The sequence below is a fragment of the Ruditapes philippinarum genome, unplaced genomic scaffold (genome assembly GCF_026571515.1).
Source record: "Ruditapes philippinarum isolate M1 unplaced genomic scaffold, ASM2657151v2 ctg1916_1_1_1_1, whole genome shotgun sequence".
NCBI classification, from domain to species: Eukaryota; Metazoa; Mollusca; class Bivalvia; order Venerida; family Veneridae; genus Ruditapes; species Ruditapes philippinarum.
The window spans coordinates 317,643-389,731 of NW_026858937.1; the positions used below are offsets into that span (position 1 = coordinate 317,643).

Genomic DNA, 72,089 nt, shown 5'->3' on the forward strand with positions numbered 1-72,089 from the left:
TTTATCTTCAACATTTATTTTTCGCGTTTCACTAATTACAATAGCTTCATCAGAATGCAACGAACGTAACGTCACATAAAAAACGTAACACCAATAGGGACAAACTAAAACCTATCATAACAATTGTTAAAATGTATCAAACCATGCCAATAATACTGATTATTAATACAAAAGTTCTCTCTTATTAAAATATATAAAAACCGGTAATAAGAAGCAACGTTTGCGTCATGAATGATAACGTTAAACATAAACATTACAGTATTAAAACATAGTCTGTTGAGAGAAAAACAGTTGTAAGATAAAGATATAATCATTGTTATTATATAATTTTAAGTTATTGAGATTTTGTTGATCAAATAACAATTTAGTATTAAGTCAAGTTGGCTAAAGTATTTTTCAACCTGTAAATCCAAAACATTTTTCGGTCCATGTTAACATCAATAGACATAAATGAAAACTCATTTATAGAATGATCATTTAAATCAAGATGTGTTGCTACTTTTTGTTCAGAAATCTTTGCCTTACACATAATTGCTGAATTTCTAAAACTTGTATCAATTGATTCTTCTGTCTATTGGATCATTAGGAACATGATAATCAAGTATTTATTATCTCACCAGAATACAAAAAGTGATGAATTATACATAACAACAAATTGAATTACTTAAGAAATAACATCGTCCTGAGAGGTGTATATCGGCTATTTAACAGTTTGGAGTTTTGATTCGTAGGAATTGACCACGAAGGCCGTGGTTAATTTTGTCGCATCAAAACGACAAAACCGGTGTTATATAGCCGATATACACCTCTCAGGACGATGTTATTTCGATTCTAACACGATAAAATAAGGAAAATCACTAATGTTATTTTTCAAGCGGAAATAACTTCCGGTGCCGATTTTCGTATAACACTGTTCGATTTTCGCATCCTACTGTTGCGAAGATATTTAAATTATTAAACAAAAGAAATAATAAGAAAAAAAACGTTATTTTATCAAGTTTTCAACATTAAAAACTTACGTCGATTGTGTTTACATCAGTGCCCCATTTATCATTCCTGTATGTATGAAATAACGTCAGCTTCTTTATGAATGAGTTGTTTACTTAGGATGACGTCATTACGCTGCTTACGGATTGGCGCCGTTTTGTCAAAATATTTATTAACTAATATGGATCTAATATATGGCGTTAGTGTATGTGAGATATTATTTCGCATAATAGCTCATATACAAGTAGTCCCTTACCGGTGTTTATTGACAGTTTAACACCAGCTTTTTTCCTTCTTTGTCTATAGTGACAAAATCAAGCGAGTGTTAGAATTTGATATTTACAATTAGATATGTTGATACTGGATATCAAAAACTTCTTCTTGTGAAAAAGGGAACACCTTTTGAAATACATTATTTATTATATCAGGCGTGTATGCCCGCATTTTTTCAACAGCAGTACCAAAAGCGCGATAATTTTAATTATCCCACGGTAATTTATGAATAATATAAATAAAACTTAAAATTTGTGTTTATACGTATGTGCTACTTTTGATACAGTATGTAACTGATATGGATTTTTTTAGCAAACGCAGCAAGGTGGAGAAAAATATGGATTTAATATGGAGGTTACTCTGAAAATGATTATGAGGGTAGATGGAGTACAATATTAATTAAGTTTGATTTTTGTGCCCCCAATTTAGTGGCGGGCATTTAGATTTACCCTTGTCCGTCCGTCCGTTCTCTTTTGTGTCGCACGTAACTCAAAAAGTATTTCACCAGGAGTCATGAACCTTTACAGGAATGTTGATCAGCATGTGTAGTTGTGCACCTGGGTATTTTCGTCTGGATATTTTTAGAGTTTTTGCTATTCATTTATTAAAATTTTGCAATTTTCAACTTGTGTCGCATGTACCTCAAAAAGTATTTAACCTAGAGTCGAATGTTGATCAGCATGTGTAGTTGTGCTCCTGGGTATTTTCGTCTTGATTTATTTTGTATTTTTAGAGTTATTGCCCTTGACTTAGAATTTTTTTGCAATTTTCAACTTGTGTCGCATGTAACTCAAAAAGGATTTGACATAGAGTCATTTAACCTTACGGGAAGGTTGCTCAGCATATTTAGTTTTGCACTTGGGGTTTCGCTTGTGGATTTATCCAGTATTTGTAGATTTATTTCCCTTGACTTTGCAAAAATCGTTTCATTATGTTGTTATTTGTTCCTTGAGTGCTTGAGTTAGAATCAACTAACTTTACAGGAATAATGATCATCATCACTTAATTACAGGAATAATGATTCACATCACTGTGAAATTATGCACCTGGGACTTTGCATATGGATTTTTTTCAGTTTTGTTAGAGTTATTGCCCTTGACTTACAGTAGTATAAATTTGCAATTTTCAACTTGTTCATGCATAGCTCAAAAAGTATTTCACTTGTAGGCCTGAAAGTTTACAAGAATGTTGGTCAGCATGTGTACTTATGCACATTGGGTTTGCTTGTGGATTTATTCAGTATTTGTAAAGTTCTTGCCCTTTACTTAGTAAAAGATTTTTAGTTTTCAAAAAAATAATTTGACCTAGAGTCATAAGATTGACAGAACAGTGGCGCGGTGGGGGCACCCGTGTCCTATTTAGACATTTCTAGTTTCCTTTTGACTCAGTGTAAAGCAGGCTTAATTGATCACATTTTATCAAATTATGACTTATATCGGTGAAAGCACTGAAAACTCATTTGTTAAATTTTATAAGGCAAGAAATACAATGTTTTATTTACTTCCGACAATCAAACTTGATATTATTAGTTAATAAATGCATTTTTCTTGTTTGCAACAATAAAGAGAATTTTATATTAAATTTCTTCAGAAATATGTTTGCTTCCATCAAATTAAATATCATAACTTACTTTAATACTGTATTTGAAGGTTAAGATTCACATTGTTTTTTTAAAAAAAGCCCAAGGGTCATTGGTTTTGAAGGGAATTTTCAAAATATCCACAATTTTAAGACCTAAACCGCAATTAAGACTATTTTTGTCCGGCCCAAGGGTTTAATTTTTAAATTGAGCGTTTTTATTGAAATAGTGTAATCTGTTTAGTTAATTTTGTTGTGGGGCACGACTGAAGTATCTGGGCCCCACAACACATATTTAACGGGTCCCAAAGGGACATAGTTTTCCCCGTGCGAAAAACCAATAGAAAACTGGTCGCCATGCCCATAGTTTTCTCGGCGCAACAAAAATTAACTGGTGCCCCATGCCCTAGTATTTTTCTTTCGCAACACTTTATAATTTGGTGGGCCATGCCCATAGTATCCGTGCGCAACACAAAGTAACGGGTTTTGCGAAAATGACATAGTAATTGGGTGCGCATCTCGTGCGCAACACATAGTAACTGGTGCGCATGACAAAGTATCTCGTGCGCAAACACATAGTAACTGGTGCGCATGACATAGTATCTCGTGCGCAACACAAAGTAACTGGTGCGCATGACATAGTATCTCGTGCGCAACACATAGTAACTGGTGCGCATGACATAGTATCTCGTGCGCAACACATAGTAACAGGTGCGCATGACATAGTATCTCGTGCGCAACACATAGTAACTGGTGCGCATGACATAGTATCTCGTGCGCAACACATAGTAACTGGTGCGCATGACATATTATCTCGTGCGCAACACATAGTAACTGGAGCGCATGACATAGTATCTCGTGCGCAACACATAGTAACTGGTGCACATGACATAGTATCTCGTGCGCAACACATAGTAACTGGTGCGCATGACATAGTATTTCGTGCGCAACACATAGTAACTGGTGCGCATGACATAGTATCTCGTGCGCAACACATACTAACTGGTGCGCATGACATAGTATCTCGTGCGCACGAGAAATAAAAAACACAAATGTCACCTCTGTGCCACAGTACAAACATGATATCTGGTCTCTTAGCTGTCTGAAATATATGAAGAATCAAACCTTCTGGTCAAACCACGCAAAGAACCAATTTAGTACAAAACTTGTGTCCGTCTCTTTTCTTACAAGTTCAGAATGTCTGAAATTTCAATTAAAATGTGATATTATCACAACTATATAGCAGTATAATCACTAAAGAATAAAGTATTGTTATTTCATTAAAAAATTCCCATAGATCTATATTAAAAACAAAAGTGTGTATCTATATGTGAAAAAGTTTTCAAAGCATTGACTTTCAATTTTGATTTGTTTAAACATCAGGAAAAAGGAGATTGATTTCTCGCGCTAGATGTACAACATATTATTTTTCTTGCACTAAGAATAATCATACACACCCCCAAAAACAGCTATTTCAATCATCGAAGTTGTTTTGATAATTTATAAGTATTTCGTTTTTTCTCAAATGTACATGTATGTATTAATAATATGTCTTTCAGTTTAGACAGAGCCAAGGAATGCTTTTAAAGCACACGTGACCTGTCATATAATCTATCAGTTCTCTTAATCTATTCAAATTCTACTTCAGTATAGTTTGCATTACATGATTAAAAAGAAGTTATCTGTCTATATGAACGTTACGAAGAAATGCAGCAGGTAATAACCACTAGAAACACTATTTGATACTTGAATATATCTTAACATCGATAACTTTCCCCTTAAAATAATAAATTAAACTAAAACACTGCATGTATTTTTCAATTGACAACAACTATGTTCGTTTCTTGGGATACGACAAACTCTATCGGTAAGAATTGTATTTAAAAAAATAAGAAGTTATCTCTCTTTATAAATGGTTTACATTAGGAAACATGCATTAATGTATGTTAAACAGTTAGAAACTAACTGTTTTTTAATTGCATCTTTATGCCAATTATTTCTACTTCAATCATATTAGTAAATAGTACTGTTTATCTCTCAATCTTTTCCAAGGACGCAGTAAAAAATCGCCATCTTAAATAAATGAGTTTTAAAGCTACATGTCTCAAGATGAGTCTAAATATTTCAATAAAATCAAACTTGAGAAAAATGTACTAAGATGTACGGAAAAAGTAAAAAGTTTCTAGATTCAGGTAGTAATTTACATAATTATGTGCGATTTAATGACTGATTTTTTCAGCATTTACAACTATATTCTACTGTGTTACTAACGCAGTGAAGGCTATTTATGCACATTTTACCACTTTTTGGTAATTCACGTGGTTTGTAAGTGTCATGGATAATGTTTAAATTGATTCCTTTTTGTTACGTCACAATATTATACATTCAAATACATTTTCAAAATTTTCATGAAAGTTAGCATGAATCTGGAGGTGTGCTGCTTTAACATAAAAGTAAAATTAATATAAGAGCACTGATAGGCTGACTTCATCTCAATGCATTTTAATTTGGGGATGATTGATTTCAATCCGATAAATGTTGAAACCCGAGTAATTTTTATGCGGTGCAAGGGTGCGTGACAGAGCACCTATCATTATCTCTCATATTTTTATTAAATAGACTCAAACAACAATCGAGTATGCAATGTTCACTTTTTAATTTCTTTAGGTTCTTTCGAGGGATCTACCCCTTATTCACTTCTTTTACCATTATGTTTTATATGTATGAAATTACTTTTATAATCAACATTTTGTATAGAAAGTTCAAATGAACAAGTAAATCATTAACATCATTAGCAATTTTGTATATTGTGTATGCCCGAGTAATTGGCCTGAAGGTCACTCACTTCAGCAACATATACTATACAGAATGGTATATACATTGTATTCGTATCTATATGTAGTGTATTCAAGCATACTAATATGTGTTGTGAGATGTTGTTTGTATATTCATTGCTTTGTCGAACACTCTAATATATTATGTAACTTATCCTACCTTGTAAAAAGTATCTTCAGAGAATGTGGAGTATAAACCGTGAATAATTTGATAAGCGTTCGACTGCCTACTGTTTGACTGACTGCAGGAATACTTTCTAACATTATTGAAATGAGCTATTAAAATTCCTATCTTGAATTATGATCGTGTAACTAGGCAGGCAATAGCGTGTATCTAACATATAGTGCTGATAAGAATTATCTTGTTATAACAAACAACATTCCTGTTAACAGGTTTTCTAACGTAGTGAGCTAGTAATGTGTAACGTGATTGTGTAACAAATATTATTTCAAAGGCATATGAGTTTAAAATATTACAGTTTTTTAGAAGATTTAAAAGTATTAATGAGAAATGGAATAATTAATAGAAAGTGTGATTTAAAGATCATGCCATAACAAGGTAGATATAATGCTGTTATGTAATAATGTTCTTCACATGTTTATGACTTATATTATATTGTACAAAAAAGACAGGTTTAATTTTCAAGTAACACGAACAATTACAATGCTGAAAATTTTTTTTATGTTTTTTTTTCACGCAAAATAAAATATTTATATTATAACGTTTTATAGTGGTTTTGAAGTTTTGTGAAATATGGTCGATAAAAATGGATCATGCATCTAATACAAATTATTATCAAAACATTAATTGCTCTTCACTTGAACTCTGTTCTCATATTATAAAACAATTATGTCAAAACATTTATTCCTACCATTTTTCTCATGTCTGGCACATCTAGGAAACACGTGTTCTGTCAGAGATCAACAATTATTAATATATTACATTAAAATATTTATTACAATTGCATTTTATTGCGCTTTGCTATAAATATAGCAACGGCCTTAGATTAAAGTATTTAAATAGAAACATCTGAACGACATAACATGCAAAATATATCACAAAGTACGCAAAATAAGAAAACGGTTTTCTTTGATTTCCTTATATTAGTTACAAATCATTTATCATTTTAGTGATTAACCTGTCCGTGCCTTGTCCTGTTTTTGTTGGGTCCGCCTGGGCTCCTTGCCACTGGTTCTTGTTGCTGGGTCGTGTGTGGGTTGCGTTCATTGAACGCCGCCTTTCCTTGTTAATCTTGTTTATCATATTTCCATTCAAACTCGTAAAGTCTAAGAAAACTATCGGAATAGTATTCATTAATAGTGTTTACAAGTTGTGCAAATATTTTAGAAAAACAAATTTCGAGTAAGATGATATTAACATGTAATGTGATTCAGTTCTTATTGTTAAATTCAGGATAAATTGGTTAAATAACACTTAGTTCTTAAAAATGATTCTGCTAAATGATAAAATTATCATATTTAACAAAAACTTGTAGGTTTTCAGATCTGATTTATATCGTATCATAACATTTATGCCAAATCAATATTGACAGTTTGTATAACTTCAATATGCCGTTTACTTAAATGATTTTGATGTTGATTCAGGTATGTATATTAACGTACATGACTGAATCAACCTTGAAAAACCAATTTGATTTCTTATCTTTATACATGTAAATATTTTATAATAATGAAAAAATATTCTCGAATTCCACTTTGTATACTATCCTGCATGTACCTTGAAGAACCGAAGAATGTACAAAATTCCACATTACTTCAAACATGTCAAATGCATGTGTTATGATTCAAATGTCATAAACTTCAAATTGTTGAAAATTTCACCACAATGATGACTTTATACTTATTTTTATTGCGCAGCGTTAACTTGGCAGTTGATAACGCACTACTTGTGGCAATATATAAGTTGCTGTTTTTTTGTTGTTGTTGTTTTTTTTTTTTTTTTTTTCCATAAACAATTTGCGTTATTATAAATCGTTTCACAAGTAATGACGAAATATAGCCTTTCTAACATAAATATAAACCTAGCAAACTCGGGTCTTATATTTATCATATCCAGACTACATAACCGTCGGCAACTTGAATTACTGGTTGTTTTTACATTTTTAATTAACATTAATTGGAAAGTAACTTCAATTACAGGTTTTCAATATAAAGAACACTGCATGATGGACCTGTAGGATTCAATGATTTCTTGCTACTTATGCCGGTAACAAGATTAACAAGATAATTCTGATCATAGTGTTAGCAGTATGTACATTCTATGTAGGTGAGTATACCATTGTTTGCATTGTTAACCTTAGCTTATTGCCAAATATAATTAACTTAAATAATGTCAAGCATTTTGTTTACCAAACAGTTTCAACGTTAGACGTTGTTTTATGAAATATTTCTATATAATAATGTTAATTTTTCAATAATTAAATTAAATTAGTACCTTTCAATTTCTAACAGATGTATGAAATCGGTGCTTTGAGATCAGTAAAAAGAAAATGTCACCATGAAACATGAAATAAACCTTTCTATCCTAAATATTGTATACTGAAACAACAATCATTAAACTTATACACTTTCAAATTACGTTTTTTGTATAATTATATTTTTGTCATAAAGTTTTGGATTATGCGGCTTGCTAAAATTATACATCTATTTGTATGTTTGTATTTATATGTTAAGCATACATTTGTTGTAATAGATTATAGATATCACGTGTAATAAATTCTTCATTATCTGCAAATTAGTTTAGATTTTAAAAAGAAAATGAACTTCATTTCAATTTATTTTTTTTCCTTTTAGTGAATGGTCAGCAATTGCACTGTTGGCATTGCGTGGCAGACGACTGTTCTAAAGACCCCAGTGATAATTATAAAGCTTCCGAAAAATTATGTAGTGCTGGACAATCATGTCAGGTAAGATGTTCATTGATTTGTAATTATAATGGACTCACCCTTCATTCCTAATTAGGCCTGTTTGAGGGCGGATTTCAAAGCTAAAAATTATCCAGTCAAAAATTCCGCTTTGACAGAGTGAATGTATACTAATTTAAACACGGCTGTCAATATGACTGAAGTTAATATCGACTTATGTTATATTTTGCATGTAGTGTTAATTAGAAGCTGATTTAAATCAGACTGACATGGCTGTATAACAGTGTCATAGGTATTACAGTATCCGTGGTGTAAATAAATCGTACTGTTTTTCCTAAGAATAAATTCGCTGAATAAAAAAGTTTTAAAAATCTAATTGTGTTTCGCTTAATCAGCTTATTCAGTTTATGAATTATGAGAAATACATATCTATATGTATATACATTTTATTTGTAAACTTTTAGCAAGGCATGTTTGAACAACATTTACATTTAGCTGTTGCGTACTTTTACGAAAGACCGGTAGGGCCATTTCAACTTCATAAATTCCCGATTTCATCTTCATGAATTTACAATTAAAACTTCGTGAATTCCCATTTTCAAAATAGGGAATTCACGATTCACGATTCAACTTCATGAATTCACGACTTCAACTATTTCAACTTCATGAATTCACGATTTCAAGTTAAGGAATTCACGATTTCAACTTCATGAATTCACGATTTCAACTTCACGAGTTCAACTTCGTGAATTCATGAGTTCAACTTTACGAATTCACGATGTCAACTTCATCAATTCACGATTTCAACTTCATCAATTCACGATTTCAACTTCGCGATTTCAACTTCATTTTGTGAATTCGTGAAGTTGAAATCGTGAATTCATGAGGTTGAAATCGTGAATTCTTGAAGTTGAAATCGAGAATTCATGAAGCTGAAATCGGGAATTTATGAAGTTGAAATGCCCCCATCGGTCTTTCGTATATTTTTGTAAGAAATAGTGATTCACTACGTTGAATATTTCAGAAAGTTTATTTTGAAATGGAGGAAGAGAATGATGATGGAGAATTCATTGCCTTACATACATCTACTGTTCGGGGATGCTCTCATAACTGCATGGAAAGAAATGACTTTGTAAATTGCACGAAACAATTAAAAACATCACGTGGTTGTGTTCGTAAAAATTGTTGTGATGACGATGATTTGTGCAACAGTGCTAATGAAAATTCACATAGTTTAATTTATTATATGATATTGTTACTGTGTCTGTTTAGAATACGTTCATTTATTTTGTTGACGAGAATTTTGTAGCCTCTGGAACCAGTTTCCAAATATCTCGATTGATTTCTTTGTTGCTAGTGTTGTTTTCTTCAACTGTTTATTACTTTTAAAGTGAACCTTAAGGTCACCTGTCGACAAATGCTGGATTTCGCATATGTCCTTTTAAGCCCCCAGAATAATTCCGAGAACTTATCTTACAAGAAATTTACTTAGTTTTGGCTGTATGGAGAGCATATGATGCGTTCCTCTTTACGTATGTCCTATCCTCTAATTGTAAGTCCTCTATATAATGTATGTATGGCCTCTATAAATAAAAGTAAAAATAACTTAAATATATAAGGTCAATTAGCACGAAAAAAACGCAGCGGTCGCTGTGGTGTAGGTGTTAGCATAATGGACCAGCTGGATGATGAATCCAGAAACTTTTCCTTTGAGTCCCGGCTGCTGCATGGCGATTTATCGTCTGTTTTTCCTCTATATGTATGTCCTCTATATGTGTCCTCGATATGAGGGCTCTCTATATGAATGTCCTCTATATGTATCCTCTATATGTATGTCGTCATTTATATGACGTCCTCTATATTTATGACCTCTATATGTGTCCTCTATATTTATGACCTCTATATGTGTCCTCTATATGTATGTCCTCTATATGTGTCCTCTATATGTATGACCTCTATATGTGACCTCTATATGTATGACCTTTATATGTGTCCTCTATATGTATGACCTTTATATGTGTCCTCTATATGTATGACCTTTATATGTGTCCTCTATATGTATGACCTTTATATGTGTCCTCTATATGTATGACCTCTATATGTGTCCTCTTTATATGTACATTATGTCCCCTATATGACGTCTTCTATATTTATGTGCTCTATATGTGTCTACTATATGTGTTTCCTGTATACGTGTCCTCTATATGTATGTCCTCTGTATGACGTCCTCTATATTTATGACCTCTATATGTGTCCTCTATATGTATGACCTCTATATGTGTCCTCTATATGTATGACCTCTATATGTGTCCTCTATATGTATGACCTCTATATGTGACCTCTATATGTATGACCTCTATATGTGTCCTCTATATGTATGACCTCTATATGTGTCCTCTATATGTATGTCCTCTGTATGACGTCCTCTATATTTATGACCTCTATATGTGTCCTCTATATGTGTCCTCTTTATATGTACATTATGTCCCCTATATGACGTCTTCTATATTTATGTGCTCTATATGTGTCTACTTTATGTGTTTCCTGTATACGTGTCCTCTATATGTATGTCCTCTGTATGACGTCCTCTATATTTATGACCTCTATATGTGTCCTCTATATGTATGACCTCTATATGTGACCTCTATATGTATGACCTCTATATATGTCCTCTATATGTATGACCTCTATATATGTCCTCTATATGTATGACCTCTATATGTGTCCTCTATATGTATGACCTCTATATGTGTCCTCTATATGTATGACTTCTATATGTGTCCTCTATATGTATGACCTCTATATATGACCTCTATATGTATGACCTTTATATGTGTCCTCTATATGTATGACCTCTATATGTGACCTCTATATGTATGACCTTTATATGTGTCCTCTATATGTATGACCTCTATATGTGTCCTCTATATGTATGACCTCTATATGTGACCTCTATATGTATGACCTTTATATGTGTCCTCTATATGTATGACCTCTATATGTTTCCACTTTATATGTACATTATGTCCCCTATATGACGTCTTCTATATGTATAGCCTCTATATCTAATTACTCTATATGAAGATCCTCTATATGTGGATATGGCTCACATTTATTAAACGTATAGTAGAATAAAAAGTTCATTTTGTAGGTTCGAGTGTATAATGAAGTCTACATCGAAAACTTTAAGGATTATATTTGCTAGATTAGTTGACTTAGCATTCAGTTTGGTAAATGTTTTAAATACATTTTCTTCCTTAATTAAACTGTTAATCATTTCAAATATTGTTATTCTAAATTTTGTTATTACTTAGGCTTCAGTTATGACCGTACTTTTATTTTTACATTATGTATATTTGCAAGTGCATTTGTATTGCTACCCTCGTTTTGCTTTATAATTATTCAATGTTGAACTCACAGGGTTTGACCTGCTAATAAATGTTCTATAGAAGGCTGACATTGTAATTATGATATTTAGTAACACTAATTGATAAATAAGAAATAAATAATTTATCCAAACTAACTTTATACATGTATATTGAATATCTCAATGATTTTTATGAATTTTTAAACAGTTCATCTGATAACGTTAACACAGTGATCATGTCGATCATTGTATGTTACCTTTGTTATTATAAATAACATTAATTTATATTAAGTCATGTTGTAATCCAAACGTATATAAATCTAATAGGCTTTGGTATTATTTTAAGGCATTTTAATAATAAAACTTACGCATTGTCCGTTCAAAACCACAGCTCTTCTAATTAAACTGACATGGCTAGCATGTGTTAAATATTAATCCCGAAAAGAGTTAAATATTGTGCTGGCCTTAAACCTTTCAAACACAGGGTTGTATATACATCGCAAGTATTCCGTGTGCTGGTTTTATAAATAATTTGGACCGCCTTGTTGGCGTTCGTCTTCCTATACCAGTCTATAACCATCTAAATAATAAATGACTTTTGAATAAAAAGGAATATATATAAATAGTCATAAAAAAAGTGATTTACATAACCTTTCTCCATGATTTACATGAAATAGTCCTATAATGACAAGTACGAGTTTATTTCAGAAGTTTAATAAAATACATTGGTTGATAGATTGTGCATTCCCCTTCTAATATATTTTCAGCATGTTTAAAAATTTATTAACGCCACCAATGCATTATAATCATTTATCTTATAAAACATTTGAAAGTAATATTAATCTTTTTAAAGAAACTGCAACTGTAATATAGCACTAACAATTCCCTAAAATGCCATTGACTGAATTATGATGATCATACCGGAAACATAACGGCAGATATTGTCAATAAAATACTTTTATCGGCATGAATTATTGTGCTTAATGTTATATTACAATACTTCTCATCTAAAGTGTTTGCCATTTTGATTTTATAGAGATTTAATAATGTAATATATGAGCTAAATTGCATCTTAATATGACTACAATCAATAGGAAATTGTGATGAAATACTGAGATTATTTGATTGAGCATTATCGATATGTTAATGTCCAGGAAACAGTAGGCTATACATGCATTGAGCTAAATAGTATCAATTTTAGAAACACACATAGAGAATGATTAACACAAAAGTTTTACTAGTACAAAATGTAGTATAATCGGACCCTGGTAAGATCATTGTTGTCAAAATAATTTTCAACATCATAAATGATAGTTCAACCAATGTTTAGTGACAAATACTATGGAATACAACAAAAGGATCATATAACAGTTAACAGTAAATAAAAAGTTTTTTTATACGCGAAAAGAACTCTAGGGTGCAAAGAACTCAATTTTATGAGAGTCACAGTTAAGAATGAATCGAGAGAAAAATGGCGGCCATTTTATTATATTTTATTTAGAAAATAGACCACGTGACCAGATTTTATACTGTTAAAAATACTGTTACCTATGTAACAGTACAAAATTCTTAGTCACGTGGTACACTTGCATTAACAGTAAGAAAAACTCCAAGAGGCCTATGTGAAATTAACATTACGAAAAAAGTGAGGGGTAATAAAGCATAATGTTATAGTGTGATCTAACAAAGAGATCATATAACAGTGTGATCGTGAAAGAGAGCGATTATGTAATAGTGAGATCATGTACCAGAGCAGTAATGCGACAGTGTGATCGTGTAAGAAAGCGATTATTTGTAACAAAAGTGATCATGTAACAAAGTTATCATATAACAGTGTGATCGTGTAACAAAGCGGTTATGTAATATGATAACTACATGAACAGTTGACAACGAATATTCTTACAATTATATTCCCTTTTTTAACTTTACAGTATAAAGATGTGCATTGTGCTCATCTATTTGTATAATTGATCGAAAATTATTTTAATTTTATACAAAATTGTCTTTACACTGGTTCAAAAACGGTCGTTGACTGACTAAAAATGGAGATACCGGAAATATTAGAGAACATGCGATTAATTTAATAGTTTCACTTTGGTGTATTATTATGTTTAATTTATTAACGGGTATTCTTACTACTAAGTAGCTTTCCTGCAACAAGGTTCGAAAGCAGACGGAACTTTAGTTATTGCTAAGATATCTTTCGTTGAAAGATATTGGGTCTAAGATGACGCAATTTCTTTATAAATGAACAAAACCATATATAGCAGATACGTATGAATGTAGAACCAATAGTAGCATTTCTAAGCTATTAAAACGGTAGAACCAAAGATCATCATGCACATATCTTTACATAGCAGATATAGCACCGCCTGGAACTGCGCAACACTTCTAATACAAATAGTTATGTTTCCCAGAAGAAAGCATAACTGTTTTATAAATAGTCAATTGTGAATAAAATAACAGAACACAGAATGATTGGAATAAGGCCGTGACTTTATTGTGCTTTTTGGTGAAAACAAATATCATCGTCAAAAAATATGAAATGAATGAGAAAAATATGAAAGACAGCTCCAAGCTAAATGCATGGAAAGCTACATAGCAACGCAAAGTGCTGTAAACTATGATAATAAGCTCTGAAAATGCTAAACTCTGCTTGGACTTGCCGCAAAGAGGTCAACGATTAAGAATATAAAGCGGCGTGGCATTTTACAAGAGTAAAACAATAACAAAGCTAAAGAGAAATCGGGGCAAATTGCTCCCATTAAATATCTTATCAATGAGATATTTCTTGACGACAACATTTTTATCAAATACCGAAATGCACATTTTGTGTGTTGAGGGCCACTTAATATTTCAAGAAATGAAATTCGCCACTAATGATTTTCATAGTGAATGCACGTATTTGCGAAAGGAAAATGTAAAGATTTGATACAGTTGATGCCTTGGGTTTTCCTAAGTAGTTATTTATTAATTATTTTCATAACTCCTGCGCTGAAATGGTAAAATTCTTATTGGATACCAGTCTGATCTCGACTACCCTGAAATATGCATCAGTGAAAATGAAGGAAAAGCGAGAGAAGTACATGTACACATTTTTAATAAAATAAAGTAAGAGCGATAATAATTATAATAGTGTGATCATTTAAAAAAGTGATCATGTAACAGTGTTATTATGTAACAGGGAGATTATGTTGCTATACAGTAAAAACCCTCTTATTAAGACCACAGACGGGACTGGACCGAAGTGGTTTTTATTTGCTGGATGGCCTTGATTGTGGATAATTGTTCTTATATAGTTAACTTCGGTCTTTTTGTATGTCGAAAAAAACAAATACTACTATAAAATGTTCATGAAAGTTAGCATGAATCTGGAGGTGTGCTGCTTTAACATAAAAGTAAAATTGATATAAGAGCACTGATAGGCTGGCTTCATCTCAGTGCAGTTATATATATTATTTGTCCTTGGGGATGATTGATTTCAATCCGTTAAATGTTGAAAACCAAGTAATGCTTATAAGTGGTGCTAAGGAGCATAACAGTGCTCCTATCATTATCTCTCATATTTTTATTAAACAGACTCAAACAACAATCGAGTCTGCATTGTTCACTTTTTAATTTCTTTAAGTTCTTTCGAGGGAGCTACCCCTTATTCACTTCTTTTACCATTATGTTTTATATAAATGACATTACTTTTATAATCAACATTTTGTATAGAAAGTTCAAATGAACAAGTAAATCATTAACATCATAAGCAATTTGGTATATTGTGTATGCCCGAGTAATTGGCATGAAGGTCATTCACTTCAGCAACATATACTATACCGAATCGTATATACATTGTATTCTTATCTATATGTAGTGTATTCAAGCATACTAATATGTGTTGTGAGATGTTGTTTGTATATTCATTGCTTTGTCGAACACTCTAATATATTATGTAACTTATCCTACCTTGTAAAAAGTATCTTCAGAGAATGTGGAGTATAAACCGTGAATAATTTGATAAGCGTTCGACTGCCTACTGTTTGACTGACTGCAGGAATACTTTCTAACATTATTGAAATGAGCTATTAAAATTCCTATCTTGAATTATGATCGTGTAACTAGGCAGGCAATAGCGTGTATCCAACATATAGTGCTGATAAGAATTATCTTGTTATAACAAACAACATTCCTGTTAACAGGTTTTCTAACGTAGTGAGCTAGTAATGTGTAAAGTGATTGTGTAACAAATATTATTTCAAAGGCATATGAGTTTAAAATATTACAGTTTTTTAGAAGATTTAAAAATTATTATTGACAAATGGAATAATTATAGAAAGTGTGATTTTAAAGATCATGCCATAACAAGGTAGGTATATAATGCTGTTATGTAATAATGTTCTTCACATGTTTATGACTTATATTATATTGTACAAAAAAGACATGTTTAATTTTCAAGTAACACGAACAATTACAATGCTGAAATTTTTTTTATGTTTTTTTTCACGCAAAATAAAATATTTATATTATAACGTTTTATAGTGGTTTTGAAGTTTTGTGAAATAAGGTCGATGTAAATGGATTATGCAGCTAACACAAATTATTATCAAAACATTTATTGTTCTTCACTTGAACTCTGTTCTTATGTTATAATACAATTATGTCAAAATATTTGTTCTTACCATTTTTCTCATATCTGGCACAGCTAGGAGTCAGAGATCCACAATGATAAATATTACATTAAAATATCTATAACAATTGCATTTTATTGCGTTGTGGTATAAATATAGCAACGGCCTTAGATTCAAGTATTTAAATACAAACATCTGAACGACATAACATATGCAAATAATATCACAAAGTACGCAAAATAAGAAAAAAAGTCTTTCCATTCCAACTCGTAAAGTCTAAGAAAACTGTCGGAATAGTATTCATTTATAGTGTTTACAAGTTATGCAAATATTTTAGGAAAAACAAATTTCGAATAAGATGATATTAACATGTAATGTGATTCAGTTTTTATTGTTAAATTCGGGATAAATTGGTTAAATAACACTTAGTTCTTAAAAATGATTCTGCTAAATGATAAAATTATCATATTTAACAAAAACTTGTAGGTATTCAGATTTGAAATATATCGTATCATAACATTTATGCCAAATCAATATTGACAGTTTGTATAACTTCAATATGCCGTTTACTTAAATGATTTTGATGTTGATTCAGGTATGTATATTAACGTACATGACTGAATCAACCTTGAAAACCAATTTGATTTTCTTATCTTTATACATGTAAATATTTATAATAATGAAAAAATATTCTCGAATTCCACTTTGTATACTATCCTGCATGTACCTTGAAGAACCGAAGAATGTACAAATTCCACACATTACTTCAAACATGTCAAATGCATGTGTTATGATTCAAATGTCATCACTTCAAATAGTTGAAAAATGATAACTTTATACTTATTTTTATTGCGCAGCGTTAACTTGACAGTTTGTGGCAATATAAAGTTGCTGTTTTTTGTTGTTGTTTTTTTTTCATTAACAATTTGCGTTATTATAAATCGTTTTACAAGTAATAACGGAATATAGCCTTTCTAACATAAATATAAACCTAGCACCTCGGGTCTTATATTTATCATATCCAGACTACATAACCCGTCGGCAACTTGTATTACTGGTTGTTTTTACATTTTTAATTAACATTAATTGGAAAGTAATCAATTACAGGTCTTCAATATAAAGAACACTACATGATGGACTTGTTAGATTAACTATGCCGGGTAACAAGATTAATAAGATCATTCTGACCATAGTGTTAGCAGTACATGTATGTACATTCTATGTAGGTAAGTAACCGTAGCTTATTGCCAGATATAATTAACTTAAATCATATCAAGCAATTTGTTATCCAAACAGTTTCAACGTTAGACGTTGTTTTATGTAATAATGTTAAATTTTTAATAATTAAATTAAATTAGTACCTTTCAATTTTCAATTTCTAACAGATGTATGAAATCGGTGCTTAGAGATCAGTAAAAAGAAAATGTCACCATGAAACATGAAATAAACCTTTCGGCCCTAAATAGTGTATGCTGAAACAACAATCATTAAACTTATACACTTTCAAATTACGTTTTTTGTATAATTATATTTTTGTCATAAAGTTTTGGATTATGCGGCTTGCTAAAATTATACATCTATTCTATTTGTATGTTTGTATTTATATGTTAAGCATATATTTGTTGTAATAGATTATAGATATCACGTGTAATAAATTCTTCATTATCTGCAAATTAGTTTAGATTTGAAAAAAGAAAATAAATTTCATTTCAATTTATATGTTTCTCTTTAGTGAATGGTCAACAATTGCACTGTTGGCATTGCGTGGCAGACGACTGTTCTAAAGACCCCGCAGATAATTACAAAGCTTCCGAAAAATTATGTAGTGCTGGACAATCATGTCAAGTAAGATGTTCATTGATTTGTAAGTATAATGGACTCACCCTTCATTCCTATTGTAGCCTGTTTGAGGGCGGATTTCAAAGCTAAAAATTATCCAGTCAAAAATTCCGCTTTGACAGAGTGAATGTTTACTAATTTAAACACGGCTGTCAATATGACTGAAGTTAATACCGACTTATGTTATATTTTGCATGTAGTTTTAATTAGGAGCTGATTTAAATCAGACTGACATGGCTGTATAACAGTGTCATAGGTATTACAGTATCTGTGGTGTAAATGAATCGTACTATATTTCCTAAGAATAAAAACAGTTTTAAAAATCTAATTGTGTTTCGCTTATAATAAGCTTATTCATTTTATAAATTAATAAGAAATAGATATCTATATGTATATAGATTTTATTTGTAAACTTAACTTTGAGCAAGGCATGTTTGAACAACATTTACATTTAGTTGTTGTGTACTTTTACGAACGACCTGTAGGGCCATTTCAACTTCATGAATTTACAATTTCATCTTCATGAATTCACAATTTAAGCTTCGTGAATTCCCGTTTTCAAAATACGGAAATTCACGAATTCACGATTCCACTTCATGAATTCACGACTTCAACTTCTCGAATTCACGATTTCAACTTCATGAATTCACGATTTCAACTTCACGAATTCAACTTCGTTAATTCACGACTTCAACTTCATGAATTCACGATTTCAACTTCATGAGTTCACGATTTCAACTTCATGAATTCACGATTTCAACTTCACGAGTTCACGATTTCAACTTCACGAATTCACGATTTCAACTTCATTTTGTGAATTCGTGAAATTGAAATCGTGAATTCATGAAGCTGAAATCGGGAATTCATGAAGTTGAAATGCCCCCATCGGTCTTTCGTATATTTTTGTATGACATAGTGATTCACTACGTTGAATATTACAGAAAGTATACTTTGAAATGGAAGAAGAGAATGATGAAGGAGAATTCATTGCCTTACATACATCTACTGTTCGGGGATGCTCTCATAACTGCATAGAAAGAAATGATTTTGTAAATTGCACGAAACAATTAAAAACATCACGTGGTTGTGTTCGTAAAAATTGTTGTGATGACGATGATTTGTGCAACAGTGCTAATAAAACTTCACATAATTTAATTTATTATATGATATTGTTACTGTGTCTGTTTAGAATACGTTCATTTATTTTCTTGACGAGAACTTTGTAGCCACTGGAGTCAGTTCCCAAATAGCTCGATTTCTTTGCTGCTGGTGTTGTTTTCTTTTTTTAAAGGGAACTATAATGATTTCCCACAAGACATGTCCTTCAACGCCCCCCGGAATAATTCCGAGAACTTGTCTAACAAGAGATTTACTTTAAAGATACTAGTGTTGGCTGTATGGAGAGCATATGATGGGATCCTCTATATGTATGTCCTCTATAAATAAAGTTTAAAATAACTTACTTAGCACGAAGAAAACGCAGCGATCACTGCGGTGTAGGTGTTAGCATACTGGACAAGCTGGATGATGAATCAAGAGACCCGTGGTTCGAGTCCTTGTTGCTACTTGGCGATTTTTCGTGTGATTTTTCTATAAGTATAGCCCTTTTAAATAAATATGTAATTCCTTTATATTTAAATCCTTATATGTAGAAATGGCTCACTTTTATTAAACGTAGCAGAACAAAAATTACATTTTGTATGTTCAAGTGTATAATGAAGTCTACATCCGAAATTATGATAATATATGCAACATTCGTTGACTTCAATTTGGTAAATGTTTTATACATTTTCTTTTTTAAACTGTTAATCATGTCAAATTTTGTTACATGTATTTCTAAATTTTGGTTAGGGTTAAATTATGACCGTACTTTTTTTTTTACATTATGTGTTCTTGCAAGTGCATTTGTATTGCTACCCTTGTTATGCTTTATAATTATTCAATGTTGAACTCACAGGGTTTGGCCTGCTAATAAAGCGTTCTGTAGAAGACTGACATTGTAATTATGATATTTAGTAACACTAATTCATAAATAAGAAATAAATAATTGATCCAAACTAACTTTAGACATGTATATTGCAATATCTCAAGGATCTTTATGTATTTTTTAAACAGTTCATTTGATAACGTTAAGAGAGTGAGCATGCCAGATCATTGTATGCTTTTGCTATTGTTACCTTTGTTGTAATAAATAACATTAATTCCTATTAGTTCATGTTGTAATCCAAATGCATATACGAGTAATAGGCCTTTGTTTATATTATTTTAAGGCATTATTATAATACAGACTTATGCAATGTTCGGTAAAACCCACACGATCTCCTGATATAACTGATATGGCTAGCAATTGTTAAAATGATTCCCGAAATGTCTGAATATTTTACTAGTCTTCGGGACATATATAGGCTACCGTGTACATCCATACATACGCAAATACGCCGTGTGGAGGTTCAATAAATAATGTAGACCGCCATGTTGGTCTTAGTCTTACTACATCAGTCACTAACCAGCTAAATAGTTAATTTTTTCACTAAGAAATTAGTGTGAAATAAAAGTTTAAAAACGAATTTAATTAAATAGTCATCAGAAAATTATATACAAAATCCTTTTCCAGGCTTTACACGAGATATATTCTATGATGATAAATACCAGTTTATTTGAAAATTTTGGAATACATAGAGGATATTCAAGCTTTTTCTATAAATACATGATTTATTTTCATCGAGTGGTATGAAAATAAATATTTCATGAGTGGCGGTAGCCACGAGTGAAATTTGGTAATTTTCATGCCACAAGATGAAAATAAATCATGTATTTATAGAAAAAACTTGAATTTTCTGTTTATTATATACATTTTTCTCTTTTTTGCGATAAAATTTGAAAGACTTTCTCTTAAATTTTGTGTACTGGCAGAATTTAAAAGAAAGTAGTCCGGCAAGACACCAGTGAAAATACGGAAAATATGTTTCATTGCAGTGAAAAATAAATTTTTACAGTGAAAATACGGAAAATGAAAATACGCATTTTATTTCATCAATATTTCTCAATATTTCATTTATAAGTATATAATAAACATGCTGATACATGGTACAATTTTCCTCAGCTACCTTGGCCATGCATTATAATCATTTATCCTATTAATCATTGGAAAATAATAATATTTATTTTTAAAGAAACTGCAATATAAAACTAACAACTCTGTAAAATACCATTTACTGAATTGTAATGATTATACCGGAAACATAACGGCAGATATTGTCAATAAAATACCATCTGTATGCAATATTATGTTTAATGTTACACATTACAATACTTCATTTAAAGTGTTTGCCTTTATGATTTTAAAGAGATTTGATAATGTAATTAATTAACTAAATTGCATCTTAATATGATCAGAATCAGTCAGAAATTGTGATGAAATACCGAATTTATTCAATTAAGCTTGGTCGATATATTAATGTCCGGGAAACAGTAACCAATCATGAGATAGATAGTATCAATTCTTGAAACACGCATGGACATGAATGATAAGTAATACTAATCGAACATTACTCTTCAACATTATAAACGATACTTCAACTCGTTCTTAGAGGCGAGAACAGTTTGGTTTATTGCAAAGTGACCATGTAAGAAAGTGATCATAAAACAGTGTTACATCAGTAATACTAATCGAACATTACTCTTCAACATTATAAACGATACTTCAACTCGTTCTTAGAGGCGAGAACAGTTTGGTTTATTGCAAAGTGACCATGTAAGAAAGTGATCATAAAACAGTGTTACATCAGTAATACTAATCGAACATTACTCTTCAACATTATAAACGATACTTCAACTCGTTCTTAGAGGCGAGAACAGTTTGGTTTATTGCAAAGTGACCATGTAAGAAAGTGATCATAAAACAGTGTTACATCAGTAATACTAATCGAACATTACTCTTCAACATTATAAACGATACTTCAACTCGTTCTTAGAGGCGAGAACAGTTTGGTTTATTGCAAAGTGACCATGTAAGAAAGTGATCATAAAACAGTGTTATCATGTAACAATGCGATCACATAAAAGTGTGATCCTTTGACAGGGCTATCATAATTTTCATAGTGTGATCGTGTAACAATGGGATCATGACACAACAATAACATCAACAGCATGAGTGTACAGCGACACGGAATGACGCACTTGGAGTAAAAAGTGACATATACAGTTGGACTAAAAATCAAAACGTGTTTCAAAAAAGCAATTATGTGTGTGTGTGTGTGCGTGCGTGCGTGCGTGTGTGCGTGTGTGTGTGCGTGCGTTGGTGCGTGTGTGTGTGGGCGTGCGTGCGCGTGCGTGCGTGCGTGCGTGCGTGCGTGCGTGCGTGTGTGTGTGTGTGTGTGCACAAATAACGTCAAATGACTTTGTAACTATGTGTTCATGTCTATTTGCCCTGATGATTATAGAAACTGGAAGGCAATAAAGGAAATTGAGAAAATCCAGTAATGTCAGTTATTTTATAGTTTATATATCAATTGAGACATTTTAAAAGCTGATTGATTTGCCTTACTGTTGATATAATCTCTCTAAGAAAACTGACTTTCTGAATGGGTAAGTGTAACTTAAATATTAAAGGCCCTTGACTGTGTACTAAAATATATTTAGCATCAATCGGAAAACTGTGACTAAGATATTACTACGTATAGTAAAAGGAGCAAACGTGAAACTCCTGTTCTCAAAATTGTCGTACACAGAAACGAACAAATCAAACTTCTTGTTTTATTCACATTTGTAATATATAGCTTGCTTAGACTATTTGTTATTATGCTTTTTGGCAAATTCAAAAACTGATAAATTAACATTTAATGGATAAAATTAGATAACTGTCAAGATAATAAAAACATTAAAGCCTTTTTGTGACAAAAACAAGACAATTGTGGCGTTTAGTATTGCTAAGTATTATAGTCCTTTTTTAACTTTGTTATGACTGGTCAGTGCATATGACTATTGGTGATTCTTTTTAATTTCCTGTCTCAATGGTAATGCTTATTGATAAATCCTGCTTGATTTTGATTTGGGACAGGTTTACTACCGACTATAACATTATCGTGCGATATTTTCCCTTAAGACTTAGCAACCTGAATGTGCGCTCTTCACATTGTCATAATGGTGATCATTTGTGCCATGTAATTTCAAACATTTCACAAAGTCTTTAAGCTAAGGGGCTGACACTAAATATGGACTTACCAACGGTTACCAGCCTTTGTGAGATAACCCTGGTCATTTAGTGCTGTAAATCTTGTCAAAACATTCTCATAAAAATTATATGCCAAAATATTTTCTTACATTTATAGCAGTCCAAAAGTTACGGACCAATTTTATAACCTTTATACAAACTTATCCTTTATATCTGTGGACAGACTAAGTTGTCATTTTAGAAGCACTTTGTCCAATTTTATTGGATATATAAATTGTACATATCGGTTGATAAATAAATGTAAAAGCTTGTCATTCAGACATATGGCCGTCTTTCGTTCTTTATGAAATGTATTCTGCATAAACGAAATCAACAAAAGTGTATATTATTGTTTGAATGTCTGATATAGTATTATTGTTATAACAATCTACAAGCAGTATATATTGATAAAACATTCTGAGTGGCTACAAAGACAACAATATTTTTTGACATTTTTAAGCCTAACATTTTAACCTCCAACATGCAAATACCATCTACTCATCATTATAACAACAATTATCATGGATGGGCCTAACATAGCATGATACATTTCCTGCAAACAAATATATTTAAGTCGTTTGTATCGTTAATTCTGAGATGCTGACATTATCCGTTCTTCTTGGTTTGTTGTTGTTGATACTGCTGCTGTTGTTGTTGTTGTTGTTGTTGTTGTTGTCGTAATTGTCTCGTGCTGTTTTTTCTGTTTACTCCCCCCCTGCTGCCTACTCTGCTGCCGTTGTTTGATCATTCCTCTTCTACGTCGTATCTGTAACATGTTGTTTCGTCGAAACAATTCAGGATGTTGTCGACGATATTCCATTCTTTCTAATCGCTCTTTTTGTTCTCTTTCACGATTGAGTTTTCTTTGTCGTTCTTGTTCTTGTTGTTCAAGTTCCATTTGCCTTCTGCGCTCTTTTCGTAGTTTTCTTTCTTGGCGTCGTTGCCTTTTTCGTTCTTCTTCCTTTTGTTGTTGTTGTCGTGATTGCACAGAAATTTTTAAAGGTGTTCCTCCTGAACAAGAACTGTTTCCCGATGCAAGACTTTCTCTATCATATTGGATATTTCTTGCAAGTGTAGTCGAGACCGTACTTGAGCTGTTTGTACAAAAACGCATTTTATTTATGGAGCTTGATAAACTGAATATACTATTGTTGGATCCATTTTTCCTAGACGAACTATATCTGGATCTACGCCTAGACAGAGAGTATGAATCTGTTTCTTTATTAACTAAGAATTTTCTTTCATACTTTTGGATTTTAAGTCTTAGCCACCTGAGAATTGCAAAACGATCATCTAGAATAATATTGAATGGCGATCCGTTAAATTTGCATAATATATTATTATTATCAGATTGATCTGTGAAATAAACCAAAAGATAACCTAGAATGTCTAATAAACATTGAGATTCTTTCTGGTATGATGAACATGCAAAATGGTGTTTTATTGTAGCAACTTTAACCATATACGTTGAAATTCCTGCTGATGGAACGTTTTTCTGAAGTTCCTCGCCATCACCATCACCATTAATAAGATATTTAAGTGCTCTATATACACTTCGGTGCTCGTTTGACACAGTGTATTTCATGCAATGTAACTCGGTCTCAGTGAAAGAGATCTCATTCGTAATTAAATAAGTTTTGGTCTTTATAATTTCATCTGCAAAAGAATGTATACTGCAAACATCTTTAATCTTTGCTTCTAGATGGTTGTCAGATATTTTAAAGGCGGGAACGATGTCTACTGTTATCGATCTGCTGTATGTTTTAGAGTCATTTCTTTCATATGTAAAAAGGAGCTTAGAAGCAGGCCCTTGAGTTTTGTCATAATATTTGAATTTTATACAATGCATTTTGAATTCATACACTAACTGTTCGTCTCTTAGCTGTTCAGAAATAAATCTTTTCATAACATCGTGAAACTTATTAAGAGTAAAATAATGTTTCTTCCATCCAGAGTCTTCCATAGATCCATTTACTTTGAATGCAGATAAAACATATATAAAGTCAAATTCATCTGGAAATATGATTTTTGTATCTTCATAAAAACTACCAACTTTTAATATTTTTTGTCCACATAGATCAACACGTTGGTAATTAGGATTTCTTGATGTAAATTCATCACAAAGACTGCCTATCGTACCTAATAATTCTCTTTCAAGCTTCCCAATTATCCTAATGACTAGCGTTTCTATCCCGAGTTTAATGAACATAGTAATTTCATCATTCATGTCTAACCTTTTATCCAAATTTCTATTCGTACTTATGTCTGAAAAATACTTAAAACTCATCTTGAGAACGAAATATCTTACGAAATCATGCAGTTGTTTTAAACACAAGTACGAGCCCATAAAATACTTTGAACAAATTTATATGCAGTCTAATCATATATTGTAACGCCACGTGACGCTTAGGTAAATTATCAATTTCTTTCTATTGACTTTAACGCCTCGTGACGTTATGATTAGATATAGCAAAGTGGGTTTAAAGGTTTTTCTTTTTTTATCAAAATTTCATGAAAGTTTTATTTATTAATATGTGAATTAAATACTTATAAATCTAGTTATGTATTAGAAGTCAAGCCACTGAATTTTCAGTAAATCCATCACATCTAAGGCTAAATTCTGGTCACAGCATGACTGGTACAGTTTTGATGGCTATAACGTTTAACAACAGTACTAGCCAACTAAATTTAGCAAATTATTGTGCATATAACTTCTGAAACCTCCCACCTAGAAATGAAGTATTGCAAAGTTTAACAAAAACAACCTTTACAGTACTCAGAAATGACAATTTATGTTCATAATTTCAACAAAATACTTTAACCTTTTACCCCATGAGCATATTGTGAAAAATGGCCGTTTTTATTGAATAAGCCTCCTTTTACAAGTTCAAACTGCTATGAAACTATGAAAATGCTTCAATACAGATGAAACTTGGCACAAACGTTGACTAGACTATATCTCTGTAACAGCATGCTCAATCGTAAATTTCCTGTTACCATGGCAACGGGGGGACGTCTCATATTTGCCAAAAATCACTATTTTGCATTGGGTTTTTTCCCATCAAAACTTTCAAAGTGCTGCAAGTTCTCAATGAATTGAGATAGAGTGAAAGGCTTTTCAGCGTCGGTTACTAGTTACCCGAAGATCGACCTGAGGCCATTTTTAGCCTGTCACATGTCCGAAATTTTATTGGCAATGAACACCCGAAACAGAACGGGGAACGTCCCCTTTCTGGCAACCCCCTGATATACCATTCGGATGGGGGCGATGCCGAAAAAGTGGTCACTTTTTATAAAACATTTCTCGAACGGAAAAGAATGTTTGGGGCCTAAATAGGGCATTTTTTTTTTACTGTTTGAGGCATCAAAACGTCAAAACACGTCTTTATGAGGGAAAAGGTTAAATTTAAACATAAACAGTATAACAAGAGCTGACTTGAAATGGGCCACTTTACCATATACGGTAAATCGGTATTTTTCAAAACGGTACGATGATCGATTGTTACCCGTAACGACCAAATAAATGTGTAACTTACGCTAATGATGACAAAATGAAACACATTATTTTCTGGGTTTCTTGGGGAGGCTATGCCTCCCCAATGTTAATACCATTCGTCAAATCTTACTGCCGCGGTAATCAGGTCAAAAATTAGTACCTTGATTTTTTTAAGCTGACTCATCAGTCATCACAGACATTTACAATATGAAAATATTTTCATTCTTTAACTTCATATCTGCTATTTGTAAAGATAATAATTCTCTGAAAAATTCTTGAATTTTTTCAAAATCACTACTCCGTGACGTCATACTGCGGCGGTAATCAGGTTTAGTCAAACGTACGTTGGTCATAAATAGTTCTGGTATGAAAACCCTTCTACATAATAACCTTTTCAACATTTTTTTTAACAAAAAGCATAAATGAAAATTTATATGTAAATGCTTTAATTAGGTGGCAAATATTCTTTATTATTTTTGATAACAATTTTCCAATTACTACGCAGCGACCAACTGTTTATGACGGGTCATTAACTAGAACGTTGCAACACCGTAGTCTCAATATCATGCATGTTCTTTTGTTTTTATAAACCATTAATAGTCCTTAATATTTTTTAAAGACAAATAATGGTAAACTGTCGCTTACATCAGAGACATGGATCATGCTTGCGGGATAACTAAGGAAAACTAACTTATTAGTATACCCTAGGAGGCTGTACGCGGAAAACGCTCTTAAACCGCTAGGCCTATATCATATAGCTGTTAGTAAATATTTTGCATACATTTATCTAAAAATTCAATGATGGTGATGAACATATTGTTTGAAAACATTATATTCTTGAACCATGTATCGCCGAAAAAAACTATTTAACTACAAAACCCGTAAGGACCCTCCGACAAAATTTCAGCACAATATTACATTTTACATTAACAAAATAAAAAAAGCAATACATGTACTTATATTTTCATCTTACATAATTCATTAATCAAACTTTTAACATAAAAGTATCTTTTAAAAATATGTCTGGCAATTGATAGATCCCTACTCTGATCTTTTATTTGTCTAGGAATAAATTTAAACATGTGCTCTTTTGTTTAGGAATATTTTGTAGTGAAAGTCTTAATATATCCACTAATCTCATAATTAGAATTAGACAGGTCAGGGATTTATACAACCAGTTGTTTAGTTAACTACGCTCATTTTAATCCCAATAGAAACATTCAAATATTTGGGGTAAAAAACATGACCAAAGTACCTAGTAGTCGTTTACCCGGTGGTGATCCCATTAAACTGATTATAGATTCGAATTGATTAGAAAACACAAATAGAAACATGTGTTTCGGTACAACAAAAATCGGAAGTAAAGTGAACAGTTAAATGACGGAAGTAAAGTGAACAGTTAAATGACAGAAATATGTGGTCAAATATGTTTTAACAAGGAAATAATTATTTCAGAGAAAGACGCAAAGATCAGTCTTCAATCAAATGAATGACCCCGTATTGTGTAATTAGAAAGTTTATTCAATTCTAGGGCAACGCATCATAATTTGATAGTCCATGTGTAATAAAATTCAAATTTTCAATACAGATTATGAGATACATAAAAAATATTAAAGAATAAGAAGCTTTAAAAAAACAACAACAAAAAACGCATATATATACGAATGACTTACAGTCGAGCATCGGGAATTCATCAACATATCTTACGAAATTTTAATTTGAAAACGATATTTGCGCGCGCTGAAGTGATTAATGTTTATTTGAATAAATCAAATAAAAAGAACTTATATGTTTGTGTTCTAAAAATAATCGGCGGCATAAGAGGAATTTCGTATTCATTTTACAACACTTGAAAAATTACTACAGAAAATGTGTTGTTGTTTTTTTGTTTTGTTTTCAACAAAAGTGTGTGTGTTTTAAGTTTATTTATACTCGGCGCCGGAATAACCATATGTCCGAGATTATAGCATCGGGGACGTCTTTTTCAAGCAGAATCTTCCTGGTAGCCCATTCTTCGTTCGTTGGTGGTAAAGGAGACGACAATACTGTCAAGGCATCAACTTCCTGACTGACGACAACAAAAACGGCATTCATTAGCGCGTAAGTCACGACAGGTCAACCAATCACCTCTGGTACTTGAGATGACTTGACCTTGACCTGCCGTGTGCCTTCTCCGCGACGTGCACGCCTCTGGAGGGATAACAAAAACTTCCAAAACACGCTATTTATATAACACCATTCATAGCACTGACGCTTCGATGTTCTCATCTATTTGCGGGAAATGGTCGACAGGGAAAACCCTACGTAATAATAACAACAGATTTTCCGCAGTATATATTTCAAGCTAGTGAGGTTTAAAAATACATGTAGAAACCATAAGTTGGTTGAGTGTTGGCGGTAAAAAAGAGAAGATATAACTTCCTGATAAATTTTCACTTAGGTTGATTCAATTTTGAATAAGCTTTGCAGATATGTATTTTTCAAAAAATATTTAACTTTAATATTATCCGATGCCGTCAAAGTCAGCGACAAGTACTGAAATGGGAATAATTTTCTGAAACGTGATTTTATTCGAGATTTGCTTCGGGAGAAGACAACTTTCTGTCCGTAGAGCATGAATATTAATACTCATCACAAGACAGTATCTTATTGATCTTAATTATGGTACATGACATATAAATACATGTATGTATAATTTTTATGTTCAATAAAAATGTTGCATAACTTGCAGTTGTTATTATCATTCAATGATATTAAAATGACATAAAGTATTTATGATGAACAGTCCTAGAATATTTTGATAAGGAACCGTCAGTTGTAAAATGGTATTGTGATCTTATAATGAACAGTCGTCATACTTGCTGGTATGTCATTTATAAATGGCAGTTTAGGTTTTTTAAAATTTGCATGATTAACAGTCCGAATGTAGACCTCAATGAAATGTTCTGGAATATTAACAAAATGAATAGTCAACCATATTAACCATATATATGAATGGTTGAACACAACAGTAAGGATAAATGGCGCAATGTGCATATCTTCTTATTTTGGTTATAATTGAAATAACAGCACATTTTAAGCAAAAGTCTGAAACATTCTGTCATAGCCTCCCCATCAGTACATTCAGTGCTTTGATTTATGTCGGCATGAAAGTTGAAAGTATTGGTATTTTTTCTAAAGTAAACGATAAGAACAACCTCTACAGTATTTGCAGGGCTACAATGGCACAGCAGCAAGGTCTAGTGGAACAAAAACTATGTCTTCAAATCTAAAGAAAATTATAAATCGATCTGACAATGTAATTAATTGACTCGCTATTGGTCAGCTAGTATTATCATTAGCTGATAAGCCCCGCCTAAATTTACCTGACATCACCCCTCTATAGGATCATTAGTAAACAGATTTAGAAATCAGACGGCTGCGTTGTTTAATCTCTCTACCCATGCTTCTCTAGTAACTATGATAAAGCAGACATTACAGACAATTTAATCACCGAAACCTTACCTTCAGGTTTGCGGTATTTTGTATTCCAAAATAGCTTCTTTTTTCTAAATCTAATACAGATTTTACATACTGTTTTTGACGTACTGATTATATTTATATATTTAATGTTTAAAGTTGAAGGTCGCTTCATAAATGGGATACAAAAAGATGCTATAATTATTTCTGTAGAATTGATAACTTGATGACGTAAAATATTTTACTCCAGTTAAATGTTAAATAAAACCAGACATCTGTTTGCTTTTTTTGTCGGCGATATCAAAGCTTTGTTTATACTATGACCTCAAAGGCAGTGTCATGTCATAAGGAAAGTATCAGAATTAAAGGATATAAGGTACATCTGTTGTTAAAATAAAAATGAATGGACTGTTTGATTGAAAAGATTATAAATTATTTTCAGAAATAAATTTCACCAAATTATGTTTGGTAACAGAAACTTCAATCTTCATGTTCTTTTTTCTAGAACGGTAATAACAGTTACTAGGAGCAGCAGCTGCTCGACAACTTCAGTGAATCCATTGACAATATCTTGACAAGCAAGCATAACTTTCAATTGCAAATTTAAATGAAATTAAAAAATCTAAAGTCTATAATTCAATTCAGGACCAGAACCCATCGAAAATCAAAATTTTTTAACATTTTTATTTGCCTTAGAATTTAGGTACCAACCTCCAAATCGGCACATATTAGCCGAGATGTTTATACCTAATCTGGTTCAAAAAAATCATCGTTTAAATTTATCTTAATCAAGTCCTTGCAGTAAGTTAAACATTTGATTCATGGACATCTATGTGCGGATATACACTTTACCATCACCTTAAAGATTGGAAACTGTAGTCCAAAGTTCTGAAAACTGGGAGACATACTTAAGATAATCTTTGACTTAATCTTGTTTATCATATTTTGAATTTAATTCAGATCTATTTATGTAGCAATTCATGTATAAGGTGAAGGTATCACTGTTGATGATTCATTAAATATGACTGCAGTAATCAGGGTCATGCTGCAATGTCTTAATTAAATGTTGCTTCAAACAAAGCCCTGAATGTATAAGACTTGGGAAATGTGTTAGGCAAAATAAAGTTTCTGGTAACCATTTTTATAAGAACCTCTGCAATATTTTCAAGGTTGAAGTGGAAAGTTCTAGTGGAACAACAAATATGTTCCAAGTCTAAAAAGGATAATAAAATCGATCTGGCTATTAAATCACCTAAACCTGTTTCTAACATATAAGAAAACAAGAACGTGTTTCTTAAACACAAATTCACTGGTCAGATTCTTGTAAGTAATTTTTGTTTTCAAAAAAATTTACACATTCACTCAGTTATGGACAGGAAAAATGCTAAAAAATGTAAACTCAGTTCTATGAAACATGACAGGGTCAAGATGTTTTGTAATTGTAAAAAACATAAGTTGGAAAGTTATATGGGGATGAAGTCGAAGAATATTCAACTCACCAATAAAACCTTATCAAATATACTTAAATGCAAGACCTTGACCTTGATGTCAGAGAACCCAAACTGCTTCTAAACTTTATGAACCACCTTAGGTTTGTTCCTTGTTATATGAGACCTTGGTAACTGTTATATGAGACCTTGGTAAAAATACAAAAGTTGTATAAATAAATGTAAATAATCTATTATTAGCATACGTGACATTAACCAAGTGACTTTGCAAACAGGACAAACCAAGTATGTTCCTTCCAAATATGAAAAGATCAGTCTAAAAATTAAAAAGTTTGACTGTCAGCTTTAATTTCTAAATTGATGTCATTCGTGTTTAATATGGACAAGTCTAGGAAGATCCTCTTGCATTTGTGTTCAGTTAGGGGACATTTTCGTCAAGGTCAAGGTCTCCAATATCAAAAACAAGGTTTTCACACTTTAACAGGCGTAGCCTTATTCTATCGACTAATGTCTTTTAAATTTGGTAGGAACATAAAATTTGAAGAATTTTCTTTTTTGAATGGATTTAGGGGTCAATTATATCAAGGTAACCTTTGCAAAAATATGTTTTCTAGTATTGCCAGAACAATCTGTTAACCAGACAGGGTCCAATTGTCAAACTGTAAAAAAGGGAAATAGTGGCACAGTTATATAATTTGGTATTGTCATGAAGCCATAAGTATTGATAGGAATTACGATATATAAAACATTTCGGTTTAGGTTAACAATATCCATCTTCGAAGTGCTGAAAAGGGCCATACCTTGGGGGGGGGGGGGAATGCAAGCCATACTTATGTAACTTGCCCAGATCATATACTTAGTATTGGTATATAAATGTGTAAATTATGGAACCATTGGAAGAAAGAAAAATTAAGAAAAAAACAAAATTGCCGTTTAAGGTCGTTTAAGGACAGACAGACAACGGACGGACGGTGCGATTACTATATTCATAGAGGCATTAAAAACTCAAAAAAATATCTTAAGGAAAGGCGGCGTTCAATAAGCGCAACCCCCATACGACCCAGCAACAAGACCCAGTGGCAAGGAGTCTAGTCGGACCCCAAACAAAAACAGCACAGGGCACAATATCACAACAATGATTGCATGTACGGGGAGACTTTCTACAGCCGCCACACGGCACAAACAACACGGTTGTGAAGATTACATGATGTACGAGGATTGAACAGAAAGTTCTTGGCCCGATGTACTTCCGTTAGTCAGAGAACCCAACTATTGGTCTTACATTTCAAAATAATCGCACTCTACATAAATGCACTATGCCAACCTGCGCTCCAACTTGTTTAACCCTTCAAAATAGAACTCTCTATGTAGGTCATCACAGCCTCCATGACACATTCATTGCTTCCGAAACGTCTACCACGAAGCATGGTTTTCAGTTTCAGAAACAGGTAGAACATGATAAACAAGATCAACAAGGAAAGGCGGCGTTTAATGAACGCAACCAGAAGTCAGAGGGGGCCAAATCTGGAGAATATTGGGGGTGGGTAAGAATTTCAAAGCCGCAGTCAGTTTCAGCAGCCATCGTAACTTAGGATATGTGAGCTGGCGCATTGTCGTACAGAAGCAGAATGCATCGTGTCAGTTTGCCCCTCCTTTTACACGCGATTTCTTGACGCAGACATCTCAATTCGTCTGTATTTTACGCACCGAGTCTGCAATTCTTATGTTATTTTGTTGTGATTAATGCTTCCGAGGGATCACTTTGTTTCCAGAATTTTGTACTTCACAACAGCAGGTGTCAAGTGCCGTGTGGCAGCCGTAAAAAGTTGCCCTGTACTTCACTTCAGTGTTGTTATATTTTCTGGTCCTTCGGGATCATTGATACCAACACTATAGAATGTTGAGAATTGAGTACCGCTCAAGCCGTAGCTAGGGGGCGTGAGGGATGTTGCACTTATTCATTATCCCTCATATACAGACTCAATCAAACCGAGTCTGCAATTCTTATGTTATTTTGTTGTGATTAATGCTTCCGAGGGATCACTTTGTTTCCAGAATTTTGATCAAGATAATCAAACATGATTATCCCCTGACTACGGCAGAATATTGAAGCCATCATCTTCCCTGCTGATGGCACCCTCTTGAATTTCTTCGGAGGGGTGAGCCACTGCATGTTCTGTTTTTTGGATTCTGGATCGAAGTGATGGAGCCATGTTTTGATCCTGAGTTACGATCCGATATATAAAATCAGGTTCATCCTCTTAGCGAGACAAAAGATATCTTGAAATGACAAGCCTGGTCCGTTTCTGGTCGTCAGTCAACTGTCTGGGGACCCATCTAGCGGAAATCTTTGACATGCCATAGACATCAGTCAGAATTGCCTATGCCCACTTCCCTAGCAATGCTTCGCAGGTCTCGCCTTCTCTCGCGAATGACCAGATCGTGCACAGTTTTGGCAGTTGCATCGTTGGTGGCATCTTTTGGTTCACCAGGCCGCTCATCATCTCCAATGCTCTCCTGTCCCTCTTAAATTCAGCAGCCCATTTTTTCACAGTGCTATAGGAAGGGGACTCATTCCCAAGTGTATTCATGAAGTCTTCATAGATTTCCTTGGGGGACATACCTTTCTTAGAGGTACTTAATGGCGGCTCTGATTTCAACTTTCTCCATTTGGTCTAAATACCATACCCCTCTACTGATCAAAGTGTGTTTTATGTTACCTTATCTGTGCAAAACAGTGTGTTACTCGGTCAGTTATCTTCAATAAGATATTGGTATCGTCGTATTGTGTGTAAATGCCAGTGTAATGGCTAGAAGTATATCGGGCCGAGAACTTACTCAGCATACCAAGAAACTTCTGGTTATATCTCTTATTCAGTGTCACTATGTTTACGCATGCTCTGTTTGGTACAAAACAAAATAATGAGATTTGTACTTGACTTGGATTTCAGAGCCCATATTGACCCATCCAACTTTAAGTCCCTTAACTGGTTACCGGTCCACAGAAGAGTTGAACAGATAATGTTGTGTCATGTTTTTAAGATAAAAAATGGCTTGTCTCCGGATTACATGTCTGAACACTTTATTTCGCAAGATTCCATACATAATTATAGTACAAGACTTAGTCAAAAGGGTGGGTATTGTCTACCTAAGGTCAAAGGTCAGGGTTCTAAATCCTTTGCTTTCTCTGGTATTAAATTATGGAATGATTTACCTGTAGACAAAAAAAGTTTTAAGGTTGCCATCAAAAGTCATCTTATGAACAGTATTTAATTTTTTTCTATGTTTTACATATTTCGGCTCAGGATTTTAAATTGTCTGCTATTTATCTTTTTTACAATTTTAGTAATGTGTTTTAAATCCTAGATGTAAACAGGAGTATCATTAACTCAAGATTTGACTGTGATATACATTGTTATGATTTATTAGTATTTTTAAACATGATTATATTTAGGTCTGCCTCTCTATGTCATGCCGCCAATACAAAGGACCACAATGGAAATAATAATATATATATTGTTCTCAGTTGACCGCTTTAGGGTCAATTGCCCACTTAAAATGTATTTAATAATCCTCTTTGTAAATTTTATAATTATCCAGGTTGTTGTAAAACTAAGAGACAGTGCTTTCAACACACCCAATGAAATAGAAATGACAAAGCGAGCCATTGCAAGCTAATATTGTACCGATTCAAAGTAAATCCGACTTGCATCAAACGGAGTGTCATAAAGCGGCTGTTCTCTCAGGCGTTAAATTCTTGCATAATACGCCAGTATGGCACAAGGGGGGGACACAATATGCGGTAAAAAATCTGGAAACAAAGTGATCACTCGGAAGCATTAATCACAACAAGATTACAAGAGAATTGCAGACTCTGTTTAATTGAGTTTGAACATGAGGGATACTGAATAAGTGCAACGTCCCTTACGCCCCCTAGCTACGGCTTGAGCGGTACTCAATTCTCAACACTTAATAGTGCCGGCATCAGTGATCCCGAAGGACCAAAAAAATATAACAACACTGAAGTGAAGTACGGGGCAACTTTTTACAGCTGCCACACAGCACTTGACACCTGCTGTTGTAACACCATATAATGACCCAGTGATATCTGACCAATATCATTTTATTGCAGAAATTTCTTCAAATCTTACGTGATTTACTGTCCGTCCCGTGACTATCCGTAAAATTTGAGGCACTCTTGGGGTAAATGATACGCATTTAACTTACGTACCGATAGCGGATATCTAATTCTATTTCACCTTTGAAATTTATTATCATTATTAACATTATCATCATAAGTATCATATTGTATCAATGTACAACAAGCTCTTGAATCCGTACAAAAGTCCATAAACTCAATGTTATGCTGTCAGATTACGGGGCAAAACACAATATTATGTCACACATTACGGATATTTAAGGCAGCTACATTGTTTGCCGCCTTGTTATTACCATCCCCGTTGTCGTGCGATTGTCCGCTATGCTAAATTATTTATGTTTCATCTTGGCACTCAATTTCATGATTTGATTTTCTTTAGACCGGGCGGTCAAAGATAGCCTACAAAAGTGCAAGCAATTATTTCCAGAAGGGTCCTCACCTCAGCAGACACTAGAGACAGCTATGAGATATAAGGGAACCAGTCCCTACAATAGATCCCTTGGTTATTTTACATGCCCAGTGTATAGCACTGATACATGCGAGGAATACCTGGGTTTCGTACCAGTATACCTCATATAAATAGTGTTTCTGAAAAATCCCAAGGGTGTTACCCAGGATCAAACCCGGAACCTCAGTAGTGACAGTCAGTGGTCTAACCAACTGAGCTATCGCGCCACAATAATTTGTATTAAAGGCTAAATAAAAGGTAGACGATATAAAATTGAGATATTCATAAAAGATGTACAGTATTTGTAAGATATAACAAATTGACCGGTAATTCATATGGAGCTACCGATTTTCTTCATTGATGCCTCAACAGGGGACGGAGCTATAACGATAATTGACAAGTTACGCGCATAGCAGATAAAAATGGTAAAGGTTTGATGACTGATTTGTGCAATTCGTGCTTTCGCCCGCAACCCGAAAAACCGAGAATAAAGTAGCTAAAATGGCGGGGAAGCGGAGCGAATACACGCTAATAAGCGAGAGCGCGTGGCGGATTTTAATGAATTAAACTTTGCGCGTGGGGACGCGGAGCAAGATTTAAGAAACAATACGGCGGGGTGCGAAATGAAAACACCCTTATAAGCGAGGGCTAAGGACTAAGTTAAATAAATAAAACTTCGCCCGCGCCCCACTAATTAGCGTGTTTTCGCCAAGTGAAAAGTCGAGAATTACCAAGTTAAAATGGCGAGGGTGCTTTTTGTGTCTGCGCCCCCGCCGTTTTACTTCCTAAATCTCGATCCAAAATTAAATAACAAATGTGTTCAGAAAAAATTTGGTAAATCTACTAAACAAACAAATCTGATTTTAGGTGTTTTAGTGATAACTGACTAGTTGTCACCTTAAAGAGATTCGATAATGTAAATGCATCGTAATATGATCAGAATGAACAAGAAATTGTGATGAAACACCGAGATTATTTAAATGAGCATTATCGATATGTACATGTCCGGGAAACAAGCATGAGATAGAAAGTATCCCCGTTTAGAAACACACATAAGAGTAATACTAGTCCTGGTTAGATCAATTTTGTCAAAAACTTTTCAACATTATAAATGATACTTCTATCAGTGTTTGTTGACATACATTATATAAAATGCAACCAAATGACCATGAAACAAAGTGACCATATAGCAGAGTGTTCGTGACAGAGCGATTATGTAATAGTGTAATGATGTAACAAAGCGATTATGTTATAGTGTGATCGTGTAACAACGTTTTCATATTTTAATATAACAGTGTGATCATGTAACAGAGGGATTGTGTAATAGTGCGACCATGTACCAGAGCGATTATAAAATAGTGTGATTATGTAACACAGTGATCATATAATGGTGTGATCCTATAACACTGTGATTTTATATAATAGTGTGATCGTGTAAATGAGCAATTATGTAATAGTGTACTCACGTAACAAAGTGATCATATAACAATGTGATCAAGAAACAAAGCGATAATGAAATAGTGTGATCGTGTAAATGAGCAATTATGTAATAGTGTACTCATGTAACAAAGTGATCATATAACAGTGTGATCAAGAAACAAAGCGATAATGAAATAGTGTGATCGTGTAAATGAGCAATTATGTAATAGTGTACTCATGTAACAAAGTGATCATATAACAGTGTGATCAAGAAACAAAGCGATAATGAAATCGTGTGATCATGTGACAAAGCAATTATTATTTAATAGTGTGCTCGATCCTGTAAAAAAGTTATCATATAGCAAAGCGATCATGTTACCGAGCGATTGTGTTATAGTGTAATTATGTAACACAGTGATTATGTAATAGTGTGATGATGTAACAGAGCGACTTTGTAGTAAATAAACTATGTGAACAGTTGCCAGCATCTAATCGTACAATTTTGTTTCTTTTTTAATTTTACAGTATATAGATATGCATTATGATCATTTATTTGTATAACTGATCGAACATAAATTTTATACAAAATTGTATTTACACTAGTCCAAAAACGGCCATTGACTGACATATTTTGATAATACTGGAAACATAAGAGAAGATGCGATTGATTTAAGAGTTTCACTTTGATTTCTCATTGTGTTAAATGTAATATCGTAATACTTTTCATACAAGAATTTGTCATTACTGCACTTAAATAGATTTCATATCGTAATTTAAAGACATAAAGTTCATCGTTATCACAAGTGTATCAAAAATCAAGCAGGATAGTGGAGAACTTTGCACTGAAATATAGAGAAAGAGAACAGTTTCAAAATCAACAAGCAGCTAGGCGTATACTAAAATATCGCAGATGGCAAATATTTATGAATAATGTGAATTCACAAAGACATGATATATATATAAGGATTAGTGTACATGGAATTGAGAGGTTGAAAATGCTATTAAACCTACAAACTAAGATCATCTAACAGTGTTTCCCATCATTTTATGCCAGTGTTTGATATAGCTAATGATAATAACGCAAATAAAGGCGCTAAATCACTCGGATGAAAAGGCGTAATTTCCCGAAACTAAAGGCGTTAAAACACGAACCAAAAGGCGTAATAGTGTAAAAAAAACGTTATATATCGCCAATGCAATAGCATATAAATTTATATTAGTGGCCTAGTAATGTTTGAAAGAAAGAACAATGTTATCTCAATGAATTGTTCAAGATGTAGGTTTGTTTTTAATTCTCTACGGATACGTCGTAATGCTTTTCATCCAGTCAGAGGTTAACTATCACCAAACTATTAGATACTTTTTTACAAAGACAAAGAAGACAATGCTTCCTAATAATGAATTAACTAAAACAGTATCACCCTTTCAATCGTACTTTCAATAATTAAGATATACTTTCATCCTGACGTGACTTACTTTTGCGTTTTTCAGATCTTTTTACCTATAGCCCATTACCTATAGCTTAATAAGGAGCAACAATCACATAATTAGATACTGCCAGGTTATTAGGTTATTATACAGGATTTATACATAGATAATTAAACGTATGACGCACATATAAAATAAGATAAGATAAGAAATCAGGTCAGACAAGGAAACAAAAGAAAAAAGAAATTTATTTATTATAATGACATTCGTTAAATCAATGATATGATACATGTGAATTCAGAGTAACTGCATTTACAACAAGCCAATAGGACCAAGCCATTTTATATTGACAAATATCAAAAACTCCTCATTAGTGTATGACAAATAGTTTATATTATTACTCCGCAAATAGAATGGTAGTTATTGCAAATGTATATAATATTATTTTATACTAGTTGATATCTGAAGCAATTTATTCAGATCAATATTGTACTTCCTTTCTCATTTGACTACACCATTTCATTATTATAGTTATGATATTAAAATGACGTTATAAAGCAATTTGATTTATTCGCTTAACTACGCCTTTTGTGTTGCGTTATAAGGCTTTTTTCGCGTTTCTACGCCTTTTGTTTCGCGTTATTCTGCCTTTTTGTGTAAAAACGCCTTTTTCGCGTTACTACGTCTTTATTCTAGTTAAAACGCCTATTTCGCTTTATTACGCATTTTGTTTCGATTTATAACGCCTTACCAATATTATATTTCATTTCATTTGATACTATAAGGCTTTCGTACTTTAAATGATATTCACACAGTTATTTCTTTTTAACATTTATGATATAAAATGTTTACAACAGTATGTCAATTAAACACAATGATCTTTAAAACATACATACGGAGAAAACAGAATCCTTAAAGAACACCCAGAAAGGCAAAATTAAACATGTTCTTGACTCGGTTTCATTCAGCCTGTTCACGTTTTCAGTTAGCGCTTGTCAACTGAAAAGCACCAACAGCCATGAACAGGACAAACAGTATAACAGAAAATAACCTTTTAGTGAGCAACCTGAACAAGTAAGTGTTAGTGTGAAGGTACCAATATACCATCACCTATTGTTGATATTTTTCAATTCACTGGAATATCTGAAAATATATACCAATCTGTTTTCTTTACGCAAATTCTACTTCAACAGAAAGAACAGCTCTAGCTGTGCTTTGCATTTCATGATTAAAAGAAGTTATATTCTATATGAAATTTAGAAGAAATGCAGCCAGTAATAAGCTCTAGAAAAAACTTAATATCGATAACTTCCCCTTGAATAATAATGTAATTAAAACACTACATGTATTTTAGATATCTGAGTTTTCAAATTTGTTTCTTGAACACGACAACTCTATCGGTAAGAATTCCGTTAGAAGTATGAAGTTATTAGTCGCCGGTAGAAACTTTATACTTTATATCATTAGAGAAACCTGTTTACATTAAAAATACATTTTCAATAAAACCTTTTCCTTTCTTCTTGGTAAAGGGTTTAACTTGGCCCTTTCTGTCAAACATTCGACAAGAAAGTTCAATTGTTTAGTTTAGGTTGAACATCCCAAAATAATGTTATGCTTAAGAGGCACATTATTGAAATATATAATGGTAATCGTTGATTTCGGTATATTCCGTCGGTTTCCGTCACGCAGGTTTCCATAACGGTATGACGTCAGGGGTCCGGAATCGTTACATAGAAAAAAATAATAAACTATCTTTGTGTTGATAGTTTATCGCACTGAAAGGCAATTAAACGTTAATTTTATATATCGTATGTAACGATTGGAATACGTGTATTGATTTCAACTAAATTATATATTTTTCCTATAGCACATAATAATGATGTACAACACTTTTACAATAAAATTGTATTGTTTCATGTAATAATTAAACATATATAATATTTTCATCGTCACTTTGCAAATATTCGATGATCGGTTATTATTTGTCGGTAATTATCTGAATCTGAACTAGTAACCTATACGGATTTCAATGTATGGTACAACAGTATATGTATAAAGTAAAATTACAAGAAGAATTACCAGCATAGCACTTGCCTTACAAGCCTCAGTGGCAAACATTACTCTTATTTTTATACTTGAACCATTAAACTTATATTTTCTTATATTTATGATAATACAATCATTTTCCTATCCGGTGACTTGATGCTTTAGCATAAAAATCTCTACTTGTCTGTCTTTATATATGGTTTATATGCAATTTGTTGAGGGGGAAAATTAAGATAAGATCACTGATGGACTGGCTACGTACTAAATTATATTCAGAGAGTTATGAAAACTGAACGTATATTTAAAACTATAACTCGACTCGTCATTTTACATTCTAACAAACATTGACTAAGATTATTTGTACTTTTTTATAAATATCATCGAGAAATTCATATGTCAATACGGACTGTAAACTCCAGTAACGTTTACCTAGTAAAGTTCTCAGTGAAATTATATGTATGATTTGTCCTTGGGGATGATTGATTTCAATCCGTTAAATGTTGAAACCCGAGTAATGCTTATGCGGTGCTAGGGTGTGGGATAGTGCACCTATCATTATCTCTCATTTTTTTAACAACAATCGATTCTTCATTGTTCACTTTTTAATTTCTTTAAGTTCTTTCGAGGGATCTACCCCCTATTCACTTCTTTTACCATTATGTTTTATATAAATTACATTACTTTTATAATAAACATTTTGTATAAAAAGTGCAAATGAACACGTAAATCATTGACATCAAAAGCAATTTGGTATATTGTGTATACTCGAGTAATTGGCATGCAATTTATCTCACTTCAGCAACATATACTATACAGAATGGTATATACATTGTATTCTTATCTATATGTAGTGTATTCAAGCATACTAATATGTGTTGTGAGATGTTGTTTGTATATTCGTTGTTTTGTCGAACACATGTAACTTATCCTACCTTGTAAAAAGTATCTTCAGAGAATGTGGAGTATAAACCGTGAATAATTTGATTAGCGTTCGACTGCCTACTGTTTGACTGACTGCAGGAATACTTTCTAACATTATTGAAATGAGCTATTAAAATTCCTATCTTGAATTATGATCGTGTAACTAGGCAGGCAATAGCGTGTATACAACATATAGTGCTGATAAGAATTATCTTGCTATAACAAACAACATTCCTGTTAACAGGTTTTCTAACGTAGTGAGCTAGTAATGTGTAAAGTGATTGTGTAACAAATATTATTTCAACAAACATTGTGGAAAGGCATATGAATTGTTAAGTTTATAATATTACATTTTAGAAGACTTAAAATTATTAATGTGAAATGGATCAGTTAATAGAAAGTGTGGTTTAAAGACCATGCCATAACAAGGTAGGTATAATGCTGTTATGTATTAATGTTCTTCATCGGTTTATGACTTATATTATATTGTACAAAAAAGACTTGTTTTCAAGTAACACGAACAATTACAATGCTGAGATTTTTTTATTACGTTTTTTTCCCGCAAAATAAAATATTTGTATTATAACGTTTTAAAGTGGTTTTGAAGTTTTGTGAAATAATGTCGATAAAAATGGATCATGTATCTAATACAAATTATTATAAAACATTAATTACTCTTCACTTGAACTCTGTTCTCATATTAAAATACAATTATATCAAAATATTTGTTCCTACCATTTTTCTCATGTCTGGCACATCTAGGAAACACTTGTTCTGTCAGAGATCAACAATTATAAATATTACATTAATTTTTTATTACAGTTGCATTTTATTGCGTTGTGGTATAAATATAGCAACGGCCTTAGATTAGAGTATTTAAATACAAACATCTGAACGACATAGCATATGCAAAATGATAACACAAAGTACGCAAAATAAGAAAAAAAAGTCTTTCCATTCCAAGTCGTAAAGTCTAAGAAAACTGTCGAAATAGTATTCATTTATAGTGTTTACAAGTTATGCAAATATTTTAGGAAAAACAAATTTCGAATAAGATGATATTAACATGTTATGTGGTTCTTATTCAAATTCAAAGACAGATTTTCAGTTTTTAGTGTTAAATTCAGGATATAGTGTTATATAACACTTAGTTATTAAAAATGAATCTGCTAAAAAGATTAGATTATTATATCTAACAAAAACTTGTAGGTATTCAGATTTGAAATATATCTTCCAAACTTTATGCAAAATCAATATTGGCAATTTGTATAACTTCAATATGCCGTTTACTTAAATGATTTTGATGTTGATTCAGGTATGTATATTAACGTACATGACTGAATCAACCTTGAAAACCAATTTGATTTTCTTATCTTTATACATGTAAATATTTATAATAATGAAAAAATATTCTCGAATTCCACTTTGTATACTATCCTGCATGTACCTTGAAGAACCGAAGAATGTACAAATTCCACATTACTTCAAACATGTCAAATGCATGTGTTATGATTCAAATGTCATAACTTCAAATAGTTGAAAATTTCACCGCAATGATGACTTTATACTTATTTTTATTGCGCAGCGTTAACTTGGCAGTTGATTACGTACTACTTGTGGCAATATAAAGTTGCTGTTTTTTGTTGTTGTTGTTTTTGTTTTTTCATAAACAATTTGCGTTATTATAAATCGTTTTACAAGTAATGACGAAATATAGCCTTTCTAACATAAATATAAACCTAGCAACTCGGGTCTTATATTTATCATATCCAGACTACATAACCCGTCGGCAACTTGGATTACTGGTTGTTTTTACATTTTTAATTAACATTAATTAGAAAGTTATCAATTACAGGTTTTCAATATAAAGAACACTGCATGATGGACCTGTAGGATTCAATGATTTCTTGCTACTATGCCGGGTAACAAGATTAACAAGATAATTCTGACCATAGTGTTAGCAGTATGTACATTCTATGTAGGTAAGTATACCATTGTTTGCATTGTTAACCTTAGCTTATTGCCAAATATAATTAGCTTAAATAATGTCAAGCATTTTGTTCACCAAACAGTTTCAACGTTAGACGTTGTTTTATGAAATATTTCTATATAATAATGTTAATTTTTTAATAATTAAATTAAATTAGTACCTTTCAATTTCTAACAGATGTATGAAATCGGTCCTTAGAGATCAGTAAAAAGAAAATTTCACCATGAAACATGAAACAAACCTTTCTATCCTAAATATTGTATACTGAAACAACAATCATTAAACTTATACACTTTCAAATTACGTTTTTGTATAATTATATTTTTGTCATAAAGTTTTGGATTATGCGGCTTGCTAAAATTATACATCTATTTGTGTGTTTGTAATTATATGTTAAGCATACATTTGTTGTAATAGATTATAAATATCACGTGTATTAAATTCTTCATTACCTGCATATTAGTTTAGATTTTAAAAAGAAAATGAACTTCATTTCAATTTTTTTTTCTTTTAGTGAATGGTCAACAATTGCACTGTTGGCATTGCGTGGCAGACGACTGTTCTAAAGACCCCGGTGATAATTACAAAGCTTCCGAAAAATTATGCAGCGCTGGACAATCATGTCAAGTAAGATGTTCATTGATTTGTAATTATAATTGACTCACCCTTCATTCCTAATAAGGCCTGTTTGAGGGCGGATTTCAAAGCTAAAAATTATCCAGTCAAAAATTCCGCTTTGACAGAATGAATGTATACTAATTTAAACATGGCTGTCTATCTGACTAAAGTTAATATCGACTTATGTTATATTTTGCCATGTAGTTTTAATTAGGAGATGATTTTAATCAGATTGACATGGCTGTATAACAGTGTCAGAGGTATTACAGTATCCGTGGTGTAAATGAATCGTACTATATTTCCTAAGAATAAATTCGCTGAATAAAAAAGTTTTAAAAATCTAATTGTGTTCCGCTTAATAAGCTTATTCAGTTTATAAATTATTAAGAAATAAATATCTATATATATATATATATATATAAAAGTTTACAAATAAATATAATACAGATATATATATACAGATTTTATTTGTAAACTTTTAGCCAGGCATGTTTGAACAACATTTACATTAAGTTGTTGCGTACTTTTACGAAAGACCGGTAGGGCCATTTCAACTTTATGAATTCCCGATTTCATCTTCATAAATTTACCATTAAAACTTCGTGAATTCCCATTTTCAAAATAGGGAATTCACGATTCACGATTCAACTTCGTGAATTCACGACTTCAACTATTTCAACTTCATGAATTCACGATTTCAAGTTAAGGAATTCACGATTTCAACTTCATGAATTCACGATTTAAACTTCACGAATTCAACTTTACGAATTCACGAGTTCAACTTTACGAATTCACGATGTCAACTTCATGAATCCACAATTTCAACTTTATGAATTCACGATTTCAACTTCACGAATTCACGATTTTAGACTTCATTTTGTGAATTCGTGAAGTTGAAATCGTGAATTCATGAAGCTGAAATCGTGAATTCTTGAAGTTGAAATCGAGAATTCATGAAGCTGAAATCGGGAATTCATAAAGTTGAAATGCCCCCATCGGTCTTTCGTATATTTTTGTATGAAATAGTGATTCACTATGTTAAACATTTCAGAAAGTGTACTTTGAAATGGAAGAAGAGAATGATGATGGGGAATTCATTGCCTTACACACATCAACTGTTCGGGGATGCTCTCATAACTGTATAGAAAGAAATGATTTTGTAAATTGCACGAAACAATTAAAAACATCACGTGGTTGTGTTCGTAAAAATTGTTGTGATGACGATGATTTGTGCAACAGTGCTAATGAAACTTCACATAACTTAATTTATTATATGATATTGTTATTTAGAATACGTTCATTTGTTTTCTTGACGAGAATTTTGTAGCCTCTGGAACCAGTTTCCAAATATCTCGATTGATTTCTTTGTTGCAAGTGTTGTTTTCTTCAACTGTTTATTACTTTTAAAGTGAAACATAAGGTCACCTGTCGACAAATGCTGGATTTCGCAATATGTCTTTCGACGCCCCCCAGAATAAATTCCGAGAACTTATCCTACAAGAATTTACTTAGTTTTGGTTGTATGGAGAGCATATGATGCGTTCCTCTTTACGTATGTCCTGTCCTCTAATTGTATGTCTTCTATATAATGCATGTATGGCCTCTATAAATAAAAGTAAAAATAACTTAAATATATAAGGTCAATTAGAACGACGAACACGCAGCGGTCGCTGTGGTGTAGGTGTTAGCATACTGGACCAGCTGGATGATGAATCCAGAAACTTTTGCTTTGAGTCCCGGCTGCTGCATGGCGATTTATCGTCTGGTTTTCTGTGAATGTCCTCTATATGTATGTCCTCTATATGTGTCCTCTATATGTATGACCTCTATATGAATGTCCTCTATATGTATCCTCTATACGCTCGTATGTATGTCGTCATTTATATGACGTCCTCTATATTTCACAGACGCTTGGGGTTTGGAGCTCAAAACGCCTTTAAAATCCAAATAAAATGCATATTTGTCAATCCCAGGACATGTACTGATCATATATATCAAAAAATCTTAATATATATGTGTCCTCTATATGTATGACCTCTTTATGTGTCCTCTATATGTATGACCTCTATATGTGTCCTCTATATGTATGACCTCTATACGTGTCCTCTATATGTATGACCTCTTTATGTGTCCTCTATATATATGACCTCTATATGTGTCCTCTATATGTATGACCTCTATACGTGTCCTCTATATTTATGACCTCTTATATGTGGTCCTCTATATGTATGACCTCTTTATGTGTCCTCTATATGTATGACCTCTATATGTGTCCTCGCTATATGTATGACCTCTATACGTGTCTCTATATGTATGACCTCTATATGTATGACCTCTATATGTGTCCTCTATATGTATGACCTCTTTATGTGTCCTCTATATGTATGTTATGACTCTTTATGTGTCCTCTATATTTATGACCTCTATATGTCTCCTCTATATTTATGACCTCTTTATGTGTCCTCTATATGTATGACCCTCTATAATGTGTCCTCTATATGTATGACCTCTATATGTGTCCTCTATATTTATGACCTCTATATGTTCCTCCTCTATATTTATGACCTCTTTATGTGTCCTCTATATGTAATGACCTCTATTATGTGTCCTCTATATTTATGACCTCTATATGTGTCCTCTATATGTATGACCTCTTTATGTGTCCTCTATCATGTATGACCTCTTTATGTGTCCTCTATATGTATGACCTCTATATGTGTTCCTCTATATGTATGACCCTCTATATGTGTCCTCTATATTTATGACCTCTATATGTCTCCTCTATATGTATGACCTCTTTATGTGTCCTCTATATGTATGACCTCTATATGTGTCCTCTATATGTATGACCTCTATATGTGTCCTCTATATTTATGACCTCTATATGTCTCCTCTATATTTATGACCTCTTTATGTGTCCTCTATATGTATGACCTCTATATGTGTCCTCTATATGTATGACCTCTATACGTGTCCTCTTTATATGTACATTATGTTCCCTATATGACGTCTTCTATATGTATAGCCTCTATATCTAATTACTCTATATGAAGATCCTCTATATGTAGATATGGCTCACATTTATTAAACGTATAGTAGAATAAAAAGTTCATTTTGTAGGTTCGAGTGTATAATGAAGTCTACATCGAAAACTTTAAGGATAATATTTGCTAGATTAGTTGACTTAGCATTCAGTTTGGTAAATGTTTTAAATACATTTTCTTCCTTAATTAAACTGTTAATCATTTCAAATATTGTTATTTCTAAATTTTGTTATTGCTTAGGCTTCAGTTATGACCGTACTTTTCTTTTTACATTATGTATATTTGCAAGTGCATTTGTATTGCTACCCTCGTTTTGCTTTATAATTATTCAATGTTGAACTCACAGGGTTTGGTCTGCTAATAAATGTTCTATAGAAGACTGACATTGTAATTATGATATTTAGTAACACTAATTGATAAATAAGAAATAAATAATTTATCCAAACTAACTTTATACATGTATATTGAATATCTCAATGATTTTTATGAATTTTTAAACAGTTCATCTGATAACGTTAACACAGTGATCATGTCGATCATTGTATGTTACCTTTGTTATTATAAATAACATTAATTTATATTAAGTCATGTTGTAATCCAAACGTATATAAATCTAATAGGCTTTGGTATTATTTTAAGGCATTTTAATAATAAAACTTACGCATTGTCCGTTCAAAACCACAGCTCTTCTAATTAAACTGACATGGCTAGCATGTGTTAAATATTAATCCCGAAAAGAGTTAAATATTGTGCTGGCCTTAAACCTTTCAAACACAGGGTTGTATATACATCGCAAGTATTCCGTGTGCTGGTTTTATAAATAATTTGGACCGCCTTGTTGGCGTTAGTCTTCCTATACCAGTCTATAACCATCTAAATAATAAATGACTTTTGAATAAAAAGGAATATATATAAATAGTCATAAAAAAGGTGATTTACAGAAACTTTCTCCATGATTTACATGAAATAGTCCTATAATGACAAGTACGAGTTTATTTCAGAAGTTTAAAACACATTGGTCGATACATTGTGCCATTCCCCTTCTAATATATTTTCAGCATGTTTGAAAATTTATTAACGCCACCAATGCATTATAATCATTTATCTCATAAAACATTTGAAAGTAATATTAATCTTTTTAAAGAAACTGCAACTGTAATATAGCACTAACAATTCCCTAAAATGCCATTGACTGAATTATGATGATCATACCGGAAACATAACGGCAGATATTGTCAATAAAAAATACTTTTATCGGCATGAATTATTGTGCTTAATGTTATATTACAATACTTCTCATCTAAAGTGTTTGCCATTTTGATTTTATAGAGATTTAATAATGTAATATATGAGCTAAATTGCATCTTAATATGACTACAATCAATAAGAAATTGTGATGAAATACTGAGATTATTTGATTGAGCATTATCGATATGTTAATGTCCAGGAAACAGTCGGCTATACATGCATTGAGATAAATAGTATCAATTTTAGAAACACACATAGAGAATGATTAAAGTTTTACTAGTACAAAATGTAGTATAATCGGACCCTGGTAAGATCATTGTTGTCAAAATAATTTTCAACATCATAAATGATACTTCAACCAATGTTTAGTGACAAATACTATGGAATACAACAAAAGGATCATATAACAGTTAACAGTAAATAAAAAGTTTTTTTATACGCGAAAAGAACTCTAGGGTGCAAAGAACTCAATTTTATGAGAGTCACAGTTAAGAATGAATCGAGAGAAAAATGGCGGCCATTTTATTATATTTTATTTAGAAAATAGACCACGTGACCAGATTTTATACTGTTAAAAAATACTGTTACCTATGTAACAGTACAAAATTCTTAGTCACGTGGTACACTTGCATTAACAGTAAGAATAACTCCCAGAGGCCTATGTGAAATTAACATTACGAAAAAAGTGAGGGGTAATAAAGCATAATGTTATAGTGTGATCTAACAAAGAGATCATATAGCAGTGTGATCGTGAAAGAGAGCGATTATGTAATAGTGAGATCATGTACCAGAGCAGTAATGCGACAGTGTGATCGTGTAAGAAAGCGATTATTTAATAGCGTGCTAATGTAACAAAAGTGATCATGTAATGCCTAGGTCACAAATAAAACGGGCGCCGTCCGATTAAACGATTTTTATAAAATCGGCAGATTTTTTGATGTCGTGGACGCCGGGCGATTTTAAATCTTATACCTTGCGTGGTCATGAATGAAACAGTCGTCGGGCGATTTTTGCCGAGTAGATTTTACAGAAAGAATTGAACGGATCAGGCGGTCGCCGCCCGATGTCCGTACGGCGCCTGTGCGATTTAAAAGTGAATCGGACGGTTGCCGCGCGGGCGCCGGGCGACAATGACTTTACATTTAATGACATCCTAGATAAATCAGCTAGTTGTAATTATGCCAGCAAAGAAGTCATCCGCAAAAGCCAAGGGGAAGGCAAAGGAGTTGGTCCGTGTTGTTGACAACGAGTCACCAACGACCAGTATCGAGGCCGTAGAAGGCGAAAATCAATCAGACATTCGCATGGACATTGAAGAAAAAATTCAAGTTTATTAGTATTCAAAAGAAATTCACAAATATATTTTTGAGGCAATTACAACTTCTTCAAGCCGAAATTACAACAAACACAAGCAGCCCGGTCGCCGGATGACAAAACGATGACCGCCCGGTGCCTGTACATGAATTGTCCAGGTACCGGGCGATAATCGTTTGACTACTTGTCTCTATTCAGGCACCGGGCGGGGCCCGGCCGATGTCCGCCCGGACGCCTTTTAAATCGGTTTTAGTAGAACAAAAAATCGTCCGATCAAACAAATCATCGCCCGGTCGCCGCCCGGCGACCGAACGATGTCCGCTCGATGATATTTATACTCAGTGACCCCAAAAATTATCGTCCGGCCGCCGTTAGCTTTTAAGTACTACTTAAAACTCGAAGGCGTCCGCCCGATGAGCAAATTTTTCAGCTGCTGCCGTCCGATAGTCACTGCCGCCGGACGGACGCCGGCCGATATTGCGATTTTTTGGAGAAACAGAGGCATTTTCTTATTTGTGACCTAGACTTAACAAAGTTATCATATAACAGTGTGATCGTGTAACAAAGCGATTATGTAATATGAGAACTACATGAACAGTTGACAACGAATATTCTTACAATTACATTCCCTTTTTTAACTTTACAGCATAAAGATGTGCATTGTGCTCATCTATTTGTATAATTGATCGAAAATTATTTTAATTTTATACAAAATTGTCTTTACACTGGTTCAAAAACGGTCGTTGACTTACTTAAAATGGAGATACCGGAATTATAAGAGAAGATGCGATTAATTTTAATAGTTTCACTTTGGTGTATTATTATGTGCTTTGTAATAGGATAATACTTTTCATGCAGACTTTGCCATCACTGTACTAAAATAAATGTAACATCGTAATTTAAACTACATCGTCGTCAAATATCAACCAAGATAGTGGAGAAACTCTTGCGCTGATATACAAAAAAGATTTATTGAACAGTTTCATAATGCACAAGCAGCGTTGATCAGTGTTGATGTGATTGAGGAGTCAAAACTGTAGCCTGGAACCCCGTTGTATCGATCTATTAACCCATAAATCACAACTGCATTTAAAAAAATTCAAATCTCCCTGGATATTTATTTTGTATCATTTATTTTGATCCTTTTGCCATAATATTTACATGGTAAACATCACTTTTGGAATATACGGATATTTACAGACATGTCAAACTGGTTGATTAATTAGGTCACGCCATTATATCGATGCATTGTGAAAATCACTCAGTTAGCCAAAGTTTGGGAAGCCTTAACCATATTTATGTTAGATATTTCAGTCAATTAGAATCAAAGATGTCTGTTTTAAAATGTCAGCATAAATTAAGGAACTTTTAACAGACAGTAAATGTACTTTTAATAAGAACACATTATTTATAAGTCTATTTATTATCTACAACGTCTTACGGTACTGGAAACATGTTTTTGATCATTTTACTGCACAAAAATAAAAGCGAAAGATTTTCGTGACACTGTTGTAAATGTTAACAATCAGTAGGTGACGTATTTTGCAAATAATTTAAAGATTTGTAAATAGATCGATACAATGAATAGCACGATACAATGGTTCCACTATACTAAGATCGATGAAGCATCACCATCCAGATGTGTTTTCCTCCATTTTATGCCTACGGCCTTTGTGGTCAATTCCTACGCATCAAAACTCCAAACCGGTGTTAAATAGCCGATATACACCTCTTAGGCCGATGTTATTTCTTAAACAAATGACGTAACGTCATAAAAAAGCGGGAACGTTAAATATATATATGTAAGAACCACGGATCTCTGGATCGCCGGCCCAGTATGCTAACCACTACACCACAGCGGCCGTTGCGTTATATATAAATTTGTGAGTTTACGCACAATTTGTATATATTCGAAATATCGTCGAAGACCGCCAACAGGGAGAGGCCGTCGATAAGTTGTTGTATCGACGGTCTCATTGAATAGCTATGTATTCAAAGACCGTCGATTGTAGGAGACCGTCGATTAGTAGTTTACACAAATGATTATACTTACGCGAACTTAATTGATATTTCCTGAAAAAGATAACTGAAAATAAGTTATTAATTAAAAGCAAATTCCTTAAGACGATAGTTTATTAATGTCAATTTTGTTGATGGTTTGTAAAATAACAAATTGAAAATAAGATTTAAAAAAAAACCAACAACAACACAAAAAAACAACATAATAAACATAATCATTACGTTAGTATTTTTTTTAATATCGATTAGTAGGTAGATGATTACCTTTTTCTCTTTTTTTTTTCTTTTTTTTTTAAATCTGTTAATGCGCGGAGTCATTAAAACCATATTGTGTGGTGAAATGAAAGAGCATATGGGCGTTTTTTGTTGTTTTTTTTAATATTATTCATTATCAAGTATATCTTGTCACCATTCTTGTGCATCACTCTTTTTGTTCAATGACAATTGTCAAACAAAATGTTATTTCAATATCATATCTTTGTTTAAACAAACATATTTTACCTACTGAGTATATAAAAGTTCAATAGAAGACAATGAACGAAAATATTTAAAAATGTGTTTTGCGGTGATTGCAGATAGTTAGTTCTACATTTTGTGTTTGTTTATTTTATTCTTTTTTACGGCGATTTCAACACAGTTTAAGTATTTAAGGCGCATTTCGTTTTCAGTATTATGATTATTGTATAATGTATATTGTATACACTGACCTGTGCTTTCCTCGACTTTCAAGCTCTAAACGTTTAAAAAAAATATGAACAATAAAAACCTATATACTCGTAAATAATAACATTTTTAATATTTCTATAAGCTTTCCTCCCTTGCACTTACTACTTTAAAAAGTAAAACATAATAATAATCTTTTAAATTAAATATAACTATAGATTAAAGAATTTATTGTGTAATAGTGCCGGTTTATTAATAGCGGTTTAAGTTGAGTCGAGCCCAACACGCAGATGTGCTCTTGATAGACTTATATAAATGGCCAAATTATTATACGGACATCATGTGATCATAAAGATATCTTAAAAAGGCACTTTACCCAGGTTCTCTGAACTCTAATTGCCTACCAGTGGCTAGGATGGTGGTGTTTGGACGCTACCTTCAAGTTACTGTTATATAAGAAAATACAATTTAAGACTTTATAAAATTAACACTATGAGATTTATTTAAATGACAACCATAGATTTTATTTATCAGGAGTATAAATAAGATTATATTTTAACCTAGAATCTACCAAATTTTTTTCTTATTATTACTTTCAACATTATTGAATCTATATGATTATTTTATGTTGTTCGTTTTTTATTATGTTTTACTTAATTTTGTTATGTATATACTCTTTTTAAATAACATGTTTTTTAAGAATTCATGTTTAAAATTAAAACGGATTAAATCAATAAATGTCTTTTCATTGACGTAAAACACACTACAAATCTGTTCCATTAAAATATACTGCAAAAATAAAGAAAGAGTACTAAAACAATGGCAACAGTAAAGATCGAACCACAGACCTCAAAATTATCAGGCATTCTCTTTACCGACTGTACTATTGTGAATTAACGAAACCTTTACATTAAGCTGGCGTGACTTTCAATCCATGACTAATATACTCCACATTAATTATCGAAGTAGGATCGAATATTTAAATGAGTCCTATAATGTATTCATAATTAACAGGTCAATAAAATCAGACTATATGTATGTATGAAATAACGTCAGCTTGTTTATAAAATGAGTTGTTTACATACGATGACATCATTACGCTGCTTACGGCTTGGCGCCGTTTTGTCAAAATATTTATTAACTGATATGGATCAAATATGTGGCGTTAGTGTATGTGAGATATTATTTCGGTATTGTATGAAAAGAAAACATTATAAGAACTGAAAATATAAATAAAAATGCTTTTTATTGTTGCTTTAAAAGGCTTTGTAAACTATATAATCGAGGGTGAAAACATAAAAGCCGCATATACAAGTAGTCCCTAACCAGTGTTTATTGGCAGTTTAACACCGGTTTTTTTCCTTCTTTGTCTATAGTGACAAAATCACGTGGAGTGATAGTATATTAGGTTTAACCTAAATTCATTAATCATATAGATTTAAATAAGTCAAAACTATAAAGTTTTGAACAAATGTCAAAGCTCTAAAGCTTTGAAGTGAACTGACCTGTTGGCCAGTTCCCAAGACAAGAAATATAGAAATACGGCCGGTATTTATACACATTTGGTAGTCATGACAATGATAACTATAAGATTGATTGGTCAAAATAACTTATAACAAGTTCTGAACAAATCGAATTATATTAATCAAGTCGACCAATAAAAATGTAAATCTAAATCGAAAGAGCCAATCAAGAAGAATTTAACAGATTAACATTAGGGAGAGAAGCCAAAATGGGCGACGAATGAATGGTATGAATTTGAGAAGTAAATATTTCATCGAAATACGGCCCCATTACAATTGCAATATTCAAAATATAATTAAGTAATTTTGTAACTTTAATAGAGATATAGATACTTTCAAAGGGGTCCCATCCATCCATGCTGGCATCTAAAGTTTATGCAACCTGCAGATGCACTACAATTTTGATCGTTGGAACAGCGGCAACGGGACTCGCAATTCCGTCCAAACGTAGGTGTTCAGGAAAAACATTTTCACATCCTTAGATGTAAAAAGTTTTATTTTTTATCCCTTAGTGACATGGGGTAAACATCACGTATTCAAACATCTAAGTAGTTAAGACCGTTTGCCATTGCACATTTCCATTATTAAATAATTCATTTATGTTATTGCTAACATTGAATTGAATTTAATTCAGTCCGAAAAATGTTAAAGAGACGTTGATTATTATCTGTTTTGATATGCCTTTGTAAAATATTTACCGCACATTTTTAATTTTTTATCGCATTGATATCTATCGCACTGTGAATGATTTAAATGCGATGACGACAATAACATTTTGAATTAAGACATATTTTTATCAAAGAAATCATTCATTATTATTCAATAAGACAGAATAGAAAAACACACAAAATATCAATGTACTTGTAGCAGATGTGAATTTTAACAAGTTATTAAATTCTTAACTTTTCATTATTTATCATTTTTTCAACATGATTTTGGTCTTTAAATCATTTACTGAATCCAACGTGGTGGGTCTTTAAAGTTCGTAAAGGTGAACTGTCATCAATATTTCCCACAGACTTTCCTTATTGTTGATTGGCTCTTTCGTTTTGTCTCGTCCAATCGGAACTTGCGTTTAAAGTGCTTGTGGTCACATGCTTGTGATTATATATATATCATATAGTATGACCCTTGATTGGTGAAATAAAATTATTCTATTCTATTCTATTCTATCCATGGTATAGAATTGCGGGAGAAGCCGCCATGTTTAACTTCAGTTAATTAAGTCGTTGTAAAAGGTTAATGTTGATTAATTTAAGTTTGTAAGGATTTGATATAGATTTAATAGGTTGGATATAGGATTGCGGTTGGTATAGGGTTTGTACTTTGTACTGGTTGTTTGACATTGTGGATTGTTCGGTTGTTGATGTTGTATTTTGGTATTTCTTCGCGTTTCAATTGTCGGTTTTGACACTCGCGAAAAAGCATTGTAATTGCTGGTCTACAACTGCCATTTTACTTCTTATTAACATCTTGCATGAATATGACCAATTTTACATTACAGCACAGTAGTTATTCACAGTGTGACAGTTGACAGTGGAGTGGAGTGTTTTGTCAGGGTACTTGTTTTACAAACAAGGTATGTAACTGTTGTATTGTTGTTGTAAACATCATATTGTAAAATATTATTTAAGCCTATTCTTGACTTGTTAATTAACATTTATCTAAAGGTACATACCACTACACCACAAGACATCATCACTATTTGATATTTTAATCTTTAATCTTATTATTTTGATGTAATGTATTATAAAGTTTATGGTTGTAATGTTTGTATTGTTCTGGATTCATAGGATAAGGATACAGTTATTAACTTACAGTTAATTAAGTAATGTATAATGCTATTTGCATATTGAATAACTTAATATTGTATTTTGTATGATATTTTACTATGATATCTCTTTGATATCTTGTACATTTGATATCATTGATATCAAATGGTTAACACTTTTTGTTTAACTATTGTTTCAGATCCAGACAGTACAGTATTATATGGTATTGTACAGTGGTATACAGACTTGTCTATAAATTGTTGTATATGTCTTTGAGTGGACCCACTGGTAAATAAAGCAGAAATATATGTGAACCAATCCAAGACTTGGTTTTATGTAAAACCCCAATCTGCTAGATACTTACCGTTACTATAAACATAAGTAACAAAAGGCAATAACCAAGAGTATGTAACAGCAAAATGGTCTCTGCATGGTTCCTATGTAATGCAAACTATAGTAATTTTGGCTTGCACTCAGCTTTATAAAGTTCTGGGTGTCCGGAATACCATTGCTAGTGCTATTTGAGAAAACTCGTCAACAAAAGTCCGTTACTTTCTAAAATCACAACTGCTCCAGGGTCTTTTCTCCGTAGACATGAGATAACACTTAGGATTCCAATATTCAATAAAAAAAATGAAAAAAAAATGATAAAAAGCATATTTTCTTAAAGGCACAGTAAGCCTAAAATCCATATTAAATTTTATTTAATTCCTTAGAAATGTTAAACATGTGTTAAATAATATTTTGATACTTATTAAGAGCATGTTAGATGTTTAACAGCCAAAAAGTAGCACTGAATAAATCGTAAGGGTAGCAAAATATTTGTATTTTGTTTCTTTGTTTGGATTTTTACGGCACGTAAACATAACATAACTGGCCATATCGTGCTGAATTAAAATGTTATGTTAAACTTTGCAAATGACAATGAAAGTGAGCCAATTAGATCATAGAATACAAGTTTATCTCTTTCAAATAATCAATGATTTTTTTGGTGGAATTGTATAAAAAGAGTTCTTTGAGTGAATTTACACAATAAAATCTATTACGGGCCTGTGAAAATTCATGACATTCAAGAAGAAAATGCTTGACAGTAAAGTTCCATTACAAGCTTCACAGAAAGGGGCATTGTCATTTGTGAGGAGATTAGAGTGGGTAATTTTAGTGTGTCCAATTCGGCATCGTAGAAGAACTGTTTGATCATGGCGGTTTGACAGAGATAGCGACGGTGACACATCAAAAGATGGGTTTATATCGTGAAGTTTATTAAAAACGGCATTGACCTAATTTGTTTTCCATTCAGATGATACGAGGTTATTTATACAGGTCTAAAATCACAAGCAGTTAACAATAAGTCAGTTTTTTTAAAATTTAATGATTGTTTAGCTGAAGCATCTACTTTTTTCATTTCCTAGTATACCTACATGACTTTGAATCCAATATAATTTAACAGATTTTGTTTTAAGTATATCATTAAATCGTAAAAGAAGTTTCCTTATCATAATATTGCCAGATTTTTTATTTTCAATGGATATTAAAACAAAAAGCGAGTCAGAAAATATCACAAATTTATGATGGGTATGCTGTACTATGTAAGACAATGCTAAATCTATAGCGTTTGCTTCAGCAGTAGAAATTGATGCATTATCTGGTAACCTCATACTATATGTAAAATTATTTTCAAACACAGCCGCGCCTACTTTGCAACCTTCTTTTGAACCGTCCGTATTAATATGTATAAAATCTTCATGTTCTTCCTTAATTGCTAGAAACTACTTTTTGAAATGTTCAGGTGAATTTAATGACTTTTTTACATTTGAAAGGTTAATATTTATTTTCGGGGAATTATAAGTCCTAGGTGGAATATCTTCATCGTCATTTTGAAAGATACTGTCTGGATAGATTTTAAGTTTATCTAAATCATCTTTTAAACGAAGGCCTAATGGTTTAATTTCCTTTGGTTTGTTGACAAATTTATGAGTATAACTTGGTTTGAAAATAATATTTTTAGCTGGATTTTTGCTATTAGATGAAATTCTAGTTGCATAGTGAAGTGATAGCTTTTATTCGACGAAGATGAAGCGATGGTTCCCCAGCTTCCGCATATAGACTTTCTACAGGTGAGGTGCGAAAAGCACCTAAAGCTAAACGTAAACCCTGGTGATGTATGGTATCTAGCATTTGAAGATATGATTTTCTTGCAGACCTATATACTACAGAACCATAATCTAATTTTGATCGGATAAGACCTCTGTATAATTTCAGTAATGTGGAAGAATTTGATCCCCAATTTGCACTTGATAAAACCTTTAGTAACTTTAAAGCTTTTAGGCATTTAGTTTTCAAATGTTTAATATGTGGTATAATAGAAAGCCTTTTATCAAATATAATTTCTAAAAACTTAGCTTCATCAACTACTGGAATTTTAGAACCAAATATGTAAAGTTCAGGGTCATTATGGTGTTTCCGCAATCGACAAAATGAACACATTGAGTTTTTGACTTTGAAAATTTTAAAACCATTTTCTATTGCCCACTTTTGAATTTTATCTAAATTTTGTTGAAGTTGCCTTTCAATTGTTCTCATACTTCTCGATCGATAGCAGATAAGAAAATCGTCTACATATAGAGAACAATCTATGCCTGGTGTAAGAGCGATAGCAATATTGTTTATTTTAAGGCCAAAAAGTGTAACAGAAAGTATGCTTCCTTGAGGAACACCTTGTTCTTGTTGTTGGTCCTCAGAAAAAGTTGAACCAAGTCTTACTTAAAAGTGCCTATCGTTTAGAAATCCAGAAATGAAAAGAGGAAGTCTGCCTTTAAGTTCAGGATCCTTAAGATCTTTTAGGATACCATATTTCCAAGTAGTATCTTAAGCCTTCTCAAGATCAAAGAAAATTGATACAAAGGCTTCTCTAATAAAAGTTTCAAGTCGTACAAGATGATCGTTTGTACTTCGTTGTTTACGAAAACCTGACTGAAAATTTGTGGTAATTCCATTATTTTCTAGATACCAAACTAACCGATTATTTATCATTCTCTCGAATGTTTTGCAGAGCAGCTTGTTAGTGAAATTGGACGATAGTTTGTAGGGTCCGTTGAATCTTTTCAAGGTTTAGGGATAGGAATAACCAACGCATTTTTCCAAGTGTTTGGAAATTACCAGATACCCAAATTTTGTTAAAAATTTCAAGAAGCAAGTCAAGAGATTGGGGTGGTAAATGTTTTAGAAACTGATTTCGTTCGGGCCTGTAGCACTATCTTTGGCGGTTTTGATTGAATAAATAAAAGTCATCAAAAGAGAAAAGGAAATTATAGTCTCCATCGTTTGTTGAAGTAAAATTAATATGCTCTTTCTCAGCTTTACATTTATGTTGTTGTAATTAATTTGAATAATTGTTTAAAGAAGAGTTCTTTTCAAAAGTTTTAGCCAAAATTTCTGCAATATTCGTTTTTGTTTTGGCATATTGGCCATCACCAGTTTTTAAGTGAACAGTTGGACTCTTTTATACTCACCACTTATTTTTCGTACTGTATCCCAGACTTTCCTTATAGAATTATTTGAATCAATATTCGAAACATATGATTGCCATGATTTGCGTTTAGATTGACGAATTGATCTTCTAGCTTTGGCTCTAAATATTCTATAATTTTTAAGGTTTTCTGTTGTAGGGCGATGTTCAAACTTTTTAAGTAGAGCTTTATGTATACGAACGGCTTTTTTACATTCATCGTTAAACCATGGGTTTTTTATTTTGTTACTTTTATTAATTTTGTTAATGGAATAACTTTGCAGGCAATCGTATGTAATGCTGAAGAGAACGTTTCAGCTATATCAGCAGAAGTGAAAACAAATTCACTTTTTGTTAGATCAATAGAAAAGAGCGTAGTAAATGTTTCCCAATCTGCTTTCTTAAATTAAAAAATTTGACGTCTTTCTAGTATAGAGTCATTTGATTTTAGTAACAATGGATAATGATCACTGCCGTACTGGTCATCTAAAACTTTCTAATCGAAGTCCAAGTATATAGCAGAGTGGACAATCGAGAGGTCGATGTAAGAAAGCGTACCTGTAGCTGGATGTAAATGTGTAGGTGACCGATTGTTTAATATACAAAGCTGAAAATTATCTATTTTTCAATTTTTCAGTTATATTACCCTTGTTATTTGTAGATATACTGCCCCACATAGGATTATAAGCAATAAAGTCGCCTTAAAAAGGAAAGGTGATGGTAATTGTCGAACAATACTCTCAAGTTTATCACTTGTTACCGTTATATTTGGAGGAAAATATAGATACCAAATTGTAAGAGGTCGATGTAAGGTCACCTACACAGCTATAGCTTGTAATCTTGTGTTAAGTTTTAGTTCTTATTGAGAAACGCAATTTGCGACTGCAATGCTTGTACCACCTGATGTTCTGGCGTTACTAGTGCATATATATAGTTATAAAGTGTATAATCTTTTATAGAGATATTATCTTTAGGAGATAGCATAGTCTCCTGAAGACATAACACATTTGGAGAGAATTTTGATAAAAGTAGAAGTAGGTCATTATAATATGACTTTAGACCACGGCAATTCCATTGTAGGATAGAATGACTCTATCATCCATTTTAAAAAAAAATATAATATTTAGGGAACTTTATTGGACTTCTGCCATTCGGAGTTAGAGGAGGGGAGAGGTATAAAACCTCATCCTCCATCAATTTGGTGTCGTGAAGTGGGTCGAACCGATTTCCTGTGTTGATCGGGTTCCGCATTGCTTTTTTCATCCGATTTGTGTTGACAATTTTGCTCTTTAGTCGATTGTTTTTGATAAACTTTCTCAGAAGATCCTATTTGAATGTTTGCAGTTTGCTTCTTTGGAGAAGACTTTGATTGTGACTGAGTCTGCACAGAGGTAGACTGTTTACTTTGCGAAGCTGTATTCTTTTAAGGGAATGGTAACTTAAGTGGGGGACATTGACATAAGTTGACCTGTTCTGCAGTCAACCATCTTAACAGATTTTGTAGTTGCAGCTGAATACGACAGTTGTTTTAGTCCTTGTGATTCAACAAGCTTGCGTGCGTCTTGAAAGGAAATATTTGCGTATACTTCTGACGAAGAATTTCTTTTTCCTTTAACCACAAGGGGCATGACCGGGAGGTGGCGTAATGCTTTCCTCCACAGTTTGCACATTTAACAGAAACGTTACAAGTCTCATTTTTGTCATTGTTTGAACTGCATCTGAGGCAAATAGTCTGCCTTACGCAATAGATTTATGGTGACCAAATTTGAAGCATTTGTAACATTGCATTTGGTTTGGAATGTAAACCGCAACGCGAACGTTGCCTACTCGAATCAATGATGGGAGAATGGGTGTGGAGAATGTTATAATAAGGCTTTTCGTTGGCACTCGATTACAATCTCTTGTAGAATAAATGCGCTTGACATTTGACACCTGCTGTGATTTTAACTCTTCAGCGATATATGTCCCTTTCATTCCTGCAAGGTCAGAACATTTGATAACGCCATTGCTGGAGTTTAGAGACTGGTGTGGTGTGTCAGTTGCATCAATGTTAAAAAAGCTGGTACATTTCAGAATGATGTCTGTTGTTGTTTCCGCTCTACCTCTATCAAGAGTCCACCATTGCGGAGTTTCTTGACAGATTTAGGCGTACAATTAAAGCCGAAAGTTGTTTTTCTATAATGAAGGGCTAAGTACAGTGAGTGATTTGGAGCTGTTTGATTTGATTTTCAGAAAACGGGGAAAACTGCCATCAACTAGTGTTACAATTTGAATCTTCTTGCGATTTTCGTTTTTTTTGTTTGTGTATCCATGATAAAAATATGAAAATTCGTGTCCCGGGTTCCCCAGCCACCTCGGACTCCAACATGGATATGTGCGATGTAGACGGATATTCAGTCTCCGCACAACAAGGATACCAGACAGATATACTCGTATAGATTGCAAATATTTACAATTTACACAATTAGCTGTTGTTACGAGCCAGGCGTAACGAGAAAGAAAAGCCAGCAACAAACTTGTAACAATAACAAATTTATTACAGAAAAAATATTAAAGAAAATTAAAACAACAAATTATGTGTACAAATACCTGAAGTCCAAATATAAATGTAAAATTCAAATGTCTAGTCTGATCCTGGAATGATCCCTTTTTGAATAGCACAGTTAAATCCAAGTTAAATCCAAGAACACTTTAGAATAAATTCCCACAATAAAATCCACAAGAATAATTTTAACTTTTTTAAAATAATCCAAGCTCCAATAAATCACGTAATATCCAAGTTGAAAAATACTCCAAATATATTGATGACTTAAAAGGTAACTGATGACTTAAAAGATACCCAAATGAAAAATATCCCGTATTATATATATAAACTAGGAACATTCCAGAAAAGTCTATTATGTTCTATCATAATCTAGCAACTTCAACAATAAAGATCATTCCGGAAATGTCTATCTTAATATAATGCATGAGTTTTCTACAACAGTTAAGAAAGTTCTAGTACATACATGTAGTTTATGTTCTAAAAGTAGAACAATGATAATATTGGAAATACAAACTGGTCAGATATAAATTATATTTATGTAATATGTTGCATACATAACACTGTTCAGCCACCGCCTTCTTGGATATGTTATACTGTATTTATTATGCATATATGAAAGATTGTTTTAACATAACGGCACCCATCATAACAGTTTCAGTAGGAATTAAGGTATACTAGAATAACAAGAAGGAATCAAAATTTAAACTCAGATTTTTTAATTAATCATGTGCATTGAATTGTATTCATTTCGGGACCGTGTAAGTTCAATCAAATTTTCAAGTATTTGAGAAATATATAAGGCCAAGGCATGACCAGCCGATTGACCAAAAAGCCGGGCCCACTTGGTCACCCGTCTACCCTAAATCAGAGGCCAAAGCAGTGTGTTAGGAGTACTGGAGATCCCCGGGTATCCTTCAACTACCAGGGTTACGGGACGCTGCCCACGGTAAACAGGCAGTCAGGGTGTTGGCCATATGTCCGTCATACAGGCGCACAGCAGCGCACCTCCGTAACGGACATATGTTACTCCTCCTCACCACGTAGATGTACCCAAAAGAGGAGGGGCAGTATTTTAACACCTTACAAGAAACTTATTCACTATAATTCTACCAAACTGCCAAAGAGCAAAAGAGGAAAGGGTAGTTCATCTATATGGCGAATGAATATTTGTTTGGAAACCACAACAGGATATAAAAAATAGAAAGTGTTTTCAAAAATAAAAATAATAGCATTTCTGAGGCATAATGGGCCTTTAAATAGTGTCTAAATTAAACTGCGTAAATAATCGTTTTAGGGGGTCTTCTTCTGCGAAGAACTAGCTCATATTGGGAAACCAATTTGTACATGTTGTAAAATTTAACAAAATATATAAGATCTCTAATAATTTATAAAATTTACTAATTCAGGTTGTCGTTTTTTTTTGTTGTTTTTTTTTGGGGGGGAGAGGACTAAGGAAAGTCAGTAGGGCAAGTTTGGTGTTTCCAGCGCGTACTGTAAATAATGAAAAGTTATTAACGATATAATGAATGATGAAACCATATGTGTCTATCGAAAGTATTTGAGTTATTTCATTCTAAAAAAATTTACATATTATACATGTTTAAGTCATTTTTGCACCTTGCATGTTTTGTTGTTGTTGTTGTTCTTCTTCTTCTATTTCAGAAGGTCTCTTTGTAAAAAGATAATTTATGAATGTTTCGTATCTTCATAATGTGTTACCTTCTCTAAATAAAGATATTCTTTTTAGCTCGACTATTCGATAAGAATAAGTAGAGCTATTGTAGTCACCCGAGCGTCGGCGTCTGCGTCTGCGTCGGCGTAACCACTTATGTTAAAGTTTTTGTAATACCTCAAATATTTTCAAAGTCCATTGACATATGGCTTTGAAACTTTGCACACTTGTTCACCGTCATGACCCCAACCTGTAGACAGGAGGAGGTAACTGTATCAAGCATTTTGACAGAATTATGCCCCTTTTTCGACTTAGAATTTACGTTAAGGTTTTTGTAATACCTCAAATATTTTCAAAGTTCATAAGGCTTTGAAACATGTTGAAATTTTAGACTCTTCTTTGACAGCATAATAGGACTTTCTCCAATGCCTATAACTGTTATATGGATTTAAAGAAAAAATTTGCCTTTTTCTTTACTGAGAAAATTTTACCTTTTAATCAATCAAGCACTAAGAATAGTCGAGCGTTGCTGTCCTACCAACAGCTCTTGTTATTATTTATGTTAATCAACATGTTATTTCTCATTTTAAACCGAGCTTTGATCGCTGATAATTTTGTTTGTATTTAAGTAGTTATATTAAAAGAAATTTTGACATAATTTACTGACTCTCGATTTAAAAGTAAGTGTTATCATATTCAATAAATCTTATATTTCACTTTTTAAGTACTGAAAAAATAAATAAACCACTCCGTGAGGCACACTCAAAATACTATGGGTCCATTTTTGATGATATCATTCTTTTCTGATGAGGTTATTTCTATAAATACATCCGACTTAAGGCAACCATAAAATAATTGCTTGATCATAATCTAAATTAATGTACAAATAAGGGAGGTGTAAGGAATTTTCTAAAATTGATCGTAGGTGTAATGAAATGTGTTTGTGTGCTTCAAACAAAAATTGCTCTTTATTATTTCTTTTACGTTGTCTGTAAATTGATTTTTTTTCTAAGCTTTATTGTCAAATTCATCACAATAAGATAAAACTCCATATCATACAGTAAACAAGTAATCATGAGGTCTCTTTCGGACATAGATCCAATTCGTTTTCATGTTGTCAAATACAAAAAAAAATGTTTCTAGTTAACTATCGTAAACTCAAGTGACTTTGTGAATCTTTTAAAGATTTTATTAAGGGTTGATGGTCAAATAGTGTAATTTTAAAAGATTTTTCTGCAAAAAGAGGGACAATCAATAAATTTAATACAAATGATTATACTCATTGAAATTAATCGGTACATAGCAATAAAACAACTTTTTGTTATATTTTATTTTCAAGTGTTTACTTTCGAGGTGGAGTATAATATCAAATATACCTCTCAAGTATGATTTACTAGTATGAGTCGAGATTTGAACAATACCAAATCAATCACGAATGCCATAGGTCTGAGTAATAAATGACAAACATCTAAACCACATACAAATCAATAATTTACAACTACAATCTCAAATTTCATTCTAACAGATCACGAAAGAAATATTGTGAGACTACATTCATGGTTGTGATATTCGTTTACGCCACATTGTAGCAATGGTTTAATGGCTCTACCAATCGGCAGGAAATTACTGTCGATAAATCTAATAATCAGCAAATATTTTGAAAATGGAATTCCTTTACACGTTAATGCAGTTTTTTGTGTGTATATTTATTGTTTTATAAGGAAACGATTTGCTTACAAATCAAACAACACTATAATTTCCTGACTGTTTTCTTTCTTGGTTGAAGTCAACGACTCTTTCGATTTCGAAAAAAGTTCAACACCAACAACAACAATAAAAAAACAGTGTTTACAACTACAAAGATGTAGATTAATCTTAACCCTTAAAAAGTGCTGCTCTATCTATTTCGGACGTAGGTACATGTAAATAGTGATGAAACTATCAAATATATTCCTTGTAAACATATGTACTTGATTGCTGTGTTCGATTTTGGGTCCACTTTTTATTTATTTTATATAAGTGATATTTTTGTAGACCTAAGGTCTTGTGTAAATGTTTTCGCTGATGAGACCATCCTTTGTTTAATCGTCGATCATCCAATACATGCAGCTGATACTCTTCAAAGTGATATAAACAAAATTTCTTTATGGGCTGATAAATCGCTGGGCAAGTTCTGTCTATGCAAAACGAAATAATATCTGCAGACACCTTGGTTTACATTTTCTGATGATGGTTCTTGGTAAACTCATATTACCTATATAAAGGAAAGAGCTTGGAAACGTTTACATATCATACGTAGACTTAAATTTCAACTTGATCGTAGATGTTTAGAAATTCTCTATGCGCCGATGTTGTCTTTATAAATTGTACTCAATATGAAAAAAATGAACTTGATAAAATCCAATACGAAGCATCTAGAATTGCTCGTCTCTGGCGCCAGTAAACTTGTTTCTCTGCATGAGCACAAACGAGAAGTCCATTGGGAGTCTTTAGAGTCTAGACGAATGAAACACAAACTCATACTTCTTTACAAAATCATCTCTTCCCCCCCCCCCCTTCAGTAGGTGAGACATCACGATACAATCTTCGCAACTCAAACTATATTAACGGTATACGAACTAGAACTTCTCTGTATTATAATGCTTTTCTTTTTTCAGCTCTAAGAGATGGAACGACCTCCTTGCTGATTTACAAAATGCACCTTCACTATCACCCTTTAGGTGTCTTCTGAATAGGATCAAAGGTCAAAAGACAATCTTTAAAAGTATGCTACATATCCGTTTAACAGGTACATTATGTATTTTGACAAAATTTATTGACAAACGACCGCACTTTCGGATAACAATAGTAGACGATAAATAATTTTATTTGTTACATCTCAATTATATTTCTATATTCAATCATTTGCCTCATATGATAGAGGCTTTAAGGTAAGATAAGATAAATAAATGTGTTTGTAATATTGAGTGTAGTAATACATAAGAAAACATTATACACGCGTTACCAACGAAATTGCGTCATGTGACGATAATTGTAGCCGTTGCATGACACGCATATTTGAATCTGCTTATAATCCAGATCCTTATTCGAAAGAATCTGGTGACGACCCATTAAAATCCTATTTATAATTATTTTAAAAGGAGGTAACATTTCTAAATGTATATTAATCATAAGTTCTTACTATGTTGAATGTTGCATTGAAAGGAATTCAAAAGGTGTCACCATGCCACCGCCGGGAAAAATAAAACATGAAGATAGTTTCCAAGATGGATGCCAAATTATAAGAAATAATACTGATCAAGATTATAAATGCATATTTAGATGAAATTCACAACCAATTATTGAAGGAATGATTTTGAAACACGTATAAGTAAATATTCGGAAATACGAAATTCATCTCTACGAAAGACCGGAAGGGCTAATTTCACTTCATCAATTCTCGATTTCATCATCATATATTCACAATCTTAACTTCGTGAATTCATGTTTTTAACACGCAATTGACAAATTCACGATTTCAGCTTCATGAACCTGATTTCAACTTCACGATTTCATATTCACGAATTTAGGCATTAACATGGTCATGATCATGAATCAGATATCAAATTGTTTTGATTTTTTTTCTCAAATTTTAATGATTTTTCTATTTGGCATTGTATATACGTAAAGTGTTTCAGACATTGAGGGATATCGAATACTGTGTAATAACCTTGAAATGAAGTTACAGCTGTAGCCCTCACCCAACATGACTACAATAAGTGTTTTTTCTAACTCACTTGTTACAGTCATTTAAACTAAAATTGAATTGTTTGAGAATAAGATGTAATGAAATGATATTTACTGCATTGTATTACATGTCCTTCATATTTATAATGAGGTTCGATATGACACCAAACATTATCAAGTAAATGTCTGACAAAACAGAATATTCTTCGCAATATCTGATTTTTATACATTCACAATTAAAGCACTTCTTGTTTATTAAATAATCACAATTTAAGATATTTAAAGCTGTAAAATTCCACTTAAGCAACAAATATGTTTTTATTTCTTCTTCATAAGAATTTATATTGCACTTAGTAAGAAAGCACAGTGATGTATCTAAGTATCGTCAGTCATCTTGAACTTCACCTTAAAGGTCTGTTGACAAGAACAGACGTGTTTTCTGTTTGAAATAGATTTTGATACGTAGATTGCAATAAACACAATAATAAAACAAAAAATGTCGAATGACACATATGTCCCCCTTTCTAGCCATTGACTCACATTATTGGTTATTCTGTTATAGACACTTGCAATAAATGGGTACATGGAAGTGTTCAGTTATAGAAAAAAGAAAAATAATGAAGACTTTGTGATAAATAGTTTTCAAGACAATCAGCGGAAACCATTCTGACATTGAAGGCCCTGTGACCTTGACCTTTGACCTATTGACCCAAAATCAATAGGGGTCATCTACTGGTTATGACCAATCACTATCTGAAACATAAAGACTTTGTGAAAAATGGTTTTCAAGATAATCAGCGAAACGATTCTTATAGTTAATGCCCTTGTGACCTTAACCTTTGACCTAGTGACCCAAAAAATCAATAGAGGTCATACGCTAGGTGTAACCAATCACTATGTGAAATATGAAGACTTTGTGAAAAATGGTAATCAAGATAATCAGCAGAAATAATTCTGACATTGAAGCCCTTGTGACTTTGACCTTTGACCTAGTGACCCAAAAATCAATAAGGGTCATCGATTAGTTATGACCAATCCATTTGTGAAATATGAGGCATCTGTGATACTTAGCTTTCAAGATAATGAGCTGAAATCATACTACCATTCAAGGACCCTGTGACCTTGACGTTTGACCTAGTGACCCAAAAATCTATAGGAGTCATATACTGTTATGGCCAATCTCTTCGTGAAATATGAAGACATTGTGATAAATAGTTACCAAGATATTGAACGAAAATGATATACCATTCAAGGCCCCTGTGACATTGACCTTTGATCTAGTGAACCCAAAATCAATAGGGATCTACTAGTTATTACCAATCACTATGTGAAAATATGAAGACTTAGTAAAAAATGATGTTCATGATAATCATTGAAATCATTCTGACATTGAAGGCCCCTGTGACCTTGTCCTTTGACCTAGTGACACCAATTCAATAGGGATCTACTAGTTATTACCAATCACTATGTGAAATATGAAGACTTTGTGATAAATAGTTACCAAAATAATGAACGAAAATCATACAACCATTCAAGGCCCCTGTGACATTGACCTTTGACCTAGTGATCCCACAATCAAAAGGAATCATCTACTAGTTATAGCTAATAAATATGTGAAATATGAAGACTTTGTGATAAATAGTAACCAAGTTAATAAGCGGAAAGCTTTCTGACCTTGACCTTTGTCCTAGAAAACCCAAAATCAATAGGGATCTACTAGTTATTACCACTCACTATGTGAAGTATGAAGACTTTGTGATGAAAAATGTTTTCAAGATAATCAGTAGAAACCATTCTAAAATGGAAGACCCTGTGACCTTTACTTTAGACCCAGTGACTCCAAAATCAATAGAGGTTATCTTCTAGTTATGTCCAAGCTTTATGTGAAATATGAAGACTTGTGATGAAAGTTTCCGAAATAATCAGTAGAAACCATTCTGACATTGAAGGCCCATATGACATTGGCCTTTGATCTAGTGACCCCAAAATCAATAGGGGTTATATACTGGTTATGACTTATCAATATGTGATATATGAAGACTTTGTGTAAAATGGTTTTCCAAGATAATCAGCGGAGGTAATTCTTACATTTAATGCCCCTGTGACCTTGACCTTTGACCTAGTGACTCAAAACACTATAGGGGTTATTTGCTAGTTATGCCTAATCACTATGTGAAATATAAAGACTTGTGATAAATATGTTTCAAGATAATCAGCGGAAATCATTCTTACATTTAAGGCCCCTGTAACCCTGACCTTTGACCTAGTCACCCAAACATCAATAGAGGTCATTTACTAGTTATGACCAATCACTATGTGAAATATGAAGACTTTGTGATAAATAGTTTTTAAGATCATTGGCGGAAACCATGTGATCTACGAGCGGACAGACCGAAAGACCGACATTAGCAAAACAATATACGCCCTTTTCTGTTTAAATATCTAACATGATTTAGAAATGCGATTTTTCCGTAACGCGATCGGTAATTTCCGTCCCATTTTCACCGATGACGTAGGCATATCTAATTTTGTTGACCTGTATGTCAGTTATACTTATGTGTTGATGTTTCTCGCTAATACATCAAAATATTGTAAGAGAATTTAAGTCTTAGTGGTAATTTAAGTGGAACCACAAGCGTTTATTATATGACAGCTTAGGTATGAGTTGACCACATGTATGTCGGATGGCTGTAATTTTTGTTACCTAGGCCAAACAAGGAGATTCAACAAAAACACCTGAATTTTTCCAAACAATAAATTCCTTTAATTCATAGAAATATATAATAAATGTTTAACTGCATTTACGGCTTTTTTCTCTTTCTTTAATGAAATATTAACTATATTAAGTGTTTGTTATCAATTCCTTTAATAAACAATGAACTGCATATGTTTAATGTTATTCGTTTCTTCAATAAAATATTGACTGCATTTATCGTTTGTTATGTATTCTTTAATAAACACGAACAGCATATATACTCGTAGTCTGTTATCCCATTCTTATACAGATAAAACATAGATCACGGTGTAAGAACGCTCTACATATGTTGTGTAATACTCTACCAGGTTACGTTCGCTAGAATAATACCTTTCAAAATAGAACTTCTGCGTGCGTACGTTTTGCGCAAGTTTCATGAAAGAGTGTGTGAGCATACGCAATAACAAATTCTTATACTGTACTTGGATAAAAAAATATGTTTAAATAATACTATAATTTTGCATAAGTACTTATAGTGTTTCAACGCTCCAGACCCGTTTCATTTAGTTAAGTTAACTAGTACTTCCGAAAGCACGACTGCCCAACATGACGCAGCCAGCTATATTTATAAACTTTCCAGCCAATCAGATTGGGTCATTACATCCGACTTCCGCAATGGATACGCATAATCAAAAAGTCTGTGCCAAAGTAACATATTCTTTATAAAAAGAAACCTCAATTAAGAAAAAGTATTAATGAAATAATTATCTGAGTTACTATTTATTATTAGACCACATTCTAGTAAATAAATTATCTAGCTTTCGTTTTCCTCGTATCAATGCGCTAAGTTGTTCTGCCTTGTAAATGCGAAAGTTCGACAGGTTAACAAAGTAATGTGTTCAAATATTCATAAAAAAAATTCCGTTTCATGTAAAACTGGGTTCAAAAGTTATAGAATAATGTATTTATACTGTTTCATCAATTTCTCGCTCTTGTTTCTATGTAATTACGTTTCAAAACCAAGTTGAACTTGTTTGACCTTCAAATGCGTATTGTTTACAAGTTTTGACAGCGCTATTTTTCAAATCATCTCTTCCTCAATATCATATATTTACCAGATATTTACACATGCCATTGAATGCCAATCTCTTTTCTCATGCATAATTCTGACAAAACTAGGTAAGTTTAAGGTAAATTTAGAAACAATTGTCATGTATTTTCACGACCTGGTAGAGTAAACACAACTGTTTAGATGTTTAATAGATATTACAGTACATAAAACATGTCAAGTACAGATCATTCCTTTACAATATCTATTGTTTGTTGTTTTTTTTTTG

General features: G+C 32.5%; 1 protein-coding gene across 5 annotated transcripts; it reads left to right on the forward strand.

The window, feature by feature from the left end:
* Positions 1 to 5,620: 5,620 nt before the first annotated feature.
* Positions 5,621 to 46,487, forward strand: LOC132754732 (uncharacterized). 5 transcript variants are annotated; one of them, XM_060745416.1, is made up of 4 exons: positions 5,621 to 6,231; positions 44,271 to 44,397; positions 44,920 to 45,032; positions 46,075 to 46,487. In XM_060745416.1, exons 2-4 carry the CDS (start codon positions 44,331 to 44,333, stop codon positions 46,348 to 46,350), a joined length of 456 nt encoding a protein of 151 aa, XP_060601399.1. In that variant the 5' UTR covers positions 5,621 to 6,231; positions 44,271 to 44,330; the 3' UTR covers positions 46,351 to 46,487. The 5 variants fall into 5 exon arrangements, 4 of the variants coding, with proteins under 4 accessions (XP_060601399.1, XP_060601396.1, XP_060601398.1 ...); XM_060745413.1 differs by lacking the exons at positions 44,271 to 44,397; positions 44,920 to 45,032; positions 46,075 to 46,487 and adding exons at positions 17,648 to 17,766; positions 18,273 to 18,385; positions 19,321 to 20,840 and having other exon boundaries at positions 5,741 to 6,231; XR_009629119.1 differs by lacking the exons at positions 44,271 to 44,397; positions 44,920 to 45,032; positions 46,075 to 46,487 and adding exons at positions 7,833 to 7,959; positions 8,487 to 8,599; positions 9,582 to 10,464 and having other exon boundaries at positions 5,751 to 6,231.
* Positions 46,488 to 72,089: the final 25,602 nt, after the last annotated feature.

What these genes read in the sequence shown, in the direction of transcription:
- LOC132754732 (XM_060745413.1), top strand. Translation starts at nt 17,694, where the DNA reads ATGCCGGGTAACAAGATTAATAAGATCATTCTGACCATAGTGTTAGCA. An exon ending in TGTATGTACATTCTATGTAG is followed by an intron (nt 17,767 to 18,272) that starts GTAAGTAACCGT and finishes GTTTCTCTTTAG; the next exon opens with TGAATGGTCAACAATTGCAC. An exon ending in GTGCTGGACAATCATGTCAA is followed by an intron (nt 18,386 to 19,320) that starts GTAAGATGTTCA and finishes TGAATATTACAG; the next exon opens with AAAGTATACTTTGAAATGGA.